Source organism: Acanthochromis polyacanthus, chromosome 12 (assembly GCF_021347895.1).
Source record: "Acanthochromis polyacanthus isolate Apoly-LR-REF ecotype Palm Island chromosome 12, KAUST_Apoly_ChrSc, whole genome shotgun sequence".
NCBI classification, from domain to species: domain Eukaryota; kingdom Metazoa; phylum Chordata; class Actinopteri; family Pomacentridae; genus Acanthochromis; species Acanthochromis polyacanthus.
In genome coordinates this window covers 17937863-18004469 of record NC_067124.1, presented here as the reverse complement: position 1 = coordinate 18004469, position 66607 = coordinate 17937863, and the positions used below count along the sequence as shown (strand labels likewise).

The window sequence follows — 66607 nt, the reverse complement described above, 5'->3', positions numbered from 1 at the left end:
ACAATAAACCAACGTTTGATTAACTTTAAACACAAATTATATTAGGTGTTTCCTCAGAGTTCTGGAATACAGAAACCAGGACTGAACTGTAAAAATAAAAGACAAGTCTGCCACAGAAATACCAACTATTATATTGACTAGTAGATAATACAGTACATACAGGCGCAGTAGGTAGTTTCACACATCTTCAACCAGAACAGGCTTAAACTGATTGAAATAAATACGAGTTCAAGGTCCATCAGTTAAACTGCAGCAGAAGACTTCATCTGTCAGAGACGAAATGGAAACAAGCTCGGTGCAAATTGTGCATCTGTAAACAATCAAACAGGTCCGATAACTTTTGTCATGTCTTCATCAGAAAGAAGGGTTCAGAGGAAACTTCAGAAAACGTTCAGCGGTGAAGCTGAGGAGAGCTGCCGCCGACCAACTTCCTCTGATTCACAACAGAAACTCAGTAATTTCCACAGTCACTGTCAGAAGATCAACAATGGTGGTAAACACATCAGCTCCTCTAACTGGTGACTGAATGGTGTGATGTTACAGCCTTGTTGTCCATGTGGGCAGCCAACGTTCAGGTGGCACAGCAGGTTCCCACTAACTGCTGGTTAAACAGATGCTATTTATTATTAGCAGTAACGGGTGAAAGTAAGTTATTAGACTGAAATCTGTCTCCGGTGACACTAACACAGTGAACAGTGTTTTCCTCCATTAGGGTTGACTCTAACTCTCCTCTTCAAACTGAGAAAACTTTAATTTAGACATAACAGACTTTAATGCTCTAAACCCCAAAAATCACCAAAATGACCCATTTATCAACCAGAAAAACATAAAAAATCAGCAGACCTTTCCAACAGTCCTTGAACTATTCATTTGTGACATGTGGTTCCATCAAGAAAATCACACATATATCGAATATATATTGTATACCAAAGTTACTTAATTCTACATTCATAAAAACATTTTCCAAAAAAACAGTTTGCAGCAGATGTGAGGAGTTCAGTATCTACAGTATGTAGAGTCAATATTAGTTCCGGTTTTGGTTCCAGGATTTTACATTTTTGTAAAATAAAAAATAGATTTCCATCGTTCTAACTGTGTCCTACTGACAGAAGACATCTGAGTTCTCTCTCCTTCTTCACATTGTTCTGTTTCCATGGAGCTGCAGGACTTTAGATTGCAGTGAAAAATGAGCTGGGAGCAGAAAACAGTAGAAACTGAGTTCAGAGGGTTGAACATTTGTTGTGAATCTACAGAATATATTTTCAAGTGTCATATAAGTCGCTCTGTGTTTATTCTGAGTGGAAAGAAAAAACTTGTTTGCAAAATGCTTGAGGCAGAAAAGAACTACAACTCCCAGGATGCATTTCTGCAAAGCCATTTCAGATTGTGTCATGTGACCTGATTTCAGAAACCTTTTAAACAACCTGCAGCTGAAATCATTCTCAAGAGTCATTTCTGATCGCCTGCATCTCCATGGCAACAGAAACAGAGGATCATGGGTAGTGTCATGCTTAGAATCAGTGTAGTCAATCAAACCTAATTTATTCCATTAAATGATACTAAATTTCAATAAATTAGACGATGAAACTTCTAAACCTGAAGAGTCGATCCAACACCTCCCACTGATTGATTTGCTGATTATCATATTGATTGATTTATTATTTGATTATTAAAACTGACTGGGCTTTTTTCAGAATAAATCCTGTATAAATGTTTCATAGTTTCAGCAAATGCTTCAATGAAAAGGATCAGAATCTTTATTTAAATCAAGCTGTCTCTTACTGTGTTAATTTAATCACTTTTCACTTATTTCCATGATCAACAAGTGTTGCTCACTGTCAGAAAATAAATAACCTGAATGCAAAGTTTTAACTTTCCCTGTAGCTTTCAGCCACATTTCATGGCCTTCATCCACCAGACTTTAAACCGCTTCAGTTTAGGTGTTCACACTTCACACATGCTTTTATTTTTAAATGTGACTATTTGGGTTTATTGTTTATTATTTTAAAGCCAAAGTTTATCAAAAACGCTGACTGGATGTCAAGTCTCTCTGAAGTGTGAATGTGAGTATTTTTCGTTTCTGTGTTTTTTTTGTACCGTTGACCTTTATGCTTAGAAATTTAAAGTCAGCTAGGTTTGAATCTCTTGAGCAGTTTGAAATCTGTTTCTTAAGATGGACTGTAAATTTAAATCTGGTGTTTTAAAAACTGATTCTTGAACCCCCTGTCTCTGTGTAATAATCCTATCGGTGCAGTCCTCAGCATGGTCTTTGTATGGAATTCATTGGTCGAGAAGCTTCAACCCAGTAACGTCTCTGCAAGCTACCAATCCCTCTTCAACCTTCTGTCATCAATCGCCATTTGACTCGATGACCTTCTCGGCCAGGATCTCCTGGAAGGTGGAAAGCTGCTTCATTTGCTCTGTCTGCATTGAGTGTCTTCTCATCAGCTTCTTCTTCATTTTGAAGTCGGGCCCCCGTTTGGGTGAGTGGGGCCACCGGGACCAGGATCTTGTGTCCAGAGTGGATCGGCAGAAGTGGGCTTGCCGTTGGCCCGGATGTCAGGGATGGGTCTCTGTGGGTTGATGTTCAGTGGCGGCAGGAAAGCCTGGCCTGGTGTGGGAGATGTGGTCCAGCAGCAGGGTCCCGGAGCCCCGGCGCTCCAGGAGGCCTGGGGGGGCGCCGACGCATCATGATGGGGGACACTGAGTTGGGAATGTTCTCCAGAGACTCCCGCGATGAACTGCGTGACCAGGGACAGGGGAGAGGGCGTTGTACCTCCTACGCTCCACGGACACCCGACCGGAGTCTGGAGATCCGGGGATGGACTCAGGGGCAGAGGTGGGTGTCTGACTCGTAGTGCTCCATCCGGGTCAGTTTGGGGTGAGCCAGGGTCCGGGCTCCAACTGCCCCAGATCCTCCGGCGTTCTCCTGTGACTCTGGAGCGGTGTTCCTACGGTACAGGATCTGGTGCTCGGCTGGACTTTGTCGGCCCAGGATGGACCTGACAAAGCGGCACAGTCCTCCGAGCAGGACCGGTCGATGGTTTGGGGGAACAGGGGTCATGGGTCTCGATGCTGTGTCGCCGTGACAGCAGAGGTCTGACCGGTTCCACATGGACAGGCCATTCATCTCAGTGATTGTCCTACTCAGGTCGCCTTCTCCGCCAGGGGCCGCCTTCCACCCTGTCCAGAGGAACGGCACTCAGCACCGAGGGCGCCACCAGTCCCCCAGGGCTCCGATTCAGCCTCTTCAGCATTTACCGAGGTGGCGGTCTCTTCTCACCTGTGGCGAGCTGAAGGTAAAGTAGCGCAGAGGAGAGAAGCTGAAGATGCCTCTCCATCTTTACTCTTGTCCGCAGCGTGATGAGTGCCGATTCCACGTCGGAAGGCGACTACAGGCCGGAGACAGTTTGTCCACTATGCAGCGAGGGCGGCGGGCGTTGAGGTATCCGTTTGGTCTTCTGGTGCCAGATGGAGACGTGTCGGTGGTCTGATGACCTCCTTGCCTTTGGCTTGCAGCATCCAGCAGAACTGCAGTGTGTCACGTTCCCCTGTTGCATGGCATGGACAGTGCAGAGGAAAGAATAATCCTTGAGGCTGGATCTGCTCCGTTCTCCCCACGCAGCAGTGAACCACCTCCTTCCCCGCTGCTCAGCACAGGCATGCATGAGTGCCGTGCGACCGCTCTTGTCGGGGATGTTTGGATCGGCGCCTTTCTCCAGCGGTACTTCGCACCATCCTTTTGCCGGGTCTGCTGGTCATCGTAGCTGCCAGGCAGGCGGCGAGATCGGCGTCTCGCCACGCTCATTTCCCTCGTGATGTAGGCACCGCCCTCCAGCAACAGACGGGTCAGTCGCAGCTCCCTGGAAGACGGCTTTGAGGAGGCGTTCCCTCGGTCTGCAGTGGGCCTCCATCTCCCATGATCCTCCTGCCTCACCTCAGACCTGCTGCCTGCTGGAAGCTCGCTCAGCGCTGACAGGCCATCGTCCACCATAAGTCACATGACCTGCAGGAGAAACACATCCAGGTGAGTCCACCTGAACACCAACACACTGGCAAAAGAGAAATGCTGGCGCATGATTGCTGAGATGAACCACAGGACTGACTTCACTTTCCTGTTGTTTCTGTACTGTAAATATCAGAAAAAGCAACAGATCAGAGTAAAAACCTTTACATCCTGTAATAACACTGTAGCAATAAAAACTGCAAAACAGTAATATTCCAAGAAAAAAATACTGCAAATAAAACACCATCTTATTAAAAGGCAGAAAGCTTTTTATAAGTAGAATAAATTTTTAGCATGAAATTTACATGAGAAACAGATATTTTTTGACCTTTTAATGTTTGATGAAGAATATTCACATATGTAAAACAAAGAAATGACTGACGATATCTTTTTAAAATTACAAATCTGATTGATATAATGATAATAATACACTGACCCTGTCAAAAGTTTGGACACAACCTTACTCATTTATTCGATTTTTCCTTATTTTCATGACTATTTTGTAGATTCCTTACTGAACGCATCAAAACTATGAATGAACACATAGTGGAATTATGGTAGTCAACAAAAAAGTGTGAAATAGGCAAAACATGTTTATATTTTCTTCAAAATAGCCACCCTTTTTGCTTTGATTACTGCTTTGCACACTCCTTGGCATGGCTTTCCATGAGCTTCATGAGGTAGCCACCTGGAATGGTTTTCCAACAATCTTGAAGCGAGTTACCAGATACTGAGCACTTGTTGGCCCTTTGCCTTACATCGGTGGCTGCCATCTTATCCCAAACCATCTGGATTGGGGTTTAGGTCAGGTGACTGAGGAGGCCAGGTCATCTTGACACAGCCACTCCAGGTTGGTGTCATTGTCCTGTTTTGTCCAAACAAAACCACAACGAATGATCTCAGACCCAAGACCTCACACGGCTGCCATGAACTGTCTGGAGGAACTGATCTAAGGAGTATAAACTCTGTGATTCCAGACTTAATGGACCCCTTTCAGTTTGCCTACCATTCAAACAGATCAGTGGATGACATGATGTCTCTTCACTCCATCCATCAACACTTGGACACCTACAACAACGCTCAGCTACTGTTACTGGATTACAGCTCCACCTTCAATACCATCAGGCTGATGAAGCTGACTGCTAAGCTGGCAGACCTGAGAGTACCAACACCTACCTGTAACTGGACCCTGGACTCCTTCTCAGACACACGTGGTGAGAATGTTATCGAGGGTTTCTGCTGAAGTTACAGTGGGCTGCTGCCTCAGCCCCAAACTCTTCTCATTGTATACATGACTGCTCCTCCACCCAGGACAATAATATCATCATAAAGTATGAGGATGATACGACCATTCACAGTCTCATCAGAGGGGGGATCAGTCCTCATACAGGGACCTGGTTCACAAGATTACCATCTATAGAGAGTACATTGGTCTTGTTCTTAACATAGACAAATCCAAAGAACTCATCCTGGACTGCAGGAGGACAGCCTCCCTCTCCATCAAGGGGACTGAGGTGGAGTTTACTGACCGCTACAGGTTCGGTGGCCTTCATATCTCAGAGAGTCTCAGCTGGACTAAAAAGCTCAGTAAATGCTGTATTTCATCAGGCAGCTAAAAAATACATCAGTCATCCACTCTAGCCTACAGAGGACTATCTGAAAGTATCCTCACTAGAAGTATCACAGTGTGGTTTGGAAACGCCTCCCTGGCTGAGAGGAAATCACTGCAATGGGTCATTAAAATTGCAGAGGTTGTCATCGGCAGTGACCTCCACTCCATGGACACTATATACACCCAGACCATCCTCAGGGACAAACACCATCCAGCTCATGCTCTGTTCAGGTGGACTCAGGTTAAAACCTGAGACACTGCAGGTCTGAGAGCATCAGACCTCACAGGGTTCACTTCCACAACAACTTTATTCACCGTCAGACTCATGGCTCAGGACATTAATGGAAGAAGAACCTCATTCCTGAACACATTAACACTTTGGACTATTAACCACTTCACCGACCCCCTCCCCCACCTCCTCACACATAATGTCTTTGTCCTGTGACCAACCAGTGTATTAACCCATGTGTAATATGACTATGGTCATTTTACTCATGTTACCAAGCATCATGTGCAATATTACTCCTGTATACTTTATAACATGTGCAGTAATTATTCAGTGTATCTCTTATATTTTATAGAGTACTTTTTCTAATGTGTACTTATTTTGTTCTTGTAGTGCATATTTGTATAGCTTCTTTTTTGCTGCTGCTTCACCTTTTTAAAAAAAAAATTCACTTTGAGAAATGCACAAAGAATTCCAATGTACCTGTACTGTAATGTAAATGGCAATAAATTTAAGAATATTATTTTTACTGCATTGTTACAAAAGTGTGAATTCTCATCCAAATGGCTTTATTCTACAATTCTTATTTTAAAATTTGACAAGAATAAATCTTCATCTCTCATCAGATCCTATAAAACAGAGGAGCAAGATGTTGTAAGATACATTCAGCACGGTGAAACATCTTTCTACAGCTGATGAGCTGAGGAGAGAGAAAAGGTCTGGAGGGGAAACATGGAGATAGTTCAACATCTGCAGCATGAGGAGATAGAAGTGTCACAAAAGGACCAAAATAACATACACAAGATAAAGCTGCCTGAGGTTCACATGATTGGTAGACAGAATCATCATTTTCAATATATTCAGTGTAAAATCTCACTGAAGTTCATCGGTTTTATCAGCAGACTCTCCATATCTTCCTTTGTTGTGGTTCTCTTCAGTATCAGACTCGATTAATCACTGACATACCTCCTCTCTGTGGTCGAATGTTTCATCTTGTTTACCCCATATTAACTCTACGTTTGCTATTTCATGAACTTTTCATCATGTTTGTTTCTATTCAGAACTCTGTCGGTTTCTTTCTGGATGTTTCTGACTATCAGTCTAGACCTGCTGCTGGATCGTCTGAGGTTCTGGTCATGTAGCTGTCTCTGGATCAATGAGAGAAAACTTCATTCTACAGAGTGTTCAGACCTGCTGTAAATCAAAAAGTGATTTTCTGTCCACAAACTCCTTTCAGAGTTAAAAACTGTTGATTTTTACTAAACAGCTTCCTCTGATATCTCTGACAGTCTGATGTTTTTCACCTGCTCATCTCCTCTAAATGTGAGCTAGATGTTAATAAGCACTGAAATGACACACAGCCCAACAAGCATTGAACAAATGTCCAGTTGCTGTCTCAGGTCTGTTCGTTTACAGTTCTTTCAAGCTGACAGAAACCTGCTCAGGTCAAAGCTGAAACTTTAACATCCTGACTTATTTTAGACTGAATGTTTAGACTGAAACTGCCCACAAAATTATGATCGGGACTGCATGTTCCACTACAATGTAAATACACTGAGGTGTAATTCGCACCCGTCATTAGGCTGCTGAATGGCGACAAACACTCTCAGTGTGAGTGCGAACATATGGCAACACCCGGACTTTAGACCTATTTGTCTTTGTGACGAATCAAGCAGCAGCTCACAGCCAGTGATTTAACCTCAGGGTACCAAACACACCTGGTCGAACCTCCAAATATAAGTATTATGTCCAATGGACACTAAACACTGCATCATCCCACACATGATGAGTGGTGGTGTCATAGGTGTCTTGGTGGCCTCCCTCCCTAGTCTCTTTCTTGTAACTCCTTCAGAGGTGTCATAGGTGTCTTGGTGGCCTCCCTCGCTGGTCTCTTTCTTGTATCTCCTTCAGAAGACTCATAGGTGTCTTGGTGGCCTCCCTCACTGGTCTCTTTTTTTCTCTCATAATCCGTCCATACATCTCCTGATAACATTACTGCAGTATGAATGCAGGGATGTTAGTAGTAAGGCGGTTCTGGTTGGTCAGTTGGGTGATAGCTGATTGATTACCTTAGTTCCCTTTTATCATGAAGCTTGTTTCTGAGTCAGTCACATGTCTAGGTTCACCTCACACATGATGATGAAGGCCATGATGATGATGATGTATGTGACCAGTGGAGGAATGCAGCTCTCTGATTTACCATCTCTACGTCACTCCGCAGCTTTGACGCATCTCTTTCTATATTTACACACCGGCTGCCAACTTAACGGTAGCAGCGGCGTGCGCGCATGCACACTTCGTGCGCGCGTCATACACAAGCTCTCTCTCGCGCGCACACACACACACACGCGCACACACACACACACACACACACACACACACACACACACACACACACACACAGACACACACACACTGGATGGGATAAGCTGTTTCTGCGGCATCATCAAACATCTTCTAATTTTAGAGTCTCCATCACTATAATACACACAAACACACGCGCGCGCGCGCTCGCAGGGCTCCTGTGATGCTGATAAAGATGATAAAGCCGTTGCAGTGATGATGGTGATGGAAACGTTTCTCGTTTCTTACCGCCCAGATGAAGCAGCAGCATCCTCCTCTTCATCAGTCGCCTGTCCCTTACTGTCCGTCACCGACCGTCTGCTCACAGACTGTTTACCGACTGACCGTCGGAGCCGCCGCACCGACACTCCTCTTCCTCCTCCTCCTCCTGCTGCTGCCGTTTCTCCTCCTCCTCCTCTTCCTCCTTAGTCTGAGCCGCACCGAGCAGATCCACGGCCCCACGGAGGGAGCCCCCCCACAGACACCCGCCGTTTAATCCTCACGGTCCCGGTGAATCCAGCAGGACCTGGTTAGTGAGGCAGCAGCTTCAGTTCAGAGCTCCACAGAGAACGTGTCTGATGCAGGGTTCCTTCAGCTGCACAGCGACCAGTTATGGTTCTCATACATCACTGCAGACACTTCTGCTCTTCTAATCTTTGTGAACTCATAGTTCTTCACTGTCTCCAGGGCAACAGTGTTTAACAATTCCTGTTCAACTGAGACCTTTAGTGATTAATGTGACATTTTCCAAAATCACTCATATAGGGGTAAACTGGGGTAAAACACCCCTAAGTCTGAGGCAAGATATGAGAATATGCTTCTAGCTGTTTTTACTCTTCTCATGACTCCGATGTAAAGAGTTTTCATTAGTTTAAACGGAATATAAATATTCTTTGTAGTATGTGAAACTGTCAGAGTGTGAAGCCTCCCATGAACATGCAACACACAATTTTGTAGCTCTACTAAAGTTAAATTTCTGATAAATATTATTAATCATCATCTATAGTACAATACAATAACATCGCTGCAGTTAAACTGTATTATTAGTCGGAAAAGACAGCGTTTCATTCTCCGTCTGTTCTACAGAAATTGAACACTTAAAATTAATTCCCAGAGAAGATGATTTTTGGCCACAAAAACAGAACAACTGCCAGGTGACAGGTTTGTGTGGCTTTAATTTAAATATCAGTTGAAATCTCTCTGATTGTGAGTTTTCTCGGTTGCAGTTAAAGTCAGATCAACACCATTTGGAAATAATGTTTATCTTCAGCAGAAGAAACAATCTTCTCACAGTCACCCCTTCACAAGATATTTACCAATATTTACGTATAGATATTCTAAAAGAAAACAGATATATCCCTCAATTCACCCTGGTTCATCTGTTTATACTGATGTTCAGGCTCAGGTTGAAGATGTTAAATCAGGCAGCATTATCTGTCCCTCACCTGATTATTACCTGATAGCAGGAAGCCTCAGAGAAACAAAGACTTCCTAGAGTTCAACAGAAACCAGCTCTCTGAAGTTATCAGACATTTAATATGATCATCAAATGTCACAGGGAACACGTGAAAACACCAAATTCACATAAGTTCACATCTGTACATGTGATGTTTTACAGGACACCAATGAAGGATCTGAAGATCACATGTTGATTTGTCACACATTAATTTGTTACACGTGAAACACAAAAACACATCAGAGCTGTTTCACACCTGACACATTCACAGAAACTGACTTATTGTTATTGTTGTTCTCAGGAGGTGAAGTGATGACAAAAATAAAATACTGCAGCACACACACGCACACACACTGTTGCTATTATGGAAACACAGTTGCTATGGTAACTGATGTTCTGAATTCCTGCAGAAGCGTTCCCACGGTGACACACGGCTTTCACCTCATTAAAACACACACACACACACACACACACACACACACACACACACACACACACACACACACACACACACACACACACACACACACACACACACACTTTTGCAAGGCTATCTTTGTGAGGACATTCACTGACATAATGCACTGCTTAAGCACTAACATTAACCACCACAGCCAGGTAACTAACCAAACCTGAACCATCACAACCAGTTAACTAGCACTAACCTTAACCACCACAGCCAAGTACCTAACTCAAACCTTAACCATCACAACCAGTTAACTAACCCACACCTGAATCATCACAACCAGTTAACTAGCACTAACCTTACCACCACAATCAAGTAACTAACTCAAACCTTAACCATCACAACTAGTGAACTAGCACTAACCCTAACCATCAGAATCAAGTATGTAACCCAAACCTTAACAAGCATAACCAGTGAACTAACACTAACCTTAACCATCACAACCAAGTAACTAACTCGAACCTTAACCATCACAACAAATATCCAACCCAAACCTTAACTATCACATCCAGGTAAGTAGCACTAACCTTAACCAGCAAAACCAGTGAACTAGCACTAACATTAACCATCACAACCAAGTAATTAACTCAAACCTTAACTATCAAGCCAAGTGTTGAACCCAAACCTTAACTATCACATCCAGGTAAGCCGCACTAACTTTAACCATCACAACCAAGTAACTAACCCAAACCTTAACCAGCATGACTAGTTAAGTAGCACTAACCTTAACCATCACAACTAGGTAACAAACCCAAACCACAACTACCACAACCAAATCATTTACTTGTACCTTAACCATCACAGCTAACCTTAACCCAACTAACCTGAACCCTCCACTAGTTGTTTAAATTGACTTACTTGATGGTCTTCAGCTTAGACTGGCCCTCATAAAGATATCAGGACACACAGTTACAGGAAGATGGAGGTTGTTGTAGAAACACTTTGACCTGTAGTTCGACACACCTACACAACTCATACACAAACCTTTACCTTCAGTAACACACTCACAGTCTAATCAGTGAGTACAGCCCTGTGCAACCGAACCTGCATCTCCTCATAGTAATCAGATTACTTCTATAGTAGAGCCTCTGACATCAGATTGCAAACTACAGTTCACCTTTCATTTATTATATTCAGTCTCCACAGCAGGAACTCAATGGATCTAAATTGAGTCCATGTTTCATTAGCTTCTTTGGTTCCTTCAGTCCTTCATATGTCCACCATTATTTCTGATGTTAGACTTAATCCTCCTCAACATGGAGGAAACCAGAGTCCACTAATTTCTGCTCACATCTTCTTGCATTTTTCACACAGTGTGTTCTTAAGCTGCTTTTTGATGGAGGGGTTGTGTTGCTCTATCTTTCTTTGGGAAAGACCACAATGTTCTGTTGGCTTCAGGTCAGGAATTGCACTACCAAGGTTCTAGTTCCACTTTGTTCTAGTGTAGAAGCTCTTGTGTGATGTTGTTCTTTGGATGTTCTCCTGCTGGAATATTCCTCTTCTTCTAGCTTCTGCAGACTGGGACTCATCTTGTCAGTTAGAATTTTGGTTTGTCCTCAGACAATTATGGTGCATCTCGAAATGTCATCAACAGCCTTTGTGCTCATGCAGCCCCATATCATCACACTCCCACTTCTGTGCTTCAGTGTCAGGACTTTGCATTCACTGTGGTATTCCTGGTCAGGTTCACACCAAACATGCTGGACTCCATCTTAGCCCAATAATTTATCTTCATCTGACTAAAGAATGCTCTCCAACATCCATCAGGCTTCTTTTCATGTTCTTTAGCAAACCTTCATCTGGAAGTGTAGTTATGAGCAGCAACCAGGTTTTGTTCTTGTCCTCTATCCACAGAGGTTGATGTTCTGAAGTGTCCTTCACACTGTCTGAACTTCACACAAACTCTGATTTCCACCGATAGCCCCTATGCCAAGTCTGAAGCAGCTGCCGTCTGTTTTTCACAGCTAGATTGTGAAAGTAGTTCATTTTTTGTGGAGTCATTTTGGGAGCTCTGATTATTGGTACTACGGCTCCCTCTATACCTCCTGATTACTGATGACACTATGCTTCACTGTTTTTACGTTGATCTTCCTGGATCCTGCACTCTGACACAAAATATATAGTTTTCTGAACATTAATAATCTGAAGTCACAGAAGAACAGAAGAAATGCCTTCAGTTTAATATTATATTATTATAATAATAAGAGGACTGTAACTGTTCTGCAACAGCTGACCCCATGGACTCTGCTTCTGTCTCATTTTTCACCTGAAAGCTCTCTGAATGTTTTACTGTTGGTCACAGCTGACTTAGTCCTGGAGAATCTGAACCAGGAGGAATAAGGTTGTTGGTTTTACAGAATCTGCTACAAACACTTCAAATGAGATGTGGAAAAAAAATAATGTTGATTAACATTTGAAAAGTCTGTTTCTTTCAGTATTTACAGGTTCTGGCTGATAGATGTGTCATTTTAGTGATTTTTTTAAACGTAGCATGTCCTTCAAGCCTGAAAGCAAGTTTGAAGGTTCAGATGGTTAAAAAAGAAGATTTTATTGAATGACTTGTTCAGAGCTGAACATGAAGCTCAGTGTTTGGTTTTGATTCGGGACTTCACAGCAGCGTCATTATCAGGTTAAAGTGAGCAATGCTGCAGTTGCTCTGCACAGAACCGCTGTGGTTCCACATGATGTTCTAACCGGATCAAAACCATTTCACTGAACTTTAGCTCAGACAGATTGTGGACAGCTGGTTCTGTCCAGACTTTGCTGTTGGTTCTGTTAAAACTCTGTGGTGTCTAACCATCTCCGGTTGAGTTTCCGTTTGTTAAGTTTCTATTGAAATCCACCTGCTGAACTTTCAGCTGAACAAACTGCAGATGTCAAAGGTCACAGAAACTCAGAGTCATTGACCTGACTGTATTGACAGAGTCTGAGCCAGCCAATCAGAGGAGAGGACACTGAGCCTCTCTGTCTGCTGCTGCTGCTTCTTCTTCTTCTCCTTCTTCTTCTTCTACTCCACGATGCACAGCAAAGGAAACTCCTGGTGAGTTGTGCCTCATTTATTCTTCATCTTCTTGACTCTGAGAATCAGATTATTTCATGAAGTTAATTCTAGAATCATTGACAGTATTTCTGCACTTTTCCTCTCAGGTGTTTTTGAAAAAAATAAGTGAGAACTGAATCTAACTCTGATCAAACTGCTTCACAGCTCGAAATGAATTTCAGCTAAACTAAAGAATTCACTTTCATGAATCTTCAAACTACAGCTTTCTGCTGCAGTAAAACAAACTTAAAGTGCAGATTCATTTACAAATTGAGTTAGCTGACTTGTTATTTTAGTTAAACATTCATTTTCTTGCAGATGTATAAGATGATATATAGATTATATCAGAAATCCGCTTTCAGCTTAGAGTTAAAACTAACTGTAGCTTTTTTATGATGGCTGGTTGAACGATAAAGTTCAGATCTTTGAACCAAAGCTGCTCTTAGACTCACATTTTACTGTTTCTTCAGTAAAACTTTGCTGATGTCTGTTTTTTCTGAGTAAAACCTGCAGCAGCTTCTGTCAATCATTACTGAGAGACTTCATGTTCATCACCTGGCACAGAACAAACCATCAGTTATTTTATGGAATTATATAGATGAATAAATGCATATATGCATTTTCTGTTATTTCACATTTTCACTTTGTATACTACTGCTTTTATATTGCACGCAAAACCTGGCTATGAGAATGTTTCTATAAGGAAAACATGATTTAATGATTGATGGATCCTGATCTTTGAGACTGGATCAGAACATGAATCAGGTATCAGCAGCTCGTTCCGTCCTGCAGCTGCTGTTCCTTCGAGGACTACAAACTGACCACCGAGTGGCTGCTGAACCAGACCCACCACCGACCTAAGGTTGCTGTCATCTGTGGTTTGGGACTTGGCCTGCTGGCTGACAGAGCTGCCAACAAACAGATCTTCAGGTACCAGGACATCCCCAACTTCCCCGTCAGCACAGGTGAGAGGCCACACCCACCCGAAGCTCCGCCCATTCACGCAACAACATGTGACTCATATTTGTCCTTAACTTCCTCTTTCTTTTTGTTTACCTTCTTTTGCACGTGTTCAGTTAATCGACTGCTTTCAGTTATTTAACACAAAACTAGAATTAAAAATAAACAATTTTTCATTGTTCATCAATAAATACAAACTGAACATTGATTTTTAAAAGCGGATGAACGTTTAACTAGTGTTTTTTTTTCTTCCGTATTTATGAAAATTAGGGTCCGTCAGTGCAAGAACGCGTTGGTTCAGAATTAATCACATTGCTTTTTCAAAATAAATATCAGTTCAGTTTTTATTATGCTTGATTGGCATAAAAATCAGGTTGACATAAAGATAAAGGATGGCATCGCAAAAAGAGATAAGAAAAACTTAAAAATAAAACTATAGAATGTATTGGGTAAAATAAATAAATGAATAAGATAATAATAAACTGTAAATATGTTTTATGTTATATTTACAATGTACGGATCATCGTCATATTCAGAGATGTTTCATGGGTCCCTCTGCTGACTTTGTGATAATGGAGTCAGACTATTTAATGTATTTCTATGTGATATCACTGCATCTGAGATGTTTTGCCACATTCTCTTAGGTTCTGTAACGTTCTGTCACCTGTCCATACAAAGAATCACCTGCTATGTTTCAGCCTCTCTGTCCTGATGCCAGATTTCTGTTTTCTAAATCTTTGGTGTGATTCAGTAATTGAGGTTGAAATTTGTTTAAGTTATTTGGTGAAATTTGCTGACATTGTGTCTGTCTGTCTGTCAGTCCAAGGTCATGAAGGCTGCCTGGTGTTTGGGACCATTGAGGACACTCCGTGTGTCTTCATGCAGGGACACTTTCACCTGTATGAAGGTTACTCCCTCTGTCAGGTGAGTCCGCTTGCATTGCTTTTTCACTCAGACAGGTTTTTCCCAGCATGCAGTGGGAGACCACGTCAGAATTCTTAAGACGAGTACCTTCAGTCTCTAATCCTTCCCCTGTACAGGTGATGACATCTTTGGTTCCTCACCTGTGCAGGTGACGATGACAGGTACAGCAGACAGACTGCTTAGTTACTGCAGTGATCTGCTTTTTGTGGTGACAGTTGGTTTTCCTGGAACTGTAAAAGACAAATGAGTTTTATGTAAACCGGTGGTAATGTCATGTCTATCGGTCTGTCTGCATGTGTCAGGTGACGTTCCCTGTGCGGATCTTTAAGCTGATGGGGGTGGAGTCTGTCCTGGTGACCAATGCCTCTGGAGGAATCTGCCCTGACTTTAAGGTCGGAGACATCATGATCATCAAAGACCACATCAACCTGCCAGGATTCGCTGGACAACATCCACTGTGTGGACCCAACGATGAGAGGTGAGACAAGAGGACAGACAGAGAAACAACCAGACTGATAAACAGACAGGAGAGCAGACAGACAATCAGACACTGGTTGTAACAATCTCTTCAGTGAATCCCGTCACAGAGAACCATGCTGGGCTCTGAGTTATTGAGTTATTATTATTGGAGCAGCAGCCTGATCCACCATGAGTCGGGCCTTCACCAGCCCCACGACCCTACCAGACCAGTTTCTCTCACAGACAGATGAGCAGACCCAGGTGACAAATTCACCGGTGTGTTCAAGTCCTCATTTGTGACCAAATATGAACAAACCAAAAGAAAATTACTATCCGAGAACCAACAAGATGTACCAAAAACGAAACTGCTTCTGGTGTGGATCAGGTGGAGCAAAGCCTTGGACGCTTTCTGACCCTGAACCCTGAGCTCAGCTTCACCAACAACTGCTTTTTACTGTGCTTTGTGCAATGGCAATAAAATTGAATTTGGATGTTACAGCTCAGTTTTCCACCGGAGTCTTGGTGTTTCCATGGTTTATACTTTAGATATCTGGAACTCAGCCCACTTCAACTCCCTCAGGATCTAAACCTTTAGGCTTTAGGCAGATTTGCTGCCTGACACCTGTCCAGGTTAGGGGATGTAAAGTGCTGCTGGGATGATGGACAGACCTCTGCCATCACTCTGTAGTTTGGTAATAAACCAGACAAAAGCTCTTTTTGCTCTCTGTTTCTGACATTGGGAAGCCCCACAGTAACAGATAAATGATGGCACTTGGAGTTGTTCTGTACAGAACAGTCCACCTGCACTGAGGGAGCATGAACTGTGAACTCCAAGTCTGAAACTAGCGTGAATGTGTGTCTTCTGAAAAAAATCAACGACTTCAATGACTGAAGGTCTTTTATGCCTCCGTTAATATTCAGAGAGACCAGAGGAACCAGCAGAGTAAAAACAGATGACTAACATGTGAGTGTGTTACTTTAACTTGGTCCTTCTAACAGTTTAACTTTTGTCACTTTTCTCAGTGTTGTGCATCTAAAAATCAAAGAAGGACAGACAGAAGCAAACAAATGATTCTCTGCCTTCATTTTAAATCAGCTTTATTCACACTTCACAGCAACACTGTCTATCTGTCTCGCCTGTCTATCTCAGGTTTGGTATCCGTTTTCCCTGCATGTCCGACGCCTACAGTAAGGTTCTCAGAGGTTTGACCATGGAAGTCGGAGCTGAGCTCGGCTGTAGCGACTTCATCAGAGAAGGAGTTTACTGTATGGTGAGCGGACCGAACTTTGAAACCATCGCTGAGGCCCGAATGCTGCTGATCCTGGGCTGCGACTCTGTGGGTAAGACAGGAGGACAGACAAGTGGACGGACAGACAGACAAACAGATTCGGTGCTGATTAGGTATTGATCAATTGAAACCACCACGATGGTCAGTAAATAACACACCTGACTTAAGGTTGATCCGATCAGACCTGATAAAGTTTGAGGCAATGCCAAATGATGAAGACTTACATCAACGTTCTCTTAAATTCTGCTTTACTCGCTGTTCACCTGGTTCTCCTCAGGTATGAGTACAGTTCCTGAAGTGACGGTGGCCAAACACTGTGGACTCAGAGTTCTGGGTCTGTCACTGATCACCAACAAGGTCAGTGATTGTGATTGCAGTATTACAGTAGTGTGAATGCAGTGTGATTGCAGTATTACAGTAGTGTGAATGCAGTATTACAGTAATGTGAATGCAGTCTGATTGCAGTATTACAGTAATGTGAATGCAGTGTGACAGCTGTGGGATCTGACTGTATGAAGTCAGTCAGTCAGTATGATGTGTATGTTTTGTATCAGGTGTCTCTGGACTACAGTCGGGAGGAGAAAGTGAACCATGAGGAGGTTCTGGAGATCAGCAAGATGAGGGCGGAGGTTCTGCAGAAACTCGTCACCACACTGATCACTCGCTGCCAGCAGCAGAGCATCAACACACACTAATGGCATCAACACACAAGAGCAGCAGTATGAATGTTTTACTCATCCCAGGTTGAGCATGCCTGTACTAACACACTGAGGACTGTATCTCTCATTCACCGTAACACGTCTTCTGTTCGACCAGCTTGGTTTACCTGGGTGGTGACATCAGAGCCGAAACCAGGAGACACATGAACACATTGCCACGTCACCATGGAAACATGCGACTGTAAACACACTGTAGTCAGTCAGCTGTAACTGTTGTTTTCTGGAGTTTTCTGCTGCAGTCACAATAAAATTGCTGCAAATGAAGAAAGACTCTTAATTCAGATCTGAACTGAAGTGTTGAAACACCAGAGTCATACAAACAAAGCAACTGATCAAGACGGCAAGAGCCTTTGAAGAGAGCAACACAACAGCTTCAGTTCTCTGTCATAAAGGTCAAAATATTCTAAAAATGTGTGTCTATTGAGACTGATAATGATGTTTGTGGGTGGCTAAAACACATTTTGTTGCTGAATTTGTCAACAGCAGATTGTTGTATAGCTTCTCTGCTGGTCCTGCCCCCATTAACGGATCAGTACCTCACTGAAATGCACTTTAAAAAACTTCACTAACCCTTTAACTAGCTCACCCTTCACCTGATCTGATGAATCGCAGACTGCTTCTGTGCACTCTACAAACTTCTGCCCTCAAGGATTTATTAGAAGTATGTTAATGCATATACCGGTGCCTGTCTTTTTACTATAATAACCACATGTAGTACCACATTGGGTGTTGGGGTTAGTCAAGTTTTTTTTTAAAGTTAGTGTCTACAGCAGAGCACTGCCAACATGGATCTCCCAAATCAACCACCTCTGGCTGGCATCCATTTTAATGCTGCTGTCACTTTCTCAAAGTTTAACTGATAAAGACATCTGTACAGGAAAGCACCCATGCAGCATATTTTCAACCAGGTGAGCAACAGCTGCAGGACGATTCAGCCGAACAAGCCTCCAAAGAGTCGACTGAATCCTCATCTGAACACTGCTTCAATAGAAGAACAACTCAAGGAGATCTGAGTTTTGAACAAAGGAGGTAAAATGCTCCCTGAACTGTTCTCACTAAGTTCTTTTTACGTTAGAAGTAAGAATGTTCAGATTATTTTCAATTTTACATGTGGATACTCACCTGGAAACTAACCCCAACACACTGAGGAAAGAGAAGTTCTGTGAAGTTCATGGGACCTTTTAAAAATCCTAAAACTTTTTCTGCCTTTATTATAATAATAATAATAATAATAATAAGTTTAATTTATAATGCACTTTACATTTGAAAACCAAATCTCAAAGTGCTACAGATAAAAACCATCAACAATAAAAATACAGCACATTAAGAAAACACTTTTAAAAACATAAAAGTCTTCAGCTGTTTTTTTAAAAACTTCAAGCAACTGTGGCACCCTCAGGTGGTTGGGGAGGGCATTCCACAGTCGCAGTGCAGCCACCTGAAAGGCCCTATCTCCCATGGAGTGGAGTTTGGACCTTGGAACCTGGAGTTGGTGGCTGTCGGAGGAGCGGAGGTGCCTGGTCGGGTTGTGTTGACTGATTAGTTCTTTAAGGTACACTGGCACGCTGCCATGGACACAGTGATAGGTCAGGAGACAAATCTTAAATTCAATCCTGAACCTTACTGGAAGCCAATGGAGATTATGGAGGATTGGTGTGATGTGATGGAATTTGCACACCCTCATCAGGATCCTGGCAGCACAGTTCTGGATGTACTGCAGTCTCTGGAGGCTCCTGACAGGAATCCCAATGAGGAGTGCATTACAGTAGTCCAGCCTGGTCTACAAGTCCACTCAAAAATGACACCAACCACCCATGGTGCCATTGCTTAAGCTTCATGTGCAATTTTTCTCTTCTTTGTGACTGTGACCATCACCTGCCCTCATGGCAAATTAACCTATCATGTTTATTTCAAGCTGTTTCCTGCATTATGCCATTGAGGGCTGTGCACACCCAAGTGAAACATAAAACAAACACAGGACAGAGAGAAAGTTGAGGCATAGACAGTGTTCTAAGAAAAAAGGTGCAATTTATTTGTTTGTGCTCTTTAATTCACACCTTAAAACCAGTTACAAATCTAAAACCCTTCACAAACACCTAATACGACAAAATCCCAACTGGATCAATCATGAAGATGTCAGGAGGCCACAAGAAGGATAGATAAAGCAGAGCGAGATCCACAGGCACTAACCCAGCAACCTCCACTGACTCAGCGACCAGAGGAACAAACTCTATTGAGTTTTGGTAGGTGCCGGTGTGGTGGGTCTGGCATGCATGAAAACCTCCACCAAAAGGAGGGAGCCGTCTCCTCCAGCCCAAGGAGGTCCACCCAGCCCCCCGCAGGAGCCACCAAGCGGAGACCCAGCCCAGGAGCCAGGAGCCCGGAGCGACCCCCCCAACACAGCCAGAGCCCCAAGGCCCGCGCAGCAGAACGGGGCCAAGATTAGCCAAGCATGCAGTAACACCAAGCTAGCCATTCATGCATATAGACAGAGGATCCTGAGGAGCTGTTGACTGTACTTTGTCCCAACTCTGAAGAATCAATGACATACACACACACACACATATATATATATATATATATATATATATATATATATATATACACACATATACATACACACACATACATACACACACATACCAGCTGACTCGGACGAAGGCAGGGGACACCCTGGACAGGTCACCAGTCTGTCGCAGGGCTACATATACAGAAACAATCACACTCACATTCACACCTACGGGCAATTTAGAATTATCAGTGAACCTCAGCATATTTTTGGACTGAGGGAGGAAGCCGGAGTGCCCGGAGAAAACCCACGCATGCACAGGGAGAACATGCAAACTCCATGCAGAAAGATCCCAGGCCGGGATTTGAACCAGGGATCTTTTTGCTGCAAGGCGAAAGTGCTATTGGAATTTTCTTCCTGAAGGTTTTGCAAATTTTCCGAAATTTGGGGAATTTTTTTGCTGATTTTTGGATTTTTTTCAGATATGGAAACAATATTTTTGGTGCCCATAAATGCGGACAACAGCAGGGTTGAAACATCTCAAATTAGGTGGTTACATGACAGCAGAAATCTATTTTTGAGTGAAAATTTGTTATTTTAAGATACCTAAGCTTGACAATCCTGATAAAATATAGCTTATGCCTAAATCAATAGACTGAGTTTTTCTTGTTATTTCAGTATTTGACTGTCTAACCCTCTGGAAACCAGTGTTTGGACTGTTTGTGTTGCTCCTCACCTACTTCAGACAGCCAGGACATAACATTTTGTGGACCAAAGGCTAAACTATGATGTTTTTAGAATGAAATGCTATACTATAGGCCAGTGGTCGGCAACTGGCGGCCCGCGGGCCAAAACTGGTACGTCAGGAATAACATCTGGCCCGCCAGATGATTTTGAGCCAAGCCAGTCCGTCACCGCAACACGCAACTCGCATGGTTGGCTGCTGCCGGGCATTTCCGCCTTTGCGCTACTGATCGGACACGGCTGTACCAGCCAGATTTCACTGGGCAACAGTGTGTGCAAAACATGTGTCTCGGGAGTCATTTTTAATACATCTGTGATCAGAATTGAGACGTGTCCCAAGCAGTGGCGATCAGCTGTAGAAGCTCCGCTGCTCGCGGTACCCCCCCAACCCCGCTCGTGGAATCGGAGCGCAACCCCACCGCAGGTTGGCCCGCTGTTCGATTGTTTACAAACATTTTGGCCCGAAGCCACATCTACTTGCCGACCCCTGCTATAGGCTTTTTTGAGTTGACATAATACAACGTTTTGTTTTAGTTTTTCTGTTGTGTTTTAGCAACATAAGAATTTGAACAGTTCTAAAAATTACTATACTTTTACGATGAACTATTATTCTATGGCATTTTTTAGACCACATATTATACTCTGTTTTCTTGAATAACATACTATTTTGACAATATACTGCACTATGACATTTTTGAACCACATATCATAGATGACAATTTTAGGCAACATCCTATCATTTTGCACTTTTTGAACCATATAATCTATGGGGTTTTTCTGCCGACATGCTATACTAGGAACTACTGTACAGGCCATACTATGTTATTCTCGAAAAGTATACTATAATTTGACATTTTCTAAACTACGTCCTATACTATGGCATTATACACAGAGTACTTTGGTTACATGTGATTTATAATCTAGATTTTTTTTCTGTTTTGTTTTTTGACAGGATTACCACAGACCTGAATGTGAGCACCGTTGACACCCACCTGAGGGAGATGCTGCCTAAGATCTCAAGGCTGCTTGGTCGTGGTCTTTCTGGTCCAGAACGCCTTCATCAACTACGTCTTCTTTTGAAGAGGAGCTCAGATGCTGCAATCTCTGACCTTAAGGAGGAACTGCTACAAGACGGCAGCTATTTTAAAGACCCAGCTCCTGGTGGCTTTGAGTAAAAAAATAACATCCATCAAAACAGAACTGCAGACAGTTAAATCTGAGCTGTCGGTCAGTATTTCAAACATCAAATCCGACCTGACTGCCCTACAGCATGCTGTGGGTGAAACAGAAACTTCAGTCTCCACATCACCGACGACATCGTCACACTCCAAAGCAGAGCACCTGTCTGCTGAACTTTTAAAAGTGGACTATAAAAGGAGACGAATGTGAGCAGAGGAACAGATGTTATCAGAAAGAAGTAGTTTTCTTTTCTTTCTGGTTGACTTGATGCTGTCAGATGCAGATGTTGGAGCGGATTCTGATCTTTCAGGAGAAAAAGCTGCTTTTCCTTCACAGACTTTTCAGGGAATTATTCTCTCAGGTTTTCTCTGCTATTTAGATTTTTATTATCTGTGATTATTTCATTATGGTAAAATAAAGCTGGAGGCATAAAGACTCATTTAGTTATTTTATTCCTGAAATCTTTGACGTAGCAGAACTAAACTTCCATTTTCCTTCTTGTACTAGAACTAAACGCGTCTTCAACACAGATCATCTGGTTTTAATGAATCAGCAGCAACATCACAACAACAAATGGGATGATTTTTAACAAATTAATGAAACTGATGTCATTTAAAACTATCAGAGTCTGTTTTAGTGTCAAATTAAAGCTGATTACCGACAACTAGAACATTAACATTACTGTTTTAATCACATTTCAGTTTCCTTAACGTTACATTAATGTCAACCAGCCACAGTTTTCTGAACTTAATGAACCACATTACAGGAACACAACACACTTCAGCTGCTGGCAGGAAACAACACAAATATTGTTAGCTTGATTAGGGTGACCATAGGTCCTCTTTTGCCCGGACATGTCCTCTTTTGAGAGGCTGTCCGGCCGGCGTTTATAGAGTCCTTCAAATGTCCGGGTTTTTGATCTTGCCTAGCTTGAGCGCGTCACAGACCAGTGTATTTATCATTCAAGTTGAATGGTTCCTTTGGAAACACGCTCTGAGAGGTGGAGTTTGAGCCGAACCCCGGAACATGTGTTAATCATTCACAAAGCAGTACAGAGGCGCTCCACACTCACTCACTCCTCGCAGGCTGACAGGCAGGTAGGCACACTGCGAGAGAACACTCGAACCGAAAGAAAATGCCATTTCACTGATGAAATGTGAAAAAAAGTACAATCTGCAAAGCTGGGACTTACAGTGCCTTGTGAAAGTATTTGGCCCCCTTGAACTTCTCGCCACATTTCAGGCTTCAAACATAAAGATATAAAATTCTAATTTTTTGTCAAGAATCAACAACAAGTGGGACACAATCGTGAAGTGGAACGAAATTTATTGGATATTTTAAACTTTAACAAATAAAAACCTGAAAAGTGGGGCATGCAATATTATTCGGCCCCCTTGCATTAATACTTTGTAGCGCCACCTTTTGCTGCAATTACAGCTGCAAGTCGCTTGGGGTATGTGTCTATCAGTTTTGCACATCGAGAGACTGAAATTCTTGCCCATTCTTCCTTGCAAAACAGCTCGAGCTCAGTGAGGTTGGATGGAGAGCGTTTGTGAACAGCAGTCTTCAGCTCTGCCCACAGATTCTCCATTGGATTCAGTTCTGGACTTTGACTTGGCCATTCTAACACCTGGATACGTTTATTTGTGAACCATTCCATTGTAGATTTGGCTTTATGTTTTGGATCATTGTCCGGTTGGAAGATAAATCTCCGTCCCTGTCTCAGGTCTTTTGCAGACTCCAACAGGTTTTCTTCCAGAATGGTCCTGTATTTGGCTCCATTCATCTTCCCATCAATTTTAACCATCTTCCCTGTCCCTGCTGAAGAAAAGCAGGCCCAAACCATGAGGCTGCCACCACCATGTTTGACAGTGGGGATGGTGTGTTCAGGGTGATTAGCTGTGTTGCTTTTACGCCAAACATATCGTTTTGCATTGTGGCCAAAAAGTTCTATTTTGGTTTCATCTGACCAGAGCACCTTCTTCCACATGTTTGGTGTGTCTCCCAGGTGGCTTGTGGCAAACTTCAAACCAGACTTTTTATGATATCCTTGAGAAATGGCTTTCTTCTTGCCACTCTTCCATAACGGCCAGATTTGTGTAGTGTACGACTGATTGTTGTCCTATGGACAGACTCTCCCACCTCAGCTGTAGATCTCTGCAGTTCATCCAGAGTGATCATGGGCCTCTTGGCTGCATCGCTGATCAGTCTTCTCCTTGTTCCAGGTGAAAGTTTAGAGGGACGGCCGGGTCTTGGTAGATTTGCAGTGGTCTGATACTCCTTCCATTTCAATATGATTGCTTGCACAGTGCTCCTTGAGATGTTTAAAGCTTGGGAAGTCATTTTGTATCCAAATCCGGCTTTAAACTTCTCCACAACAGTATCTCTGACCTGCCTGGTGTGTTCCTTGGTCTTCATGATGCTCTCTGCACTTTAAACAGAAACCTGAGACTATCACAGAGCAGGTGCATTTATACGGAGACTTGATTACACACAGGTGGATTCTATTTATCATCAGTCATTTAGGACAACATTGGATCATTCAGAGCAGGGCCGGCCCAAGCCTTCAGTGGGCCCTAAGCGAAATTTACCTGGGGGGCCCCCACGAACGACTTCAGTGCAAAATCTGAATATATGTCAAGTAGTAATGGGTAGATGAGACCCCATCGTGTGTGTCACACTTTTCCCTCATTGTATCATTCATGTATCACGCAGTGTCGGTTTGACTAATTGGTGCCACAAGTGGATTAAGAAATGTACTGCAGCCAATGAACAATAAAGTTTGAAACAATTTGTGATGAATGAGCTTGACTGAAGGTAATGCAACTTTTTTTAAACTGTATGTCTAAAAATAAATACAAATAGACTTGAAAGTGTTTTTGTTTGATAGAGAAAGTAGGCCTACATGTGATAAATTGAATGTTATATTATCATTAAAATGTAGGCTTAAGTGCTTTGTGCCTGTTGTGACCAGTCAATGTCAAGTGTTTATAATTTTCTCAATAAACCCAGTTGTGTTACCATGCAGGAAATCATACTGGTAGTAACTTTTAAGCCCCAAAATTATAATTCATAGCATGTATTTCAGCAGTTTTTATGCTTTTACTTTACAGCAAATGCTTTACTTTCACTTCACTGAATTACTTTTACATTTATTGGGGTAAATTTTGATCCAATTTACTTTTACTCAAGTAATGTAATCAAGTTCTTTGATCATTACTATGTTGATGTTGGAAGTTCATTTAGATGTTTTTTTTTTTTAATTTCCTTTATCTTTTAACAGAAATTGCCTGTAAGGTTGCTTAGCTTACTTTTTATTACAAATGATTGTAAAACAGTACAGATTGGCATGCCAGAAAAACATTTTCATATTTGAAAAGGCACATGACATGTTTATATCACTATACATGTAAGATCTTTTCCAAAAGGAAAATTCAAAATATTTTGATTTTATAACATACATAAAAAAACCAAGTTCTCTAGAACACTAAAATCTTTGCTTTCTTTTTGCTTTTTCTGCTCTCTCTTTTCATCTGTGTGTAATAATGAACCCGCAAATGTGGGTCGCGCTGTGTGCGTTGAAGCCGTGTATAGAGAACGGATGGATGGATATTGGTTGTTTGTTGGACAAATGTGTTTATATTACCCGCTGTGGTAATCACATCTGAAAGTGGTTTATGCCGGTGGATTCGTGAGAATCTAAGCTTTCCATTGGTGTATAATGTTTCTATCATCGAGTTGGCAGTGTCGTTCTATTTCGAAAAATGCTTATGTAAATATCAAAACGGCCCGCCCGCGGGCCGCTGAACCTTACCGGGTTTTAATTCCGGTTATGTTTAGAGTCGAGGATTTAGATCATTTTGGGTTAAGTGAAGGGATTTGTTATATATTAAAGGTTAGAAAATGTAATTGCAATTACCAAATATCCAACCGGAGGAGAAAAAGGCACCGTGGCAAACAAGACTCAGACTGAGCCCTAAACTTGCGATGCTCACAACATTTATCAAAACAAAAAAGTCATACAGCCTACCTTTATCCTTGTTTTTATTTTCCTGCTCGTCCAACCGTTTTCCCTTTTTTTGTGCCCCTGAGAGGTACATTTTCTTGGACGGCAACATTTCTGTTTGCTTCTGTCCGCCATTGAGCAATGACACTGCACTGAACTCGCGCAGCCGCTAAGGTATTCTGCCGCAGGAGTGACTAGGTCCACTTATTGATACCATCGAAGGTTGACATACTTGGCAACCTAGCTGGCATTAGAAAATTATACCAAAATTATTGTTGTACAACCCAGAACAATGGTTATTCATTGTTTTGGTTTTTTTCTAATTTTTTTTACAATTACACTTGCTTTTTATTAAGGACTCTGGGGGGCCCCCTGGTGGTGGTGGACCCTAAGCAACCGCTTAACTCGCTTATGCCTTGGGCCGGCTCTGATTCAGAGCTCCTCACTGAACTTCTGGAGTGAGTTTGCTGCACTGAAAGTAAAGGGGCCGAATAATATTGCACACCCCACTTTTCAGTTTTTTATTTGTTAAAAAAAAGTATAAAATATCCAATAAATTTCATTCCACTTCACGACTGTGTCCCACTTGTTGATTCTTGACAAAAAATTGAAATTTTCTATCTTTATGTTTGAAGCCTGAAATGTGGCGAAAGGTTGAAAAGTTCAAGGGGGCCGAATACTTTCGCAAGGCACTATGTCTCTGTAGGTAATAAGAAAAGGAAAAAGAAGGAAAAAAAAGGACTGTTGATTTGAGGCGTTATTTCTATATTTTTTTCATTTGCCATTAGACACATTATTTTGAAGAATGGGCTAACTGAACATTGAAGAATAGGCTACCTCTCTTTTTTCTTTTTGTTTAATATTTTGAGGCATTATTTCCATTTTTACATAATTGATAATTGGGAGGTTATTTTGAAGAATGGTACTCTACCTCACTTTTCCTAACTCAGGTGTAGGTGTAAAGGTCCTTACACACCGGGAGCGATGCGAATAAACGATGCCAAATTGCGAAATATTCGGATGAGAGTTTTGACGCACCTGTCCATACATATCAAGCACGATGCGTTTTTGCGACTTTCTGAAAGAGAGGAAGACGTTGCCGTAATGCATTTCCACCTCTTCTTCTGTTTTCCACCTGCCTGGCCACTCCTCGTCATTTCTCCCTCCTCTCTTCTTTCTCACGTACGTGTCCCTCAAATTCCTCCACATCTTCAACTATTAAGTATGAATAATAATAATAATAATAATAATAATAATATCTACCATATGCCACAGATACTAAAAGCAGAGAACAACACCAGACGGATTATTTTCAGTTCTGATTAGATGCGTTGCGATGTCTTTCTGTCTTGATATCATGTACTGTAATGCGAGTCGGGGCCAGTACCGGGTAAGTAAAACATTAAACTATAATCCATAAACATAAGGTAACAACCGAGACCTAATTGATGACCGTGACATCAACGCAATTGACAGTGAAAAGTATGTTGTATGCCGGTGAATGGGACGTCGCAACAACACGCAATCTGATTGGTCAGAAGTGGTCACAAAGAATGCGAAACTTTAGAAAAATCGACCATGAGCCGAAAAAAATAAATGCCGCAAAAAAAAAAAAAAAAGAAATCGCTGAGCGAGAAAACGTTGCCAATGTGAACGCGTGTATTGACAGGATACAGGTTCGAAAAAAAATATTGACATCTGAAAAAAACGGACCTTCAGTCTGAAGGTCCTTACACACCGGGTGCGTTTTTTTACGTGCGGTTTTTTCGGATGTCAATTTTTTTTCTCGAACCTGTATCCTGTCAATACACGCATTCACATTGGCAATGTTTTCTCGCTCAGCGATTTTGCGGCATTTATTTTTTCAGACTGAAGGTCCTTACACACCGGGTGCGTTTTTTTACGTGCGTTTTTTTCGGACTGAAGGTACATTACGGCAACGTCTTCCTCCCCTTCGGAAAGTCGCAAAAACGCATCGTGCTTGATATGGTACACACCGGTTTGATATGTATGGACAGGTGCGTCAAAACTCGAATCCGAATATTTCGCATCGTTTATTTGCATTGCTCCCGGTGTGTAAGGACCTTTAAGAGAGATGATTATTTCTTATTTTGTTAAACATCTGAATACATGTGTTCCTACACAACTTGAGTCAATAACTATTAAAGACTAGAGCATGCCATATTTGTATGTGACTGATTATATTGTTTAGGAGAATTGCTTTAAATTAATAAATATATTATTTATAAAGCAACTGAGAGTGTTTTGGGCTATTTTTCTGTATATCCAGGTAAAGTGTTCTTTTCTGGGGAATTCAGAATATCCGTTTAACTGAGTTTGAAGCACAAAGCCCCCTGACCCACGGAAAACCCCTAAAAATGGGGGGGGGGGGGGACTGAAAATTTTTCGGGCGCAAGCTGGAAGTGTGTCCTCTTTTCAGAGGAACAGAATATGGTCACCCTAAGCTTGATGCTACATTTAGCTGCTAATCAGGACTGCTCAGCTAGCATCGCTAATTCACATTAAAGCCAATAGTCACTGGATGCTAACTCTCTTCTCTGGTCAACACACACAAATAAACTCCACCAACTTCTGGGGTTCACTGCTCACATTATATCTGACTAAGATTGAACATAAAGTTCATTAAACCCGGCACCAATTAGTAAATTATCATTTATTACTGACCAGCTGTGGGAGTCCTTCAGTGTGTGTTGGTCCAGTCAGCTGAAGGACTGAATTACTGAACTGTCTGTGGCAAATGTGCTGCTGCTCCACCAATAAATACCAACAAACTAAAACAAACTTGGTGGAAGTGTTGCTTTTAGTGATTTTTTAATAAATAGCAAATATGAGGCTTTTATTTTTCTGGAAGTCAAAGGAAACGTTGCTTATTCATAGTTTCGCTAAATGAACTTTAGCTGCACTTTCACCCTGTTCTAATTGATAGATCATTTTTTGTATATTTGGTCATTTCTTATGTTGCTGCTGTTTCATTGCAATTCTGTTTTAATGATATCACTTTAAATACAGATAATTGAAAAGAAAAAAACTGGCTCTGAAATACTTAATGAACTGATATGCCAACTAGTGTTAAACTGAATAAGAATTCTTAATATAAAATGTAACTGAGCTGTGTTAAGTAAATCAAAATATTTCAAATTGAGAGAAACATAACATTGAAAGATTTCAGTCAATTAAACTTTAAATTCATTTAACAGAGAAAACCATCCTTTAATGTCTTACCTTAAAATGACCAACATTTAAAATATATATATATATATATATAGCTGCAGTAGAAGTAAGTAAAAGTTTCACACTAAAAATTACCAATAATTCCTTAAAAGTTTCCCTGAAAAGCTTTATTTATTTATGTATATATATATATATATATATATATATATATGTGTCACAGGCCAAATTAGAATCCATTTCCTGTCAGGAGCCAATCATCATGACCAACCAATTACAGCAGAGGACAAAAGCCCCACCCACCACACTGGCCATGCCCCTTCAGACAGTGTCTGCACTTTAGGTACATTTATTCTTCTGCATTTTTCTTTTATAAATGAGCATTTTGAACTTGAAATGGAGTATGTTATTGCTACTTTTCTTTCCGTGATGAACGTTAATATTTTTAGCACATAAATAAAGATTTGTGATTTCATTAGTCAGTGATCAGAAGCTGCAGATCTGCAGCTGATTCTGAAAGTCTTCAAACACGTCACTTTCTGTAAACTTTACTGTTATTGTGTCGAATGAAATTAAATTCCAAATAAATACAATTGGCACATTTTCTACCAGTCTAGTCTCAGTGAAAAAACACAAAAAGGTTTTGTTTTTTTTAAGGAATTTCTGCAAATTTATTAAAACTCAAAACTCTAAATAAATACTAACAACTCTCTGCAGTGACCGCAGGCTCAGAAATGAACCGTTTTATATTTAATCTAGTCTTTGCATAAAATGTTTGATTTTTATGAAAATGTTTGTGTCACAGCCGAGCGGGATATGTCACTCAGATTAAAGCCTTTAAAATAGAATTAAATTGGGAAATTTTCTCTCTCTCTTCGGTCGTCCTGTCTCTGTGCCGATGCTGTTTCAGCCTAGTAGTCTGTCATGGTGCTCGTTACGTACCGCCATTCACCGTCGCTTCTGCCCTGTTGTCTATCGTGCTGCCGTTCACCGCTGCTTCTGCCGCCGCACTGCCTGTCTGTCCGCGGCTCGCCATTGCGACTCGCACCGCCGCGCGCCCTGCGGCTCGCCGCGCTGCCTCTCTGTCTGCCGTTGATTGTCTGTTTTGTTTGCTGTCATTGCCCCAGATTCAGTCCTGTGTAATCAACTGATTGGCACCAGGTGTGCTCAGCCAATGTCCACAGTCTGTTCCTGGTACACACTGGCAGGTAGTGGGCGTGACCTGAACTCATTTAGGAACAAAAAAATAAATAAATAAATAAATAAATTTAATATATATATATATATATATATATATATATATATATATATATATATATATATATATATACACACACAAGAAAAACAACACAACAAGACATGCAATTTAGGAAACTAACACAGAAATCAAACAAATAATTTGACAACAAAATATAAGGAAACCACACATCAAATAATCATGCAAACAAACATAATCAAAGTAAATAAAAGGCCATATTCCCACATGAATACAAACAGCAGTAAATGTTTGAACATGAGGCTTTCAGAAACAGGTCAAAGAGTTAACAAACCTTTATTTGAAACTGAGCTCAGATCTGTTTATGAAACTGAGAAAGGAGTTCGGGGGATTTCTGGGGATTTAGTTTCCTGAAATGACGTCTTTAATGTTTAACAAAGTTTAACAGAGTCAACTCAACTAAAATTAATTGTTCTTTCCTGAAACCCTTCTGCTGATTAAAAAACAGCTATTTATGACAAAAATAACAAGAAAAAAAACTATAAATCAAGAGATAAAGAAAAAATGGTGACTGAAAAGAATAATTTTGTTATTTTTCTTAAAATCTGTCTCAGTTTTTCAAACAGACTAAAGGTGAATTTATGATCCTTGGTGTTATTTTGCTCTCTGCATATGCACAGTGAAGGATTAATGGTATTTTAGCAGGACTGGTCATTTTTGTATTTCTTTTCCAATGAATAAGATTTTTTTTCAATAATATCTTCAGTCTTTCTTTCAATAAACATGTATATGCAGAAAAATAATTACAGGAAAGAAGAGAACACCAATAACCAATGAAGTGCTCCTCTCAGTTAGCAGATGCCAATCCACATGATCCTTCCCATAAGTTTCTACCAAATCCAGGTTTTTCTTGTATAGTTTATAAGATGTCCCCAAACTTCCTTATATTGTTGTTGTTTGTTTTTTAGTATATAAGTAATTTTTTTTTCTAGGGGAAAGTTTGAACTTCTTTGTTTTATCCGGTGTCTAATTGTTGGTCCCAAAATAGAGCTTTAACCCTTTTAGCATTTACGACACTGAGGTTCATCAATATTTGTTCATTTTTATTATAATTGTGTCTTTTGGATACAGACCAAGTCGAAACACTTTAGGATTAAATGAAATTCTTTTTGAAATAATTTTGTCACATGTAGATCTGACCTCTTCCCAAAATGTTTTAATCTTTCTGCATTGCCAAACATGGCAGAAGTGTTCTTTAACCTCTGTGCATTTAGGATTTTAGAATCCAAATCCTTATTGATCAGTCTATCCCCTCTCCTTTAAAATATATGTAATAACAGAAAAGGCTCTGATGTGCATCATGTTTCTAAAATGAACTCCGGTCAGCAAGGTCCAGCCTGTGTTATCCATCCATTCTCTATACACCGCTTTATCCTCACTAGGGTCGCTGGAGCCTATCCCAGCTGACTCGGCCAAAGGCAGGGGACACCCTGGACAGGTCGCCAGTCTGTCACAGGGCTACATACACAGACGAACACTCACAATGGCATTCACACCTACGGGCAATTTAGAATAATCAATTAACCTCAGCATATTTTTGGACTGTGGGAGGAAGCCGGAGTACCCGGAGAAAACCCACGCATGCACAGGGAGAACATGCAAACTCCATGCAGAAAGATCCCAGGCCCAGCCCGGGATTCGAACCGGGATCTTCTTGCTGCAAGGCAAAAGTGCTAACCACTACTCCACTGTGCAGCCCAGCCTGTGTTATCCCAAGAGATATTATAATAGGATTATTTTAACTATTCTGGGGTGATAACAGAGGTTAAACATCCACTCTGAGAAAAAAAGAGTAGATATATACCTAAAAAAAGAATTCTGGATTTTAGTTTTAGTAATCTGATACTCTACTTCCGCTTTTATCTTGTTGATGAAGTCAGGAGCCTCCGCTTGAGTGTTGAAGGCGCCGATTCATTCTTTATGCGTTACCAGGAGTCTCACTGGATGAATCAGCCCATGTTGGATCTTCAGGGTCATATTCCTTCCAGTGTTTGTTGTTTATTTTCTTTCTTCATCCAGTCAGCATAAATTACCTTCAGTTTGTCCCTGTGGTTGAGGAACTTCATTATTAGTGTTCTTGGTGGGGAGTTAGCTTTCCTCTCCTTAGTCCAACCTCTCTCCAAAACTATTTGGCCTTTGACCTCTGGTATTTCCAGGATCCATTTTTTCTAAAAAGGAGCATGACTCTGTTCCTCAGGCACCCTCCAGCAGATTCCCCAGCCTCGGGTTATTTACTGACCTCAACTCCCGGACCGACACTTTATCCTGCAAAGCTTTGTTGGATGTCTCCAGTGTTTGTACTTTAGCTGTCAGTGTAACCTTCTCATCTTTTACCATTGACAGCATTAGCTCAGTTTGTGACGCTCTTTCAGTCCAATATCTCTTTCCTCATTCCAGTAATGACTGTCCTTATTCCTTAAAGTTTAGGGAAGAACTCAGACTTCATGTCTTTAATTTTCTTCAGTACAGTTTAGTTTTCTGCACCTCTGAGGGTCAGATCTGAGACTCCAGACTCTTTCGATGGCAGCAGATTCAGCAGGTCTTTCCATTCGTCTCTCCCTACAGTGTTGTCCAGTTTCCTTGTTGAGGACCCAGAGTAGATCCCAGGATGAGAGGAGATACGTATGTGATGCCTGCAGAGAGTTCTGGTCTCCTCAACTGAAAACCTCCAAATGTAGGAGGATCCAGCTCAGATGTTGAACCACCTCAGCTGGATGCTGTAAAGGAGCAGTGACTCCTTCTGTTACATCTCATTCCAGCTTGTATGTCATTCTTTCAGTCTCTACTTAGACTCCATGACCACAGATGAGGGATGGAACTTAGATTGACTGACTGACTCACTGTGAATCTGATCCAGATGCATTCTCCTTCACTCGAAACAGCAGCCCCCTCTAGCCCAGATACAGCAGTCTACTGGTTTACTGTGGCCTCAGATTGGGAGCTACTGACTCTCCTCCTGGCTGCAGACCTGGGGAAGCCAACAGAAGCTCATCATCTGTCAACAGGAGAGTCTCTGGTCTGTAACACACAACAAAATGAGCCCACATTTTGTCAAATGTGGGCTCATCTGGTGTCCCATGTTCTGTCTTCCATCTGACTCATCTTGTCTTTCTCTGAAAGTCAGAGGGCATGGCACCTGAATGGACCTGTTCCAAACCTGCACCATGGGGCTGAGTGTGGATCTGGTTACTATGGTAACTATGGACCATCACACGAATGAGGAGCAGCTTGTCCGGCGAGCTGTTCACTTAGTTATTGTTGGTGTCCTGCAGTTGTATCAAGAACATCTGAGAATCAGAACCTCGGGAGTGTGGTCTACATATTCAGCTTGTTCCTTTATGTACCTGCAGTCAGAGCTGTTCAGCTCTGAGGAAGAACTCTGGTTCTTGGCAGCAACGTTGTGTTAATAATGAGGTGAGTTGAACTGCAGCCAGACCAAACAAAGTGTGTTTTTGTGGGCTGAATTTCCTCCTTTACATCCAGACCTACAGAGAGAAACTCAAGAGGAGGAAGCAGTTTGCGATGTCAATGATTAACTCTGAGCTCAGTTATGAAGCTGCAGCTGAGTCATTTCACCTCAGTCATGGCAGCATCTCCGCCTACAGCATCTCCATCTGCAGTATGTCCACCTGCAGCAACTTCATCTGCAATGTCTTCATCTGCAGCGACCGGCGGCATCTTCGTGGTCACACATGTGATCCCAGCAGCTCTGACCGCTGCACCACAGAACCATCTAGATAAAAGCTGGTTCTCTAGAGGCAGACTGGAGGCACTTGGGGTGAGAAACACAGCAGCTCATTTACTGTGAGACAGTTCATCACAGCTCTGTTTGAAGTATCTAAGCAGTTACCTTTGGCCCCAGCAGACGGTGCAGATCCTCATCGGTATAGTGGTCTTCCTCTTTGGGATCATCCAGCTTCCACATGGCAGTCCTCTGGATATGTTCAGCGGCGTCTTCGTCTGGGCAGCTCTGACTGTGAGTGTGGTAGAACAAAAAGAAATTCTAAAGCACGTATCCAACAAAATGCAGAAAATATGTTGCTGCACAATCTCAGTTGTATTTAAGACTTCACTGTTATTTGGGACACAAAAAAGTAAGTTCTGTAAAATGTTTTGGCTGAATTTTAGAAATTTCATGTTTTAAGGCTGGGAATTTTTCTGTTTTCACTCTCAAAAACACATGATTTTCAAAGGTGTTTTTTTTTAAGGTTTAGTATCTCCAGAAATGTGGTGAGAACAGACAGAATGAGTGATTGGATCCAGCCATGGACAAATATTTATTTTAATGTTATTTTAACTTTCTAAACCAGGCTAATATTTTGTCTCCAGAAAGTTCCTGCAAGTGTATATTTCTGTATGGAACCATATTTCTACTGAAATGCAGTCTTTGGTCCACATTTCACCAACTTTCGAGGCTCAAACATCAACAGAATCTGATGTGTGAAAAGTTTGACAAGACAAGGCTCCATTTTTTATGTATTTAGATTAAATGTTGATGTGGACTCATTGGTAGGAAACAGAAATTGGTGCTTATAGGGGTCTAGATGTTGGTGTTCTATGAGCAGAGTTATGAGCTACTTCATGTTGCCTCCATGTGGAAATTTACCAACATGTGAGACTGATATTACTGAATGTTCATACACAAATACTGACAATGAACAATGAACAGAGGAATGGATGATACTTCAACACACATGTAAATAAATCTCTCATTTATTATAAAAGATCGTAGTATAACAAATTCAGAATTTTAAAAGACATGCCAGGATTTTTGGAGCATTACAAACAACAAGAAATTCTGAACAGAACCTGAGATGGTGGACGAATACGGCCGTCTGAAATTAAATGGAATGGGCTTCTCACCTGGGATCACCTGACTGTGTTTCCCTGCAGTTCATCACAGCTGGATCTGTGACGGTGGCTGCTGGGAGGTCGTTCAACCAGCGTCTGGTCAGTACCTCATCATCACGGTGTGAAACATCTGCAGCTCAGGTGTTCAAGTGTGCTCTCCTGTGTTTGCTCAGCAGGTGAAAAAGTCCTGGGCTTCAATGTTGCCGCTGCAGTAGCTTCAGCTGCTGCCATCGCCATCTACTGTGCAAGCGCCATCATTTCTTCCAGCGATGACCATTATCAGAACAACTGCAGTTACTATGGATACTACAACTGCAATCGATGGAACTATTATTTGGTAAGACAATTTGGTTTTAACTGGTACGAACTGATCCGATCATATTTGATCAGCCAACAAACTTCAGATAGAACCAACAAACATCAGAGAGAACTATCAAACATCAGAGAACAAACGTCAGATAAAACCATTAAACATCTGAGAGAACCAATAAGCTTCAGATAGAACCACCAAAAATCAGGTAGAACCATCAAACATCAGAAAGAACCAACAAATTTTAGATAGAACCAACAAACACCAGAAAGAACCAACAAACAAACATCAGATAGAACCAACAAACATCAGAGCGAACTAACAAACAAACCAGCACATGTGATTTCTAAGTGTCTCGGCAGGAACCACATTGACCAACATTCATTTCACTCTGAGGACATCATCACACAGACTCCTTTCTTTCCAGGTTCCCAGTGCAGAAGTTTCCTGTGTTCTAGCTGTGTTCTCCTTCCTGGAGCTCGTTCTCTCAACATGCATCGCTGTGTTTGGCTGCAGAGTCTTAAGTCATTCCACAGAGCAGGTGAGTCCAGGTGCTTTCATCTTCCTCCTGTGGTTCTACATCAAACCTGTCATCTGTTCTTTCAGCCACCAATCATCATGATCAACCAGTCGCTTGAAGCTGCATCACAGACACCAGTGGCCACGCCCACATACGAAGAACCATCCACTCCTGAGGACCCGCCCCCTTCAGAAAGCAATTATGAGGTGTGTTAAAAAGTGAGAACAAATACACCTCTCAGGTTGGGTTCTGTTATTCAGACTGCCTTGTTCTTCTTCACAGAGACTGAAACTTCCAGAATACGACACCATGGTAGTCTGACCCCCATGTTCTTGGCCTGCCGAAGAACGTCACAGAGAACCAACAGACAGAACTTGCAGATTTAAGACATTTTGTTACAAAACTAAATAAGAGAAAGAAAAAAAACATGACAACATTATTCACGAAACTAAACATGATAGTAAAAGATTTTTGAGTACTTTAAATCATTTGGTGAAAGGCAAAACGAAGACCACACCATCTTACTTCAAAACTGAAGGGGCCTTTCTCACTAAATCTAAAGACACTGCAAATCATAAAAAATATATATATTTTACTAATAAAATTGATAAGCTTAAGAGTACTGTACAGAATAATAACACTGATCTAGCTGTGAGATTAATAAATCAGATTTGATGAATGAAGAATGTGTCTTTAATTACTGTATCAAGAGTTGAGCTACTGTTAATGACTGGTAAGAATAAGCCACCAGGGGTTTATTTTCTTAATGAAAGGCTGCTTAAACCTATTGCTATTGTTGCTCCAGTGATCATGCATATAGTTAATTTATGTTTTACCAAAAATAAATGGCCACAGGCATGGAAAGTAGCAAAAACTCTACCAATACCAAAAAATAAAAAGTTGCAGTTCTCTGAATGTAACAGCCGACCAATACGTTTATTGCCAATTTTGAGTAAAGTAACGGAAAGGATTGGGTATGAACAAATTCAGTTACACTTTTCAAATAATAACTTATTTACTGACTTCCAGCATGCTTATAGAGAAAAATACTCCACAGCAACAGCCCTAACTCAAATGGTTGATGATTGGTATAATGATCTTGAACAAAAGAAGCTGACTGGAGTCATTTTTTTTTAGACTTTTCTGCAGCTTTTAATATTCTTGATCATGAGTTATTATTGGAAAAATTGAAATGCTATGGATTTTCTTCTTCGGCTCTATTAACAATCTACAGTTACTTGACCAAGAGACAGTGTTTGCGTTAATGGAAGTGAGTCAGACTTTAAATCTCTGAAACATGGAGTGCCTCAAGGAAGTTACTATTTTCACAAATGATTTTCCCTTAATATTAATTAAAGCTCACATGGTTATATATATGCCAATGATACCACAATGTATTTAGCAGAACCAACAATCAGGAACTTAAATATAAATTTAAAAGAGGAAAAAAGTCAGTCTTTGAGTGGATTAATAGCAATATACTTATTTTGAATGTGTCGAAGACCAATAGTATGGTTATTGGAACAAAGTATACATTGTGCTCTGATCCAAAGCTTGACCTAACCATTAATAATGAATCTATCAAACAAGTGAGGGAAGTTAAACTGTTGGGAGTTATTATTGATCATATATTATCTTGAGACAAGCAAATACAGAGAATTGTAACTAAAATTGGAAATATTTTGTCAATGATTAGGAGATGTGCCAAATATCTGACAACACAAAACACTATACAAGTAATTCAAGCTTTGGTTTTGTCGCACACGAATTATAGTACAGTTGTTTGGTCCAATGCTTCACTAAGTAACATCAGAAAACTGCTGCTGGTGCAGAATATAGCAGCATGTGTTGCTCTTTCCTGTGGAATTAAGGTAAATGTTTCTAAAATGCATGATATTCTCCACTGGTTAGATGTGGAAAATAGATTGCTGTACTTGCTGATGGTGTTCATTAGGAATATAATCACAACAAAAACACCAAATGTTTTGTATAATAGATTGTCTACATAATTAATCAACAAGACATGCTGCTGGAAATTGTTTTACTATACCTAAATCTAAGTCATTTACTCAATTTACATCTGAGTTCTGTGACTGGAATCATTTGTTCTACAGAGAACGTTGGGAACATGAGTCAAGCCGAAGTCCAGACCTGGAAAAGTGTAGATAAATTGCAGCTACAGAAAACAGTCAAAACCAGATTTATTGAACTGTATCAGTTCAATAAGTTGATTATTTTACCAAAGTAAACCCAGAACCTTCAGTGAGTCACAAAAAAGCAGCTGAAAAACAGTTTATTCAGTAAAAACTATTTATTTAAAAGTTTCCCTTCAGACATTGACACACAAACAGAAGAGCACAGAAAGTGACAGGAAATATTTACAGTTATAGATCAGTTGCTGTTGTTGATCAGTCAGGGATCAGGAATCTGCAGCTACTGTCAGCTGGATTCTGGCTGATTATCTAAAATAATCAGATTTACTGTTTGAGCTGTACATAGAAACTTCAGACTTCAGTGACCAATGAAACCTGTCATCACCAACCAAAGTCTTGCCTACAGAATTCTACAGAATCCCAAAAGCATCTAAATTAATCTGATCAAAAAGCAAGACAAAAAAAAAAAAAAGATTGTTGCCGTTTAAATTCTAAAAGAAATCTGACTTTTCAGGTACAATGCATATATAGTAGAGAGAAGATGCCTCATTTAGTCTGAAATAAACATGGATAACGTAGTGGGATAAAACAAAAACAAAAGAGGTCTACACTGTTAGTTAGACCCAAAGATAGGACTGTAAAAGATGTCTCACTCTGTTGTAGTGCGTTAAGTATCCAGACAGAGGAAGGAGTGTTCAACAGATGTCCCACTCTGGTTAAATTCTAGTGAGATATAAAGTAGTTGACAGGTGAGTTTGATGGATTGGAGTGTAGGAACACCTCCCTATATACTGAGATGTACTACGATACAAAATACTGTGTATAAAGTTCATATCATCTTCTGGTTATGTATTGTTTTTTAGTTAATATAAAATACAGCTGAAACTGTGACACAAACATTCATAATAGAGTTTATAAACAGAGATGGTGAGCTGATGCCTCACTCTTTAGTATATTGATGTGTAAAAATAGGTAACATAGTGTGACGTAGAGCCAGAGAGATGGAGAGGTTAGAACATCACTCGGTTCATTTCTTAAAGAATTTCTTGTTGAGGAGGAAGATGAGCAGATTAACATTAACTTTTGCCTTGTCAAACATCTTCATCACGGCCACGCCCTCATACTGTAGCTGTAGCAGGTCCTGCAACACACAAAACACACTAGTTTATACCAGTTTACCTACTCCGGTTTACCTCAGTATCTAACCCAGTTTATATCTAGCCCAGTTTGTCTTAGTATCTGGCCTGGTTCATACCTGGTATTTGAGCTTGAACTCTTCCATCTCAACTCCGAGGAATCGAGCTTTGACGTTAAAGGTTCCTTTTTCTGCCGCAGGAACGATGTCGAAGACAACGTTCTTAAACCTGAAACAGTTAAAACATATAACGAGAACAGTTCAAAACCTACAAAAGAAGCCAGGACAACATGTGCTACCACGTGTTCTCGGTTCTCCCTCAGTGTATTCTATGTCCTGTTCTCACTGTGTAGCTGGCAGTTCTTCAATTTCCAACAGAACTCCCTTCTCCTGCAGCCGGGCGGCGCTGTAGCTCAGAGCTGGAAGCTTCTTCTTCCCTTTACCGTCTGCTGTCTTCTTTTTGGTTGATTTACTGCAATAAAAACCAGCCATAGTGTGTGAGAGCCAATCATATCATCTCACTGACATCTGTAGAACTGTGTGCGTTACTGTGAGGATGTGTGGAAAGGTTGTGTGTGTACCTGTTGGCGGTCAGGTTGTCCAGACAGGATGTGATGTAATGTCTATAGTAGTCCACCTGTTCGCTGTGGAAGCTGCTCTTCACTTGCAGGCTGCTGAGTGTCTGACGGAGCTTCAGAAGCTCCGCCCCCCGGCGCTGACGGTGCAGACGCTGCTGACGAATGTCCTGAGGACCAAACACCTTTATTATACTGCAATATACGATATAATATAAAGTGATAATACATGTATATGTATTATACTGTATTATTATGCTGTATTAATGAATGTATTATACTAAATGTAATATATGTATGATACTGTGTTTTATAGTGTATTATTTGCAATAATACATGTATTTTACCATTTGTATTATAGCATATTATGTGTATTAATATATGTATTTTAGTCCATGTTTTATAGTATGTTATTCATATTAATATATGTATTTTAATACATGTTTTATAGTATACTATTTGAATTAATATATGTATTATACTACATTATTATATTCCTGCTGAACCCAACACTAACTAAAATCAGAACCGAGGCGTCACCTTGGCAATCATCTGCAGGATCTGGTTCTCACTCTGCGGCGCTTTCAGGATGCCGAGTCCCTCCAGACGACGAAGACTCCTCAGAATCTTCCTCTTCTTCTCCTCCAGACTGAGGTTGCCGTTGGCAACCAGCGACTGGTTCCTCTTCATCTTCTCAGGTGTTCGAGCATCCTGCTTTGCCCGTCGTTGCACCAGCCAATCATGGCACACCTCCTGTTGAAAGAGTTCAGGCCATAGGTGAGATAATAAACATGACAGCAGGTTAGAAACACTTCTTGTGTTGGTGAGTTTGTTTTACTTGGTCATGTGAGGGTGTCGTTCTCAGGATGTCACTCAGAGAGTCACCTGACTGAGTCCTGATGACATCAATGATCAGCTGCTTTGTGCTGCAAAAACATCAAAACAAGACTGAAAGTTGTTTGAAAAGAAAACAGAAAATAAGGAGGGGCTAACATGTTAAGCTACCTGAGCAGAAGCGGCCAACATGCTAAGCTACCTCAGCAGAAGAGGCTAACATGCTAAGCTACCTCAGCAGCAGTCCTCTGGCATCTGGTTTGTCGTCGTCACTGAAGATGTCAAACTTGTTGGTGAGCGTCAGGGAAACTTCGGTCTTACAGCTCTGAGACTCTGATCCTGGATCAGCGGCTGATGAGGACTCTCCTGAAACACACAAACACAGACTCAGATTGAATCAGGAACAGAACCACAACCAGGAACAGAACCAGAACCAGATGTATTCATCAGCTGTAGTACCGCTGATCTCCAGCAGGGTGGGAACTGGTCCTAGGTCCTTCAGGATCAGTCTGAGAGGGTCTGAGGGGTCCGGACACAAAACCTCCTGATGTTCCAGCAGCAGCTGCAGAGACAGATGGCAGGTCAGATAGAGTTTGGAACCAGGTTCTGGTTCTGGTGCAATGTTTCTGACCTTGTGAGTGTTGAGCAGCTCACTGATAGAGATGTAGATGACAGGTCTGTGGACGATCAACAACTCCGAGAACTCGTCCACATTGAATCTATCCTCTGGTTCCGGAACATCACAGACCGACTGCAGGAACCTCCTTAAGAACAGAGAAAATAGAGAACAGTGAGGAAAACCTCCTGAAGAACAGACAACACTAAGAGAAACTCCTGAAGAACAAAGAACAGGTTTGTCCTCAAATGTCGTGTTTTGTCCAAAGATCTTCAGTTTAGTGTCTCAGAGAAACCAGAAAAGATTCACACTGAAGAAGCTGAAATCTGAGAATTTGAACTATTTTAATTAACAAATAATTAAACTGATTAATTGATTATCCAAACAGTTAGAGATTAATTTAAAAAGATAAAAAGTAATTGATGAATTGTTGTACTTTTATGCAAAAATCAACACAAGTTGATGCAAATCAATAGCAAGCATGAAATCAGAATACCAAAGAGACAAACGATGAAAACCTCTATATCAACACAAAAAGATGCAAAATGACTGCAAAGATCTGCATGAACTAAAGAAACCTGCACAAACAAAAAAGACACTAAATGAATACAAATAAATGCAAAACAACGAGAAAGGATGAACTAATGAAAAAGAAGCAAAATTAACACAAATAGATTAAAAAACAACAACAACTAGTCATTGACTTAACTACAACTACGGATCATTTTCTGTAATTGATTAGCTGGTAATCAGTGTTTCCTGAAGCTCTCTAACAGACTAATGGGTTCTGATTGCTTCATTCAGACCTGAACTTGCTGTGCGTCTGGCTGATGTACTGGTTCAGGGTTCTGACGTGGTATCCGTCTCCATGGAACAGTTTGTTGGCGGCGGAGTGCTGCAGCATGCGAGCGATGGAGCCCAGGATGTGGCGCTGCTCCGGCTGCAGCACTGAGCCCGCAGAGCGATCCACCACGTCAAAGCCATCCGGCGCCACCACAGCCGGGTTCATGTACCGGTAGTAGACCAGGTTACCGACGATCTGCAGGGAGCAGCAGCAGGTTACAGAGGGATTCACTGTTACTGTCGTATGTTCAGGGTGGAACCATTCATCCATCCATTCTCAGGGCTTAAAGTGAAAAATAATCCTGAGCCTGAACTTTTTTGCTTTTGGGTGGGGGTCGGGGCACAATCTCGCTAACTAATAATAAATGAAGATATCTGCCTTCGCCCAAGGGTGGGCCTGAGATCTTTCTGCATGGGGTTTGCATGTTCTCCCTGTGCATGTGTGGGTTTTCTCTGGGTACTCCGGCTTCCTCCTACGGTCCAAAAATATGCTGAGGTTAATTGATGACTCTAAATTGCCCGTAGGTGAGAATGTGAGTGTGGTTGTCTGTCTGTATATGTAGCCATGCAACAGACTGGCGACCTGTCCAGGGTGTCCCCTGCCTTCGCCCGAGTCAGGTGGGATAGGCTCCAGCACCCCCGCGACCCTAGTGAGGATAAAGCGGTGTATAGAGAATGGATGGATGGATCTGCCTTCACAAACTCAGACTACAGATTATAGTAATACAATAATGGTCAGTAGGTGGTGGTAGGTGCTCCATCTGACTACAACATGGTGCAAATATATTGTTTAACAACCAATCAGTAAAAGATAAGGAAAAGGACATTGATTCACTTTTAACAATATGCGCACCATCTGCACTATTTATTCTGAAATACAACTATGTAAACAATTACAGTGCAAAAAAACAACTAACTAAATAAAAATAAGAGAAAACTATAGTTCAGTTCAAAATAATAACAAAAAAGATTAAAGTGCTCTAAGAACTGGTAACTTAAATAATCAGAAATAAATAGGAAAATTGAAAATAAACAACTACAGTTTACTACAGAAAACTACAGTTCAATTAAAAAACATTTACAGTGCTACGAGAACTGGTAAGCTGAATCTTTTTTTTCCTGCCCTATCTATTTCTTCTTTCTTTCTGACATCTTGTTCCTTAGTGAAAAAATTTGAGAACCACTGCCTCCAGTGGTTCTCAAATTCTTTTCTGTCAGGCCACCCTTCAGAGGACAAAAAACTTCGGTGCCCCGCCTCAGTAACTTTGTGTGTGTGTGTGTGTGTGTATGACAGTTTTTTTATACTACAATTATCAAAACATGAATATACAGGGGCTGTGTTATTTTTGTCTTGTTTTTCACAGTAAAGATCAGGAGAGTGAAACTCATCTTATTCCAGGTTCCACATTCAGCCCAATTTGATCTCCAGTGGGCTGCACCAGTAAAATCACAACGTAACAACCTATAATTAACCACAACTTTTCCCCTTTGTTTTAGTTAAAAAAAGTACATTCTAAAAATGATCACATTTAATGAATTATCTTTTTACAAAATATCATGAACACCTTTAAATTTCTTAAGAGAAGCAAATTCAATTTCAATAGTATTATACCTCAGTTTATCATTTACACAATACAACTGCCAGATCAGAGTTTATCTACAAAGGAACACAACATTTAGTCACAGCTATGTGGAACTGAGCAATCTAATATTTTACTTATCAAAACAACTTTTCATGGTCTAGAAATTATTTAAAATTTACAGTTTTACATATTTACAATTTACAGTTAATGTCTTCTCTGTAGTTTTTTTTTTTACACTCTGTAAAGTCATCCCAGGGTAGACGGACCCAGGTGGTGATGTGATCAAGTACGCTGGTGTTCCAATCGCGCATTAACGATGCATCGTCCTCCCGTTCTCGGGTGTCCGTACTTCCGAGCCCGAACGAACGCGAATGTCCAGCGCAGTTTGTGCACTGCGAAAAACATGCTGATGTTAAAACAATAATTCAGCTAATTAGTTCCGCGTAGACGGACCTTTTTCTACCAGTCGCTTGCGCCCCCCTTGTCATGCCAATAAACTGTAAATTAATATTTTTCTATCTTTATATACAGTCTATGGTCAAGCACCGAGTTGCTTCATTTTTTCTGAACGGGCAATCAAAGGGCTTGCATTTATTTTCAGTTCGCCAAGGAACACAGCGCAGTTATGGGCCCGATTGGCGTACGTTTGTCCTTCTGTCTATTTGCCTGTGCGCAACATTACTCAAAAAAGTGGACTAACGAATTTGGATGAAATTTTCATCCATTCGTCATTGGTAGACGGACGAATATCTTTCTTTTCTTGAGCCAAACGTCGGTGTCCCACACCGGAATTCCGGCACGGTGCCGGAATACTTTTAGCCATGCATTCTCTATACACCGCTTTATCCTCACTAGGGTCACAGGGGGTGCTGGAGCCTATCCCACCTGACTCGGGCAAAGGCAGGGGACAGCCTGGACAGGTCGCCAGTCTGTCGCAGGGCTACATATACAGACGAACAATCACACTCACATTCACACCTACGGGCAATTTAGAGCAACCAATTAACCTCAGCATATTTTTTGGACTGTGGGAGGAAGCCGGAGTGCCCGGAGAAAACCCATGCATGCAGAGGAAGAACATGCAAACTCCATGCAGAAAGATCCCAGGCCGGGATTTGAATCGGGGATCTTCTTGCTGCAAGGCGAAAGTGCTAACCACTACTCCACTGTGCAGCCCCAGGGTGGAACCTGAAATTTTAAATGTGCTTTAATGGCAACATGATGCACTCAGCTGTGATAACAATGGAGAACACTTTTATTAATCACAAAACAACAGCTCTTACAAACATCTAATTTCTGAACTGGTAGTAAGTGGGAGAAAAATAGTAAGACCAGTAAAGCTGCCTATTTACCTTGTAGAGATCATCCTCACTGGCACCAGGAAACTTCACCTTTAGGGCGTCTCTGAGCACCTTTGCTGTGTAACGGAGACCATACCTACCACAAACACAATAAAACACAATCATCAGAAGGTTTATATACATGTGGAGACCTGCTGTAGTTTGTCTACAGGTGGAGACCTACGGTAGTTTGTGGAGGTTGGAGGTGATGGCTTTGAGGACTCGGTCCGTCAGGTTTTTCAGGTTGATGATGGCGATGTCAATGCGTCTCTGAACTTCAGGGTGAGACAGAGCATCTTCAGGAGAAACGTCATAGGGCAGAGAGCTGCAGAGACAGACAGGTGAGACGGACAGGTTAGTCACTCACACACCTACAGGTTTTCAGCTGTGCCCGTTGATTAGTTTCGGTTTTCACCTTTTGGTTCCGGTCTGGGTTTCGGTCTGGTTGATCCAGGTCTTGTAAACATCCACCGGGTCGGTCCTGATGCTGAGGGTTCGGTCCTGCAGGACGTCCTGCAAAGCCGGACCGAGCGCCTCCCGCAGGGTGTTGTGACCACGAGCGTGGCGGTAGAAGTTCACCAACATCTTAATGACGGTGGGATTCCCGGTGACCACATCCTGAGGCTGGTCCACCTTCAGTCTGACATCAGCACAGAAAACAGTGACATCAGCACGCACACACAAGACACAGTGACATCATCATACAGGTACACAGTGACATCACAGTACGTTACCTGATCTCGTATCGGAGTGCCTCCGTGAACAGCTGAAGCAGCAGGTAGGCCTCCCTGCTGCCGGAGCCGTAGTTAAACAGACTGAACACCAACATCTCCATGAAGGAGGTGGAGCGACTCTGTGGCATCAGGAAGATCAACTGAGCCAGGTACAATGGGTGTGTCTGAAACACACACATACACAGTGTCACTAACTCCAACTGCAGCAGGTAATACCTTCTACCTGGTAGAACAGGTGTGTGTTACCTGCAGCAGGTAGAACAGGTGCTGGTAGGCCTCCAGTCTCTCCCTTCTGTCTCGGCTCAGAGCTTTCAGTCCTTTACTTTTCTCCCCGTCCATCATGTCCGACAGCTGCTCCTTGTTCTTCTTGGTCAGTTTCTTACAGTGAGACACCACTTCCTGTTTAGAGAGATGGGGGCGGAGCTTACACCTGAACAAGGCAGGCTGAAGGAGCAGACCAGGTTTCTGTGACTGACTTACTCGATCTAGGTCTGAGGTTCAGCAGGAGGTCCGAGTTCTAGTCAAGGGTTGAGTCAGACCTGGTCTAGGTTTCTGTAGGGGTCTGGGTTCTGGTCCTTACCTGCAGAGTGGCTCTGTTGCGAACCAGCAGGCCAATCTTCAGGTCCATCAGGTCCAGGTCGGCCTCCAGCTGTCGGTTGAAGCGAATGCTCCTCACCACCTCCTCCCTCTGACGCAGAAGCTCTGCCTCCTCTCTGATGTCACCGTCACCCAAGTCAAGCAGGTGAACAAACTTCATGACCACAGACAGCGGGGGCGTGGCCGAGTGCACTACGACAGGAAAAGGGGAGGGGCTTATTAATGACACAGACCAAATGAACGGCAGCATGATTAATTTATCTCATGATGCCACTAAGTTACACTGTAGTTCAACAAATCAGAATTAGCTTCTTATTAGTGACCTCACCCAGCATCCTGTACTCGTCTCGAGCTCTGTTGGCTCTGAAGAAGGCCTGGATCTTAATGACAGCACCCACCTGTGGACACACACAGTTACTACACACTGATGCTGCAGAATCATATACTGTTGTACAACCACAGTGTGTCCCTCTGTGCAGCATTTGGTTCCGTGTAACAGGGAGAATGAAAGCGCACATTTAACTGAAACCACAGTAAATCACTGAGAGAAACATTACAATTTAGACCGAGTTAATGTGTTCAAATACTGTGTTAACAGAGACATCAACAAAACTCACGTTACGTCTGAAGAAACTCAGTCGAGCTTGATATCGTCTCCTAGCCAGCCACATCCTCACCATCGACTGGATCTGTTCACAGACATCATTGATGATGTGTAAACTGAAAGAACTGCTGAAACATTACATTCATTCATCTCACTATTTATTTATTCTCTATTTGTTCTGTGAGTTTGAAATACACCATCCTTCTTCCTCTGATGGAAAAGATATGGTTACTTCATACACATTAAATCTATAATGAGATTAGAGAAAAAACTTAAGTTAAACACTAAAACAAACTGCAGACAGAAGTTCAGGTTTAAAATGCAGACATCAGGCGTCAAATTTTGGTATTAAAGCATTAAAACAGCAGCGGTTACCCTGACAACAGCTCTCCAGTTCATGTAGAGGAACTGCAGCCGCCGCCGGTACGCCCTCTGCTGGACAAACCTCCTCCACTGAGCCTGAACACAGACCAGAGACGGTTGGACACAACTTTCTCACATGTGGAAACAGTTGACTCACCTGAGGTCAGCCTCAGACCTCTGACAGGCCTCACCTGGATGACGACGACGGCAGGTGTCTGACTGACCAGGTAACGCCGTCGAGCCTCCAGCTGTTGTCGGATCAGGAAACCTCGACTCAGAGCCTGCAGGCGAATGATGAGGGCTTCGCTGCTTCGCCACAGGACACTGCGACTGTAGGATGCTGAGATGCTGTGGACCACTTCCTGCAGGGGAGGCGTGACATCACATGTTACGAGACAAAACTGCTGACCAATCACAGGCTGGGAGCATCTCTGTTCTTTGTCTCAAACAGGAACTTTTAAAGAGCAGAAAGGAGACTCCAACTCATTGTGGACGTCCTAATGCATGTCTCTGGTGTGGCTCTGGTGGGTCTCACCTGGATCTCCTGGTGGTCGACGAACACACTGTTGTGTATGAATCCATTGGGTCTGTCCCAGCTTCCCTCCAACCTGTTCAGGTGAAAGTGATACCAGGATCCATCCTGCAGCCGAATTCGAACCCAAGGACTCCTGTTGTCTCCTGAAACCACAGAAACCTAAAGTCAGCTGTTACTGTGTGAAGCCTAGAAAGCGCAGATGACCCTGACCATCACACACCTGGAGTACCCGTGTGCATCTCACCTGTTTGCATCCGCTGGGCAATCAAGGTGCTCAGCTCTTGCTGATACTCTGCAACACAGTGAGGCAAAACTCCCTGCAGCTCCACTTCAGGTAGACACAGAACTCGCAGAGTTTGTTTCACTTTGTTCTCTTTCACAGCTTGGTTCACTGCTGCCACCGACAGACACACTGACATACACAGAAGCAATAAATTAATACCGACAATCAAGTAAAAGTACGCGCTTTATTTTTTCATATCATTTTCCCTTGAATCGCAAGTTGAACTTGTATTTAGCTTGTTTCTTTTTAACTCATGACTGCCTGTATATGCTTATTGCTTATTTCTGGACATATTTCTAAAAGCTCTTTCCAACAAGCGATGCTCATTATTTTTCTCCAAACAAGTCTTAAGTGATGATACTGATATCTGACTAGAGTTTAGTGGGAAAGACAACCATGTTCTACATACGACATATAATGAAACATGCAATAGAAACAAGCTGTATGCAGGATAAGCTGCACTTTGGTGTGGGGCTGTTTCCTCAGTCATTCCCTTATTGAAACATTTTAATACCGAACAAGATAAAGCGTGTGACTCACACTTCAGAGCTTTCTGACTCTGCTGATTGGCTCTCCTTACAGCCTCCTGGATATCAGCCAACCACAGCTCAGTTCCTGGGTCTCTGCTCACCTGATTGGACAGGAGGACATGCGAGTTCTGGTTTAAAGCTCTGAAGGTCACGATGAACATTACAGATTAATGTCATTTTGAATGCTGAAACCCTGGTCACTTGTGTGGATTCACCTGTACACATTACCTCTATGCTTTTGCAGTGTCTCTCAACATTCTTACAGGCATAAAAAGCATTCTTCCCGACTGAAAGTTTTCTCTTTTAATTGCTTTTCAACAGTGAACTGTCATTCAAAACTACATGAACACATGTAGTTTTGAATGACAGGTTTCCTGCTATCATGTGATGGTAATGAGTAACTATGAATGTATATCAGTTCCAGGTTTGGTTATCGGCCTTTCTCCATTGTTAATAATCAAAAAACACATCGGTCAACCCTTACTAAAAAGCATCCATCATGGGATGATACAAGACAGTTTTTAGTCCAGTTAAAGTCATTTTTAAGAAACAGAAGGAATATGGAACATTGAATATATCTGAGCAGGATGTTGTCAAAAACTGAGAGACCGAGCAAGAAATAGACAAGTGTGGGAAGCCACCAAGACACCTGTGACTCCTCTGAAGGAGTTACAAGCTTCAGCAGCTGAGATGAGAGAGACTATTTGTACAACTGCTGTCTGTTCTTCACCAGTAAAAACTTTATGAGAGACAAAGAGAAAGACTTTGTTGAAAAAAAAGGTCATATTATGTCTGGATTAGAGTTCACCAGAAGACATGTGGAGACTGGAGGAAGGTTCTATGGTCTAAGGAGACCAGTAAGCTTTTTGTCCATCACACTAAGTGAATACTCCTTATAGGCACTGTATCTGTGCAGGTTTACTTCCTCATATGTACCTGTGCTTTGTGCTGCCTGGTTCTGGTCAGCAGGGTCAGGTATCTGCTGGTGTTGGCAGGTGTAACCTCGTCCACACCACAGGTGGGCAGCAGCAGAGCAGACAGCAGCTGCTGGACGTCTCCTCTCATCACAGCTTGATTGATCAGACCAACAGCCAGCAGCTCTGGAGAGGTCACAGAGGTCAAAGAGAGGTCAGGCATTCATCCTGCACTGTGTTGTTGACATATTGTGTTGTTGTTGATGAGTAGACAACATGTTGTTATTGTTGACATGTTGTCGATGTCGTTGTTGCTTACATGTTTTTGTCATTGTTAGGTTGCTGCTGACATGTCTGTGTTGCTGTTGACATGTTCTGTTGCTGACATATTGTTGACATGTTGAGTTGTGGACATGTAATTGTTGTTATGTTGTTGTTATTGCTGACATGTTGTTGTATTGCTGACATGTTTTTGAGTTGCTGACATGTTGCTGTGTTGCTGACATGCTGTGTTGCTGACATATTGTGTTGTTGCAGCCCGATCTCACGAGGATTCGTGAAACTGTCACGTAAGTTTTAGTTTCGGTTTCGTGTTGTTGACATGTTGTGTTGCTGTGTTGCTGACATGCTTCTGAGTTGCTGACATGTTGCTGTGTTACTGACATGTTGTTGTGTTGCAGACATGTTGTTGTTGTTATGTTGCTGACATGTTATGTTGCTGACATGTTTAGTTGTGGACATGTAATTGTTATGTTGCTGACATGTTGTTATTGTGTTGCAGACATGTTGTTATTGTGTCGCAGACATGTTGTTATTGTGTCGCAGACATGTTGTTATTGTGTCGCAGACATGTTGTTATTGTGTTGCAGACATGTAGTTGTTGTTTGTGTTTACATACGCTGGTGTTCGCCCTGCACTGAGATGTTGACAGCGTTGATTCCTTCCTGCAGCTGATTCCAGGTGAGCAGATCTCGGCCCACCTGCTTCTTCACACCAACCAGACACTCAAAATACCTGCAACAGTGACATCACGGTGAGGTGCAGTGACACTCTGACAGACAGGTACCAGACAGGTGTTCAGAGCTGTACCTGTCCAGCAGGTCGTGGTCTACGTCAGAGAGTCCTGCAGATGGACTGATCAATGAGGCGCTAAACTGCTGCAGGTGTCCCACCTCCAGGGCCTGATTGATGAGAGCGACAGCCGACAACATCTCCACGGCAACAAAGAGCTCCTCCTGTTGCAGCTCCCCCTGCAGGACAGAGTATGTGGAAAAAAAGACCTGACACACCTGGGACACAGCACCTGCCTCAGGTGCAATTACCTGTGCAGTCTGTCTCAGGTACTACCTGTGGAGTCTGTCTCTGCAGCAGCTGCAGCTCTCGGTGGTAGAGCGTCACAGCAGATGGAAACACTTCAGGCAGCTGGAGGTCAGAGGCCATCAGGCAGCTGACTGTGTGTCTGGGGTCATTTCTGCGCAGCGACGCATTAACACTCTGCACTGCTGCATGCACTGAAACACACACACACACACACACACACACACACACACACACACACACACACACACACACACACACACACACACACACACACACACACACACACACACACACACACACACACACACACAGAATGGTGTGTGTCAGAGGTCAGAGTTCAACAGGTGTGTTTGGTTCAGGTGCAGACAGGAGGTCACTCACTGTTTCTGGCTCTCTGAGCTTCCTGGTTGGCAACAGTGACACCGTCCTGCAGCTCAAAGGGCTCCAGAGGATCAACAGAACCCTGTTCCTGGTGAGAGATCATACAGGGGTCAGAGGTGGCACAGGGGTTACAGAGAGGTCAAAAGCAGTGTGTGTTTATCTCCTGTACCAGAGCTTTCTGCTGGCGGTCTGCTGACAGCTGGTCCAGGTACCAGGGGCCGTTATTAGCATGGAGGCCACTGAGTGTCAAACATGGCAGCTGCAGCGCCGAGAGCAGAGAGAGTTCATCTGCAGCATCCAGAGCTTCATCCACCTGCTCTACCGCTGATCGAACTGAAACATAAACATTAATAATATTATCAATATTCCTCAGAGCCTAATGGCGAGTTACAGGTATATATTCTCTCACCAAAATCACATGATAACTAATGACCTATGAAGGACCAGAGATCTGATGAGGACCTGAGGACAGTATAACAAGTACCTGATAGGTAGACTCCCTCTGTTTAGAGAACATACATGGCTGCCTAAACCCTCTGCAGTCCAAGCAGGTTCTGGGCATTTTTTCACTCTTATAAAAATCTTCTTTTTTCCAATGAAATAAGTGATTTTAATTAAATTTGGTTAATCTTTTGGTTAATGTTTAACCAAAAGATTAACCACGTCCCAGATTAGTAGCTTTAGTCAAAAAGTTCAAAATCTGCCAATTCTACAATGCCATTTAGCAGAATCTTTAATCCAAAGTGACATATATCTGAGAGTAGATACAACACAAAGTAGGTAGGCGGTTCAGCATAAGGACCTTGCCTCAGGGTCCTCACTGGACAACTGGCCCTGACCAGGATTTGAAACACCAATCTCGTGAGCCTTAGTCTGAGGTGTTAGTCACTTCGCTATCCAGCTCCAATTGTCTACAGTTTCGGAATAGAATAGAATAGAAATAGAATAGAATAGCCTTTATTGTCATTGTACCGGGTGCAACGAGATTAGGACACCAGTTCCCATTTGGTGTCAAAGCAAGAAAAACAGCAATAAACAGTACAATTTAAAAAGAACAATAAATATATTTACACAAGGGCATAAATGCAATAGCAGCATGAGTCTTTCAGGTGCCGAAGGAATGTGGATGTCAGGCTCTGTGATTGTTGACTGCAGTGATAGCTTTTGGGAAGAAGCTATTTCTGAGTCTGCTTGTTCTGGTTTTGTGTGACCTGTACCGTCGACCGGATGGCAGCAGGTCAAACAGATGGTTACCGGGGTGGAATGGGTCGTTGATAATGTTGCCAGCTCTGCTGAGGTAGCGAGAGTTGGCAATGTCCTCCAGGCTGGGCAGAGAGCAGCCAGTGATCTTTTGGGCCATGCAGATGACCCTCTGCAGCACTCTCCTGTTTTCTGCTGAGCACCCTGCGTACCACACCGTGATGCAGTAGCCTAGGATGCTCCCTATGGTGGCTCTGTAGAAGGTAACCAGCAGCTTCTTCTCCAGGTTGTTTTTCCTGACCACTCTCAGAAAGTGGAGTCGTTGCTGAGCCTTCTTCAGCACCATTTTGGTGTTGGCAGTCCAGGACAGATCATCAGAGATCTGCACACCCAGAAATCTTGTGGAGTGAATCCTTTCCACGCAGACCCCACTGATGTAGAGGGGGGACGGGTCTGCTCTGCCCTTCCTGAAGTCGAAGATGAGTTCTTTTGTTTTGGTGGTGTTCAGTTGAAAGTTATTGAATGAACACCATGCAGTCAGTCTGTTTATCTCATCTCTGTAGTCGGTCTCATCCCCTCCTGAGATGAGTCCAACCACAGTGGTGTCATCCGCGAACTTTATGATGGTGTTCGAGAGATGGGTTGGGGAGCAGTTGGATGTGTAGGGTGTGAACAGGAGGGGACTCAAAACACACCCTTGTGGGGAGCCGGTGCTGAGTGTGATGGTGCTGGACAGGTGGGGTCCAAGTCTAACAGCCTGGGGTCGGTTTGTCAGGAAGTCTTTGATCCAGAGGCAGATGGAGGTGGAGAGACCCAGGTCAGATAGTTTCTGGACCAGGATCTCCGGGATGATGTGGTTAAATGCTGAGCTGAAGTCTAGGAAAAGCATCCTTACGTAGCTTCCCCGGTGCTCCAGATGGCTCAGCGCGGTGTGGAGCGCTATAGTGATAGCGTCTTTGGTAGATCGGTTTGCCTTGTAGGCAAATTGGTGGGGGTCCAAGGCAGGAGGTAAGCTGGTCCTAATGTGCTTGCAGACCAGTCTCTCGAAGCACTTCATTGCCACAGGCGTAAGTGCAACTGGCCTGTAGTCATTTGGACTGTCCCCTGCTGTCTTCTTGGGGATGGGGATAATGGTGGACGTTTTGAGGCAGGATGGAACGGTGGCTTGTGAAAGCGAGAGATTAAAGATTTTAGTGAAAACACCAGTAAGTTGGTCAGCACATGTTCTGAGTACCTCACCAGATACTCCGTCATGGCCGGCCGCCTTCCTGGGGTTCACTGATCTTAGCGCCCATCTCAATTCATGCTCCTAAAGTGTCAGTGTGCCGGTGCTGGTGGGGGGTGACATCAATGTGGAGGCTGAGGACCTGTTCATTTCGAAGCGGGCAAAGAAATGATTTAGATCCTCAGCCAGGGAGGCATCAGTCCGGGCTGTCGTCTGGTTGCTGCTTCTGTAGTTGGTGATATGATTTATCCCCTGCCCCATTCTTCTCGGGTTATTTTCAGCAAAGTGGTCCTCAACCTTCTTCTTATAGGCTGCCTTGGCTTCCCTGATCCCCCTTTTCAGGTCTGCCCTGGCTGCTTTGTATGCTGCCCTGTCCCCCGACTTGAAGGCAGTGTTGCGGCATTTTAGAAGGGATTGCACTTCACTATTTATCCAGGGTTTCTGGTTCAGAAACACCCTAACCCTTTTGTTGACGGTGACATTGTCAACACAGTTTTTGATATAGGAGAGTACGGTGTCGGTGTACTCCTGGAGGTTGTGGCTGGAGAATAAATCCCACTCAGTTGTTTCGAAGCAGTCTTGCAGCTGATAGACGGCTCCTTCAGAACAGGTTTTAATTGTCTGATAGATAGTTTTAATTCTGGTTGATAGATGTTGTAACTTTGGTGATTTTCTAAAGATGTGTCAACATGCAACCTTAAGTTTCCTTTCAAAACTCTCTCAGGACAGATGGTTTGAGAGACGATTGAATGAAAACATCTGTGTGCACTGGGGCAGCATCAGTAAACAGAGGAGGGTCTACAACACCTTCAACTACTTATATTGCAGACCTGAGATCCTCCCCAGGTGGGTTCACATCCATTAATCCCTCGAGGCCTGTGAAGTCTGGGTGGTAAATGAGGAGGTTCTAAGGATTCTAGAATAAAAACCTAAAATTCTCCATCAGTCAGTTTACACTGAAGAAGCCTCTTGGATGAAGGCGGAACATCTTCAAGCACTACAAAGGGAAGTCTAGTTGATTTCTACTCAGGCTCTGAGGATCATCATGACTAAGAATCTACACAGACATCAATATGACAGCTGAGACATCACTGACAGAGAGGAGCTTATTGCCTCACCGTTGACAATGTTGATGCTCTCCTGGATCTCCTTCTGGGTCAGATACTCCTCATACATGTCTTTGTCCTCTGACGCTCCTCGCTGACAGAAACACAATATTGTCAACAACAACACATAGCAATCTGACTCGACAGAGGTGTGTGTCTCCAACCAATCAGAGCTCAGTTCTCACCCTGCCTGCGGCTCGCTCAGCCTTATTCCTCTTCGCCTGTTGCAGCATTTCCTGGTAGATGCTCATTAGCGCCTCCTGCAAATTGGTGAGCAGGGCAGCTGGGTTCCTCAGAGCCGCCGCCGTCGCTCTATCATCTCCCCGCTCCACTGCCTCATTAATGGCTACCACTGCCGCATGGACTGATAGAAAAACACACGGTTAGTTTACCTGCCTGCCATGTGAGCTCTCAGCCAACCAGAGCCCCCCTCTCTACCTGCAGCTTCATCCACTGACAGCTCATTGGCCAGGATTCCTCCAATCTTGCTGAAGGCGGGCATTTGGATGCCGTATTTGTCGAGCTCTCGCTTCATGTTGTTGATCTCCTCCTCTAAACGCACAGATCACATGTTAGTAAGACTCTCTGAACAACAGCTGGTCTTCACCATCAGGTGATCCAATAAACAGAAAAAAACTTTCAATATTAAGCTCACACAAGCCACTATACCTGTACAGGCTGAGGAACACACCTGTAACTGACTGATACTTGTTTACTTGTGCGTGGTCTTTACCTGTGAACTTGACTTTTCCATAGAGGTCATGAATCTGTGGAGCCAAACCCAATCTGTACAGGTACAGGCTGCAGAGAGACACACACAGGTAAGACAGGTGATCAGACAGACGGGTGATCAGATGGACAGGTGATCAGAGAGATGGGTGACCAAACTGACAGGTGTTTAGACAGACATGTGATCAGTCAGTTGTACCTGAGTGCGTGGATGCAGTAAACAGCTCTCGGCATGTTCTTCTTGTCGTACACGTCTGTAGTTTCAGGATGGAAGATCTGAAATGAACAACAGGTGATCACTCCTGATTCAAACTGATTAGATGATCAATATTTTGATCAATCAGCCTGTTCACTTACTGCTGGCAGTCCCAGTGTCGTCATGGCATTCCTCCAGTGGTTGATGTTGTCAGTGTGACGGAACTGGAGGCCCACAGCCTGAAGAGATCAATAGCGCCGATTATTGATTCCTGACAGATCAACAGCTGGCAATTACTACTGACAGATTAATAGGCTGCTGATTCTTGATACAGGAGCTTGTTCTACTGGTTAAATAGACTAACATGGCCAATAAACTGTGTCTCCCTGGTCGAAACGGGGAGAAACATGTTCTGACTAATATAAATGGGTTCAAATTGGTTTTAACTGGTTCTGACTGGTAAAAAACAGGCTCTGACCACTCTAAACAGGTTCTGACTGGTTCCAACTGGTTCCAACTGGACTGTATCAGTGCATCACGTGACCTGGTATCGGAGCTGCTTGGGGTCATAAATCTTCTTCTCAGGGACAGCGTTTGGAGCAAAGCGATGACCCAGTTTGGCGAGGACAACACCGTTCCTAAGAGCTTCCTCCAACTCGGTGGGAGCAGGAAGCTCCTCCCCCAAACAAGCCTCCATCCACCTGAACAGATAACATCCATTCTGTCAGCAGGTAAACTGATTTGATGTCTGCACTACAGAACAGGTTCAACATGATCAAACTTCCTTACACTGAAACAGTCACATTACTTATTAAGTTCATTTTGTTCTCACAAACTGAGTGTGACTGTATGAAGCAGTTCAGAATAAAAAGAAAACAACATACGTATTTTAAAACTGTGGAGTTAAACTGGAAACTAACAATAAAAATTAAAAAATGTACTATTATTCATTACTGCCCAGAATTACATTTTGAATCTGGTTTCTATTAAAGCCTTTAACAAAGTGAAAAACCTCAGTTTGTGTATTAAATAGAAGTCATCATGAACACGTAGGGTACAGAACAGAACAGAAATACTTTATTGATACCCAAGAGTAAAGTCTGTATATTTTTATATTGTTAATTTTACAGCAGCTAAAGAAAGTCCTCTTTTCCTTGTTGTGTAACTATTTTTTGTAAATACAGAACTCCTGCTGTGCGGTGCAGACCTGTGGTTCTGTTTCTGTTTACTGACCTCTTGGCCTCCTCCAACCTGCACAGGTACTGGTAGGCCACGTTCTGGATCCTCTGTTCATCCATCTGCTCTGCTGTGAGCCGCTCATCTGGACACACAACGCACAATACATAACATTACAATACACAACACACAATGCACAATACACAACATTGCAACACATAATACACAACAATACACAATATTACAATACATAATGCACAGGTTAAAACAGACAGTAGGTTAATATAACCTGATTAAAACAGACACTAGGTTAAAGTAACCTGGTTAAAACAGACAGCAGATAATATAACCTGGTTAAAACAGACAGTAGATAATGTAAACTGGTTAAAACATAAAGTAGGTTAATGTAACCTGGTTTAAACAGACAGTAGATAATGTAACCTGGTTTAAACAGACACTAGGTTAATGTAACCTGGTTAAAACAGACAGTAGATAATGTAACCTGGTTTAAACAGACAGTAGATAATGTAACCTGGTTAAAGTTTATGTTTCGGTAAATAAACTCACAGTGACTCTGAGAATCAGCCATGTTGTGTCGCTGCTGCGGTTAAACAAACGTAAATTTGTGTCTCGATGAGTGAAGCTGAAGGTTTAAAACGTCCGAAGATTAAATTTGCTCCGTAAAAGGCTGAAATTAAGTTTAGCTTCACAAACTTTCCTCCTCCACAACTGTTTTCTGACGCAGGTTTGAAAGCTCCCGCCGCCTTCTGATTGGCTGAACCAGGCGGATGTAGCTGCGTTGCATCGTGGTCCTTGGAGTTTTCTGCCGTTTGAGCCGAATTAAAGTTAACCTTCTCCATATTTTAAAACGTGTCATCTGTTATAAACTCGCCTGGACATAGGCCATCGCTCAGGCTGTTTGCCAAACTGTTTCGATGTTTTAATTTCTTCTCGCAAGAACGTCCTTGTTTCCATAGCAACCGAAGCAGCTGGTAGCAGAGTGTTAGCATGCCAAGTACACAAGTACTGACGGTATAAAGGTAAACAGTGTATAGGAAAACATGGAGAAGAAGTTCTGCCTTCAGTCGGAGTCTGTGAGTGTTTGTATGAAACTCATGATAGCAGTTGTTTAACTTCAGGTTAGCAGTTGTTTAACATCAGGTTAGCAGCTGTTTAACATTAGGTTAGCCACAAGTTAGCAGCTGGTGAGCAACAACCACTGAATCACTAATATCTACAGGATTTATTGCTGATCTGTGTTCGGTAGATTTATTTCATTTAACCAGTCTTCATGTGTTTATTTACACCAACGTTACCACTGCAGCACTCTGGAATACTGTTTTATTCAATAATGAATATGCAACTCAATACATATTACTATTAATATATTCTCAATATATAAATAAATTATCATATAAGACATATAAACGTGGCATTGTGAAATAAAAGCCCTCATAAAATGTAATTATAGTCTTTAAAAATGTATTAATATTTAATGTTTAAATATTTAACTGACATTTTTTAATTACCTCATATTTCAAATTTTATGCTAAAGTCGTGTTTTATTCCCCCTTTATTATTTTGCAGTAGTAATTATGTAATTATTTATTACATTTTGAGTAGAACTGCATTTTTGTACGAAACAAGAAAGCCCTGATGTTTTATTCCAGGATGATTAAATCATATTATTCCCCTTAGAAATCAATATTTTACTTTTTTTTTTTTTATTATGAACATTGATTAATTATGTCATATTTGAAGTCCAACTTGTGCTGCCTCTTAGATGTTTGAATTTAATGCTTTTCTTCAATTTCTCAGTGAACTGAACATTTTTAATACTTAATGGACCAAACAACTGATCATGTACTTCTTAATTAAGATCATTTTTATTTTGCAGTTGTGCAGTCTGCTTACAGCTGATTGCATCTGGTTTCTTTGCTCATTTCAAGAATTAATCTGATTTAATAACAGATGAGATCGCAGGTTCCCTGTTTAATATTTTGTTTAGTGGACTTAAAACTGCTTTTATTGCCAGTTTTAAGGCAGATTTGTTGTTTTCTGTACACAGAACACAAAGAAGCAGTGAGCTCAGTATAATGAAATCATCACACTTTATCAGGAACCAAACTATAGCACTAGGACTGATTCCAGCTATGACACCATATTAATTTACTGAGATTACTGTGATGCATTCAAGAGTCAGTCCATCAGCAGGGGGTTTGCAGCTCGTGAAAGCTCTGAAAAAACTCAGTTCAGAATCTACACAATAAACAGTGTTACTATCTAAGAGTTCATGTACTACTTCATCCAGCATGGGGTGCCATGAGCTGCAGCAGCCAGTAAGAAACATGTAGCAGTGAGTGTAGCCCAGTGAAATAGGAACTCAATGGATCTAAAGTGAGTCCATGTTTCATTAGCTTCTTTGGTTCCTTCAGCCCTTCATATTTCCACCTTTATTTCTGATGACAGACTCAATCCTCCTCAGCATGAAGGAAACTGGAGTCCAAGTCTAACATTCTTCACACACTGTTTTATTCAGCTACTCTTTGCTGGAGGGGTTGTGTTGCTCTATCTTTCTTTGGGAAAGACCACAATGTTCTGTTGGCTTCAGGTCAGGAATCGCACTACCAAGGTTCTAGTTCCACTTTGTTGTAGTGTAGAAGCTCTTGTATGATGTTGTTCTTTGGATGTTCTCCCACTGGAATATTCTTCTTCGCTCAACTTCTGCAGCCTGGGACTCATCTTGTCAGGAAGTATTTTGATCTATCCTCAGACATATATGACCACTCTGTCTCCTCCAGGTGAGGAAGAGGTGAAGGTGAGGAGGAAGACAGAGGAGCTGAGGAAGATGGAGGACATCGAGGAGTTGACGTCTACTGGACACAAAGCTCTGCAGGAGGGACGGCTAGAGGACGCTCTGAGATGCTTCAAGGATGCATTGAAGACTGCCACACAGGTGAGGGTGGATCCAAAAAGTGAAGGTCAGAGGTCAACAGATGAGGGGTGGTGGTGTGTAGTAGTAGTAGTATTTTTATTATTAATACGATCTCCCATGATGCTCTGCTGTCCCCAGCTACAGGACTCCCGGGTTCTGCGGGCCTGTTCCTTTAACCTTGGAGCGGCCTACGTGGAGGCAGGCCAGCCTAACAAAGGTCTGGACCTCCTGCGGCAGGCTCAGCCTGGCCCAAAGGCAGACCGCCTCCCAGACCTCCAGTTCAACCTGGGCCTGGCCCACAATGCACTGGGACAGAGCTGGGAGGCTGCCGCATTCTTCCTGCAGGCTGCTCAGCTGTACCGGTCGCAGGGTGACGGACGCAGTGAAGGAGACGCCTGTATGGAGCTGAGTCACTGCTACAGCAGAACCCAGGTTAGATTCAGAACCAGGGCTTCAACCAGAACCTAAACTGAATCTGAACAATAAATAGATCCTGTATCTGGACCAGAGACAGAACCAGTTCAGGTGCATCAGGTCACAGGTGTGTCAGGTAGCAGATGTGTCTGTTACAGGTGTGTCAGGTTACAGGTGTGTCAGGTAACGGGTGTGTCTGTTACTAGTGTGTCAGGTAACAGGTGTATCTGTTACAGGTGTGTCAGGTTGTAGTTGTGTCAGGGAACAGGTGTGTCTGTTAAAGGTGTGTCAGGTCAAGGGTGTGTCTGTTACAGGTGTGTCAGGTAACAGGTGTGTCTGTTACAGGATTGGTCTCTGGCGGTTCAGGGCTTCTTGCGGGCTGCAGAGAGTTACAAAATGGCTGCCATGTTAGATTCTGCAGCTACAGCGCTGAAAGAAGCAGGAAGTCATATGATCCAATCAGATGAATTCAGCCAGGATGACATCAGTGCCGTCTTGACAGAGTGTTTGAGTCTGACGGACAGCATCAGTGACCAGAGGATTCTGGGTAATCACCGTTAATAAACAGATCATCTTACTAATGAATTCACTGACTGATATCCACTCTGCTCTCATCCAGGTGAGCTGTACCTCTCAGTGGGTGTGTCCTACTGCCGGCTCAGGTGTTTTCAGGAGGCGGTGCAGTGTTTCCAGTTGGCTCTGGGCCCTGCCGCTCAGTGCCCCCCTCTGCTGGCCAGTGTGCTGCACAACCTAGGAGCTGCCCTCAACTCTGTGGGCCAGTTCAGCCCTGCAGTGGGCTACCACAGGCTGGCTGCAGGGCTGTATGGTGAGACAACATACTTGTATACGTGTCGTGCACCTCGAGCACACACCTGTCACATACTTATCAAACATCTGTCTCACACACACCTGTGTACCTGTATGTCTATGTCTATGTGTGTGTGTGTGTGTGTGTGCTGTGCAGGCTCTCTGGGTTGCCGTGGTGACCAGGCTCGATGTTTTACAAACTTGGCATTTGCCTGCAGTCAGCTGGGGGATGAAGAGGAAGCAGCAGAGAGCTTCATCCTTGCTCTGCAGGGCTTCAGAGACACAGGTGATAACTGTCTGTCTGTCTACACCTATATGTGTACACTCATCTACCTACACCTGACTTTCTACACCTGCTTCTGTGTAGAGGATCACCTGGCTCAGGTTCAGGTGTGTGAATCACTGGCTGAATGTTACCTTAAGCAGAGCAAGCAGCAGAAAGCTGTCCAGCTCTACAAAAAGGCTCTGAGCACGCTCTCTCACTGCCAGGTAACAACCACACAAAGTGAACTTACGTGTGCTGACTTCATTCTAACCAATCACAACTCACCTGGTTGACTTTCAGGACAGTGGTGGTGTTCAGGACCGACTGGTGGAGCGACTGACTGCAGTTCTGAAGATGAGTGTTGGGCTGCAGGTCTAACAGCAACACAATACAGCAACACAACAACATCTGCAACAGAGCAACACCACAACACTACAAAAGCTACAAACCTACAACACCACACCAACTCAGCACAACACCTGCACCTACACAGCACCTACAGCACCACAACACTAAAGGAGGTACAACACCTAGAACAACACAACATTGCAATAACACCTACAACACGACAAGGCAACCCACACTTTTGATCCAAAGCACCATCCATTGAAACCAGCTCAGTACTGATCGATTGACATCTCATTTGTGTATTATTAGAAAAACAGTCTGACTTACAGCTGATGTTTTTTCTGCCATTCAGAGGCCAGTCAGGCCACGCCCACTAAGACCACACCCACAAAGCTCACCTGTTGGACAGAATGTCAGGTAACTGTCACTGTGACACACCTGAGCCAAACATTGGACAGATGATTGATCAGTTTTGTCTTCATGCTTTACCTCTCTCACAGAAAGGGTGACATCACACATGGTCCAGGCACAGCAGCCAATCAGCAGTCAGACGAGCAGAGCGGGGAGGGGTCAGGTGAGTCTCATCTGTTACAGGTAGACGCTGGTCTGACAAATTGGAGGAATCTAATATTTTCTTTGCTTAAATATCAAACAGGTAGGCAGGGAGCAGGAGGCGAAGGTACTGATGCACCTGAATACATGAGTGTAGCATCTGGACAGAACAGGTAACACACACACTTCACTGTAACTGCTTCAGGTCCACGGACCTCAGGAGGACAACACCCTCTGGAACACACTTGTTCACCTGAATATTTGTTTCTGTGTTTCCAGTTCAAACCAGACAGACCAGCTGCAGCACAAAGAGTCACTACAACCAAATACATCTGGTATACCTTGTAAACACACAAATCACCTGGTGAAAACATGAATCACCTGGTGAACATCTCATGCACCTGGGTCACATCTGATACAATATATGAACATCTTTTGAAGACCTGGTGAACATGTGATAGACCTAGGAAACATCTGCTATATTAGAAGTAGAACTTGATGAGAACAGTGTCCAGATGGTTACATACCTGTGTGTGTTTGCAGGTGAGCTGTGGTTGGACAGAGGGAACTCTCACTTTGACAGGTGACTGTCACCTGTCAATCAAACTTGTTTTATGACAGGTTTTATTTCAGTGAAACGTCCTACTAAATGTTCACGTTGTTCTTTTCTTTTAGTGACACCTCATTGGTTCAGCAGGAAGAGGCCACACCCACCAGTTCAAGGGATGTCAGAGAGGCCACACCCCTTTTGACCAGGTGGCGGTCTCGGTTTTGTTTGCTGATGTAACACTCTACTGTCTGCTAATTGGTCAGTTCACTGGTTGTGTACTGATTAATGACATTATCAGTCTGACTGAACAGAGACTCTGGTGTCCATGGAAACGCTGAAGGAGGAGTACACCTGAGTACAAGTAATGATGTCTGAGGATTTCTAAGGTTTAATCTGCCACAGGTGGAGTCTGCTGATGTAGCGACTGATGCAGCACTGTTTAGCTCCTTTCAGACATAAAATCCATTGTATTAATCTCACAAAATCTGAACATTTCACTCGATGTCTGAATGATTTTCCTGCTCATGTTTCTGTAAAAGTCACATCAACACTCGGAGGTCCACACCAAGGTAAGATTTCACTTTTAACACAAGTCTGAACTGCATCGTCGCATTAACGGATCAACACACACAAGTGTTGGTACTTTGAGTTCTGTGAAGGGGTTTGAAGGATTTTTACACTTGTCAGCATCAATATTGATCCAGAAACATCACAGTAGTGGAATACAACACAGCTTTCACTTTGCTTTACACAACAACTTATTTTTAGTTTGCAAATTGAAATGGCCTTAAAAAGTTAAACGTAAGTGCAATAAAAACAGACACCAACAGCTGAAATATTAATGATACTCACCATTAATGCTGTAATCAGAGTCCTGTATCACCTGTCTGACTTGACCGTTACTGCAGGAGACAGGATAAAGATGGAGGATAATTGTTGTGCTTTGGTTTAAAATGTTTTTCTGTTAGAAAGAAGAAATTAAATATGGCTTATCACATGTGACTTTTTTATTTTCAGTAAAACTGACTGACATTAAACTTAATAAAACCTACAGACTCTTATTTTGACATTAAACTGTGAGCTAAACCTGCTGATGCTGCAGGAATTTTTCTGTATTTGCACAGAGGAAAACTGTAAAAATACAAACCAGAAAATCGTCCAGATTAAAGTCTCTTGAATCAGAATAATTCACATAAATACTGACACAGCAGGACAGAATTAACATACTGATGATTTAATGATGATTTATTTATGACTGGTTGCTGTACCAGCTTCACCTTCAGATCAGAATCTGCTGTTGAACTGAGAACACAGCAGATTTTCTCAGCAGAAAGTTCAAACACACACACACACACACACAGCTGTAGCTCCTCCTTCGTGCTGCAGTGTGTTTTTCTGTGTTTCTCTCTTCTTGTCTTCAGTGGTTCAGCTGCAGCTGCTGAGATCCTGAACCTGCTCATCCTGCTTCTATGACTCATCCTGGTTCTGTGGATGATATCTGTTCTGGAGGTTCTCTTGGGTTCTCTGTGTTTTCCTGTTGTGTTGGAGGAAATATGAGGAACAGAGGAGGAGAACTGGGGAGTCCGACGTGAGGAGGAGAAGCTGCTGAGCAGGTAGAACACAGAATTGTTGTGGTTTGAAGCTTTTATTGTGTTGAGCTACTACAGGTTTCACTTCACCTAATGATCTGATGATTTCATTCATTAGAAGTAAACAGAACCCAGTCAGAACCCGAATGGTGCTTTGTGGCTCTTTTTTTTTGTTACTGTAGCAGCATCGGTTTTCTGACGAGATCCTGCAGCAGATTAGAATATTTAATGAAGTACATCTACTGCAGCAAATGTACTCAGTTACTTTAGTTATATTAAAGTACTGAGTTACTTTACAGTCCAAAGGAATGAACAGCTTTGTATGTCAGGCTGGTTGCTATGGTGATAATAGAGCTAATAATAAAGACAATGAGAACAATGAGAACAAGTGAATGAAAAGCTGAGTTTTAAAAAGTGAACTCAATGATAAAATGTGTTTTCTGTCTGTTTCTCTGAGCTGAGCTTCACCTGAAGGCTGAATGTCCTTTTTTTCTCTGTTTTACATGCATCAAACACTTAGAACACACCCCGATCTGAGAGAACAGTCTTCATCAGGTGAGTTCTACAATCCTAACAGTCACACTTTAATCATTAACCTGCAGGAACCATTTCTCTTAAAGCAACCTTTTAATTCTGACTGAAGTTTGTAGCTGAATAAGAACAACAAGCTGAACTAAGCACAGTGTGATGTTCTTGTTCTCGTGTCTCAGTGGAACCCTCTGGTCTTTTCAAGGTGGCCAAACCTGAAACACAACAGAAATCGTTCCTGTGAAACGTGATTTGAGAACTGTCACTTTAGAACTTTTTTGAAGAACCATCTCTGACAAACTTCTTTCAGAAACCGTCACTGTGGTCTCACAGAGGGAACTCTCAATTTGACAGGTGTAAAACCTCTTTTGAAAAACCATCTCAGGAGAACCTCTTTCAGGAACATCCCTGCAGAACCTCTTTTCGGAAAGTCCCTGTAGAACCACTTCTAGGGTAGTTTTCAGAGAGAACAAAGTTCCTGCTCCAGGGTCGGTTCTTCTGACCGGTTCTGAAACACTGCTGTGTGGACCTGAATGCTGATTGGTTAAACCCAAAGAGGACAGGCGGTCATACTCCCCTGTGGATCCACAGTGGTTGTTGTTGTTCTACCGTTGGTTCTGTAGAACGTACAGCAGCAGGTGGTAACTTCTGGTCATGTAGTTTATCGACATGAGTCCAGAACATTTACAGAACCTTTGTGTTCTCACAGACACGATGGTTTAACACCAGAATCAATGGACCCGGTCAGGTCCAGATTCACTCTGATTCTGGTTCTGGCTGTAGACAAAGGAGTCAGCAGACTTCCCAGCATGCAATGCTGTCCAGCAAACTCTAAGCAAACCTTAAAAATAATCTCATATATCTTAAAACCAAACTTGGTTAACTTTGTTAACAAAGTGAAACCAGACTTGGTGTGTCTACAGAGAAGCATGCAGTCGCTCAGGTTGACTCTTTAATGGTCAGCAGCTGTCAGCCATGTTGGATGCAGTCATGTGACCTCAGAAATCAGTTTGCTGGAGCTCAGCTTCCATAAAAATTCATGTTTCTGAGTCATGTGGTCATGTGACCTCTTACCTCACACCTTGCTCTGACAGCGGCTGGAATCAGCCAGTGAGCTGCTGTGGGCGGAGCATAAAGCTATGCAGTGATGCACATGGAGGTTGTCAAGGTGAAATCATCTGCACACACACACACACACACACACACACACACACAGACACACAGACGCTCTCCCACACACACACAACCACACTGGTCAGGTTACAGCACTAAAAGACCTGCAGTTATTTTTGGCTTGAAGATCGCTGTGTGTGTGTGTGTGTTCCTATCAATGTGAGGACCTGCCTCCCTACTGAAAAACAGCATAAAGTAGATTATTACGTTTGGATGGATTTGATGTTGATTAAATGTTGAATTAATGTTAATTAATGTTCAATTACTGTTCATTAAATGTTAGATCCTTGTCGTGGATTTCAGGTAGACAGTGACTGAACATTAATCAGTGTGAAGTGATGTAAACAGAGCGATCAATACAACCTAATTAAAGGATTAGTTTGTGTGAGC

At 42.4% G+C, this 66607-nt stretch overlaps 4 protein-coding genes, 1 long non-coding RNA gene and 1 other non-coding gene across 9 annotated transcripts; 3 read left to right on the top strand and 3 right to left on the bottom strand.

Moving 5' to 3' along the window:
* Positions 1-2282: 2282 nt before the first annotated feature.
* Positions 2283-8874, bottom strand: LOC110963823 (ankyrin repeat domain-containing protein 34A). The gene is given in 20 exon segments (XM_022212320.2): positions 2283-2488; positions 2490-2530; positions 2532-2603; positions 2605-2676; positions 2678-2743; positions 2745-2765; positions 2767-2832; positions 2834-2974; positions 2977-3041; positions 3044-3112; positions 3115-3170; positions 3172-3394; positions 3397-3625; positions 3627-3724; positions 3727-3773; positions 3775-3817; positions 3820-3860; positions 3862-3885; positions 3887-4006; positions 8437-8874. Coding segments are annotated over 19 exon segments (1548 nt in total). The 5' UTR covers positions 3922-4006; positions 8437-8874; the 3' UTR covers positions 2283-2349.
* A 4110-nt stretch (positions 8875-12984) lies between these two features.
* pnp4b (purine nucleoside phosphorylase 4b) lies at positions 12985-17768 on the top strand. The gene is made up of 7 exons (XM_022212316.2): positions 12985-13149; positions 13942-14114; positions 14930-15033; positions 15336-15511; positions 16643-16833; positions 17059-17138; positions 17336-17768. Exons 1-7 carry the CDS (start codon positions 13127-13129, stop codon positions 17474-17476), a joined length of 888 nt encoding a protein of 295 aa, XP_022068008.1. The 5' UTR covers positions 12985-13126; the 3' UTR covers positions 17477-17768.
* On the bottom strand, positions 17557-30341 carry LOC127536567 (uncharacterized). Its single transcript, XR_007945604.1, has 2 exons — positions 30070-30341; positions 17557-21918 (listed from the first exon to the last, which is right to left on the bottom strand). It is a non-coding gene; the product is annotated as an uncharacterized LOC127536567 (long non-coding RNA).
* Positions 30342-33600: 3259 nt separating this feature from the next.
* Positions 33601-36763, top strand: LOC110971231 (uncharacterized). 2 transcript variants are annotated; one of them, XR_007945542.1, is made up of 6 exons: positions 33601-34181; positions 34269-34379; positions 35297-35591; positions 35992-36105; positions 36171-36290; positions 36367-36763. It is a non-coding gene; the product is annotated as an uncharacterized LOC110971231 (transcript). The 2 variants fall into 2 exon arrangements; XR_007945541.1 differs by having other exon boundaries at positions 35992-36290.
* A 1619-nt stretch (positions 36764-38382) lies between these two features.
* iqgap3 (IQ motif containing GTPase activating protein 3) lies at positions 38383-57808 on the bottom strand. Its single transcript, XM_051957290.1, has 38 exons — positions 57624-57808; positions 57114-57201; positions 56425-56581; positions 56042-56119; positions 55884-55960; positions 55689-55756; positions 55394-55507; positions 55141-55319; positions 54968-55049; positions 51594-51757; positions 51425-51512; positions 51071-51234; positions 50813-50973; positions 50622-50737; positions 49746-49909; positions 48820-48910; positions 48241-48408; positions 47997-48139; positions 47653-47823; positions 47474-47557; positions 47112-47183; positions 46823-46892; positions 46478-46686; positions 46144-46296; positions 45898-46061; positions 45579-45803; positions 45348-45488; positions 45176-45260; positions 42204-42436; positions 41413-41545; positions 41241-41343; positions 41015-41147; positions 40786-40873; positions 40488-40700; positions 39954-40117; positions 39719-39844; positions 39493-39601; positions 38383-39378 (listed from the first exon to the last, which is right to left on the bottom strand). Exons 1-38 carry the CDS (start codon positions 57643-57645, stop codon positions 39265-39267), a joined length of 4914 nt encoding a protein of 1637 aa, XP_051813250.1. The 5' UTR covers positions 57646-57808; the 3' UTR covers positions 38383-39264.
* A 97-nt stretch (positions 57809-57905) lies between these two features.
* On the top strand, positions 57906-63429 carry LOC110971229 (tetratricopeptide repeat protein 24). Of its 3 annotated transcripts, none has more exons than XM_051957024.1 (14): positions 57906-58150; positions 59858-60012; positions 60130-60423; positions 60751-60952; positions 61025-61231; positions 61370-61498; positions 61580-61701; positions 61778-61849; positions 62178-62242; positions 62326-62403; positions 62485-62550; positions 62657-62712; positions 62921-62960; positions 63053-63429. In XM_051957024.1, the coding sequence occupies exons 2-14, from the start codon at positions 59905-59907 to the stop codon at positions 63162-63164; spliced, it is 1551 nt and encodes a 516-aa protein (XP_051812984.1). In that variant the 5' UTR covers positions 57906-58150; positions 59858-59904; the 3' UTR covers positions 63165-63429. The 3 variants fall into 3 exon arrangements, with proteins under 3 accessions (XP_051812984.1, XP_051812983.1, XP_022077259.2); XM_051957023.1 differs by having other exon boundaries at positions 57907-58150; positions 62326-62399; positions 62481-62550; XM_022221567.2 differs by lacking the exon at positions 57906-58150 and adding an exon at positions 58171-58319 and having other exon boundaries at positions 62326-62399; positions 62481-62550.
* The last annotated feature ends 3178 nt before the right edge of the window (positions 63430-66607 follow it).

Coding starts and splice junctions, on each gene's coding strand:
- pnp4b (XM_022212316.2), top strand. CDS start 13,127: ATGCACAGCAAAGGAAACTCCTG. Junction 13,150..13,941: donor CACAGCAAAGGAAACTCCTG/GTGAGTTGTGCC, acceptor TCCGTCCTGCAG/CTGCTGTTCCTTCGAGGACT. Junction 17,139..17,335: donor TGTCACTGATCACCAACAAG/GTCAGTGATTGT, acceptor GTTTTGTATCAG/GTGTCTCTGGACTACAGTCG.
- iqgap3 (XM_051957290.1), bottom strand. CDS start 57,645: ATGGCTGATTCTCAGAGTCACT. Junction 47,824..47,996: donor TCGACCACCAGGAGATCCAG/GTGAGACCCACC, acceptor CCTCCCCTGCAG/GAAGTGGTCCACAGCATCTC. Junction 45,804..45,897: donor GCACTCCGATACGAGATCAG/GTAACGTACTGT, acceptor TGCTGATGTCAG/ACTGAAGGTGGACCAGCCTC.
- LOC110971229 (XM_051957024.1), top strand. CDS start 59,905: ATGGAGGACATCGAGGAGTTGACGTCTACTGGACACAAAGCTCTGCAG. Junction 60,953..61,024: donor CAGTGACCAGAGGATTCTGG/GTAATCACCGTT, acceptor GCTCTCATCCAG/GTGAGCTGTACCTCTCAGTG. Junction 62,243..62,325: donor CCTGTTGGACAGAATGTCAG/GTAACTGTCACT, acceptor CCTCTCTCACAG/AAAGGGTGACATCACACATG.